The sequence below is a fragment of the Elephas maximus genome, chromosome 21, assembly GCF_024166365.1.
Source record: "Elephas maximus indicus isolate mEleMax1 chromosome 21, mEleMax1 primary haplotype, whole genome shotgun sequence".
NCBI classification, from domain to species: Eukaryota; Metazoa; Chordata; class Mammalia; order Proboscidea; family Elephantidae; genus Elephas; species Elephas maximus.
In genome coordinates, this window is record NC_064839.1 from 53,735,479 (window position 1) to 53,795,580 (window position 60,102).

General features: G+C 58.0%; 1 protein-coding gene across 2 annotated transcripts; it reads left to right on the forward strand.

Annotated features, from left to right (window-relative positions):
* The first annotated feature begins 5,690 nt into the window (after positions 1 to 5,690).
* ZNF469 (zinc finger protein 469) lies at positions 5,691 to 59,313 on the forward strand. Of its 2 annotated transcripts, none has more exons than XM_049864284.1 (3): positions 5,691 to 5,939; positions 43,195 to 43,255; positions 47,082 to 59,313. In XM_049864284.1, the coding sequence occupies exon 3, from the start codon at positions 47,208 to 47,210 to the stop codon at positions 58,722 to 58,724; it is 11,517 nt and encodes a 3,838-aa protein (XP_049720241.1). In that variant the 5' UTR covers positions 5,691 to 5,939; positions 43,195 to 43,255; positions 47,082 to 47,207; the 3' UTR covers positions 58,725 to 59,313. The 2 variants fall into 2 exon arrangements, with proteins under 2 accessions (XP_049720241.1, XP_049720242.1); XM_049864285.1 differs by lacking the exon at positions 5,691 to 5,939 and adding an exon at positions 41,592 to 41,874.
* Positions 59,314 to 60,102: the final 789 nt, after the last annotated feature.

Consider the following 60,102-nt stretch of genomic DNA (forward strand, 5'->3'; position numbering starts at 1 on the left):
CAGAGGCAATACGGACAGGAATCCTGATTCCTTTCATGCAGCTGGGCGGGGCTGGGGAGGCAGGAGGGAAGAGAGGAGGCCCGGAGGCCAGAGCTGAGGTGGCTGTCCCTGTCCCCTCCTGCCCAGTGCCTGCCAGGCAGTGCCTCCACAGCCAGATCGGCTGCCTCCACCCGGCCTTGCTCGGCAGCTGCCTGTGAAAGGGCTCATTCATGCCAGGCTGGCCCCTGCACTGGGCCCCGCTCCCTGGTCCTGTTTTCCTTTCATTAAAGGACTCCCGTTCAGAGCCCTGCAGGGGCTGAGTCAGGGATGCTTGGCCCCAAGGGTCTGCAGGGTGGACAGCTGCCCTGGCCAGGCACGTCCATCAGCATGTCTGAGAGGCCGGCTGACCCCTGGCAGAAGGGGAAACTGAGGCTCACCCAAGCCTTGTGGCTAGCTGACATACAGAGGGCCTTCCAGAGCTACCAGAAGGAGCTCAGATGGGCAAGGCCCTGCGCCATGAGGGAAGACAGCATGTGCTCAGATGGGAGGGGCGGGGGGGTGCTCCAGGCACCTCCTTCATAGATGTGTAAGCAGGCCATGCCCAGCTGAGGGTCCCAGTGAGGGCTGGGAGCCATGCAATCCCTCCCTCGGTAGTGCAGGTTTCTGGCCCTTCTTGAGAAGCAACACCAGAGAGCAAGGGGTAGAGCTGGGGCTCAAATCCAGGACCTGCTCCCCATCTCTGTACCTGTGCCCACAGAGAATGCCCCTAGTGAGGGTAGGCAGCCAAGGCCCCAGCCAGCAGAAAGCCTTGACTTCTGGAGCAAAGACGAAGAGGAGCTGGGGAGTGTGCAGGGCAGGAGGGCTGCCTGGAGGAGGAAATACTGCATGAGGGTGGAGCCGTGACTGTCTCTGGAAGGGTCTGCCTGGGGACACGGTGCCCAGATCTTATGCAGGCTGTGAGCTGGCGGCCCAGGCAGGGCAGGAAGCACAAATTTGTGTGTGCATGCATGTAAGTGTGCGTGCCTGTGTCTATGTGTGTGCCTGTGTCTATGTGTGTGCATGTGTGTGCATGTGTATGTGTGTGCACACGTGTTGTGCATTGCACATGTGTTGTGCATGCGTGTCTGTGTGCATATGTGTGCCTATGTGCGTGTATGTCTGTGTGTGCATGTGTCTGTGTGCATGTGTGTGTTCCTGTGTGCATGCACAAGGGACACAAGGACACCCCTTTCCTTACCCTTCTGTTGCTCACGAATGGCGCCATTTGTGGAGAGGGGCAGAGACAAGCCTGTGGGGGTGTCTGAGTCATGTGCCACCATTCCTCTGGAATGTCTCCCTGGACAGTCACTCTGCTGGTGCTCCCCTCAGGCTCCAGGAACTTCCTCCAGGCCCCCCAAGGTCATTCATTCATTCAAGCACCCCTCCTCCCCCCTTCCTCTTTCCTCCCTTCTTTTTACTCCCTTTTTCCTCCCTCCCTCCTTTTTCCCCTCCCTCCCATCACCCCCTCCCTCACTCCCCCTCTCTCTCCCCTTCCTTTCTTTCCTCCCTCCCCTCCATCCTTCCCTCCCTCTCCCATCCCTCCCTCCTCTTTTCTGGCTCCCTCCCTCCTTCCCCCACCCCATGTCACGCAGACACATTAAGGAGCACCCACTCCCCACCCCAAGTCAAAAATAGGTTCTACATGTAATTACTTAAGTTATAGCTAAGCAGTAAAGCAAAAGCTATGCTGTGCTGAGACTTTAATAAAGGCTTATTCATTATCCTGTTGTAGCTTCCCTTTTCCATCCTAGTGCCCATATTTTTCCCTTGATATCAGGACAGAAAGCCTCATCAGTCCTGGCCCCTGAACTCAGGTGCCTGAGGTGCATTGGGGTGAGCCCACCCAGGGATCTCTGAGGCTGAGATGCTGCCATGGGGACAAACGCTGGTGGGTCGAAGGCCTCTCATGTCCCTGAAACCACTTGCTCTTCCTCCTTGGACATCACAATCACGTCTGACTGCCCCGAGACCCCAAGAGATGGTCCATGTCATGGGGCTGGGGATCCCAGAACCCCTTCCCGGGGGATCCCAGAACCCCTTCCCGGATGAGCATGTGGACAGTCAGTTTGTCAACATGCCCAGGGATACAGGGTGGGCAAGTGGCCCAGGGGACTGGTGTCAGGCAGCTTGCACCCCGGCCTTTGCCCCCTCTCTGAGCACCCAGACCTCAGTTCACCAATGACAAGTCCTGAAGACGTGCACCATGCTCCCAGCATGCATTTCCGGAGTCATTTACTAGCAGCCTGGGATCCACCCAGGTGGAGGCTCTCAGGTCCTGTGAATTTCCACCATGGCCACACATGTGTGCATGGAGGGTACATGAGCCTCGAAGCTCAAAGATGTGTAGAAACTAAAGGGCAGTCATGACCAGGGCATTCCTGCACCTCACACCCCCACCGGCCAGCCAGGCCCCAGGGGAGGAGGCGAGGACCACGTAGAGGCATCTTCTCACCCCGTTCTCTCCCTCACCCTCACCCTGGGCTCAGCCAGAATGCTGGTGACCAGAGAGTAGCGTGGCGGTCAGCCCTGGGGACGGGCCCTCTGCCTTCTCCAGCCTTGGTTTTCCCATCTGGAATGTGGGGTTAAGGAGCTGTACGGAGCCCCGGAGTTCACAGATGTGAAATCTGCTTTGGAAAGTCTAGGAAGTGTTGAGCCATTGGGGGCAACAAGCCACAGCCACGGGACTGGGCTGTCTGTGGTCACAGGTCTGTGGTCGGGGGCTTCATCTCTCAGGCGTCAGGGTCTTTGGTACCTAGGGGGCCTGGCTGGGCTTGGTGTGGACCTACACAAAGGCTAGGGGTTGGTGTTGCTTGCAAGAGGCACAGCTGCCTGCACAAACGCTGTGTGTTCACACACGGACACTCAGTCAGTGTCAGGCGTGAGCGACCATGTGACAATATGCCCCTGGAATTTGCCAGAACATTTCCCACTCCTCCCTCCCCTCCTCTGAAGTTCGGTAAGCGGTTTCATTTTTGCATCCTGCAAAGGTCAGCAGGATGACTCAAGGGGGACCAGCAGGAGCCGGGCGGGTGGGCGTGGCGAGAGGCAGAGCTGAGCAGCACAGCTGTGGGGAAGGCAGCTGTGCCCCTCTCTGGGCCTGTTTCCTGTGTGCAGCGCAGCTTTGGGGTGCATTGGACACCTTCCTGTGTCTTCTCAGAGCAGCTGGGTGGGAGACCCTGCCCTAGGCCCATGGCCTTCATAGCGCCCCCTGCAGATGTCCCAAGTCTGCACTCCTCCCAGGAGGCTCAGGCTCCACCCCTAGCTTGGGACAGTTTGGGGACTGTGAGGAGGAGGAGGAGGTGCCACCTAACCCAGGCCAGGGAGGGGTTGGGATGTGGAGCAGCCTGGACCACAGACCACCCTTACGAGGTTCCCACCCTCGGTTCTGCTGACATTTGGGGCCGGATCCTTCTGTGTCATGGGGACCACCCTGTGCACTGGAGAGCGTGCGCAGCACCCCTGTCTCCATCCGTCAGATGCCGGGAATATCAGCCAGAACAACAACTTCCTATCCAGATGTTGCCAGATACCCCCGATCGGGGAAAGCCACCCTGGGAGGGTGAGAGCAGGGCACAGTCTGAGCTTGGGAGGTGGTCCTGGGCAGAGTGACTGTGGGTATGTCACTCACTGCTCCTTCCTGTGTCCTGGGAGAGTCAGGGTCCCGCATCGTCAGTTGTTGGAGTTCGCACAAAGCCTGGCCACAGGGTGTCCTTGTCAGCTGTCATTATGACTACAGTCGGGGGATGGTGGCGCTAAGTGTGGGAGCTGTCACTTCTGCCACACTCATAAAATGTGCTGAAAATGCCCACTGATAGAGGGCGTTCAGGTCCACCAAAGGCTGTGCACACACACACATATACACAGAGGCACGTGCGCATACAGGGGTGAATTTTAAAACTGGCCTTTCTGAGAAAAAAAAAAAAAAAAAAGACCCAGTAGAAAGGACAAGAAAGGAAACACGTTCTGGGAACTTCGTCTGCAGTGGCGGACCCCTTGGCACAAGAAACTCTAGGAAACCTATTTGATTAAAATCCTGATTAACCTGCAAAGTTCTAGTCCTGCGTGTTGACTGACGGAGAAGGAATCCCCAGGACCGCGGGGCCCCCCCGCATGCCTCTGGGACCTGGGGTGGTGGGGTCCTGGGGCACCACAACCCCTTCCTCCATTAAAGTTCTTAAGTCGCCTCTTGGGAATTCTGGAGCCTCCTTCAGACGCTATGATGAACAGCCACAGGAAAATGGAAGGTGATTTGCAGTTTAGCTTGCTGCAAACTGGGCATGAAGATTGGCGCGTTGGCAGCCTGGTGCTGCAGACCCAAGACCGGGAGGCAGGGCCTGGCCATTCACAGGTTCCCAAGGCTGGAGGTTAAGCTATACCTCACTTTGCATAAGAAAAGTGCTACTGAAAGGGGGTGAAATTTGAACTTCAGTAAGTTAAAGCTTGGAAGGCCCTGGGGGAGCTGGTTGGAAGGCGGAGTTCTGAAAGGTTCCTTTCTGTAAAGTGAAGAATCACCCCCACAATACTAATTCTTACAGAAGCACTAAGTTCACCCTTAAACCCATTAAAAAAAAAAAAAAAAACCATTGTTGTCAAGTCAATTCCGGCTCATAGTGACCCTATAGACAGAGTGGAACTGCCCCATAGGGTTTCCAAGGAGTGCCTGGTGAATCTGAACCGCCATTCTTTTGTTAGCAGCCTAATGCTTAACCACTGCGCCACCGGGGCTAAGTTCACCCTTAGGTTTGTCTAAAGCAGGGAGGGAGTGCACCTGTCTGTGAACGCCACCCATGGGGGCTGCACTCCTGACCTTTGTGTCCCACCTGGGCTCTCCTTGGTTAGAAGGCTGGATGCCTGGTCTCTGCAAAGTCATTTCCAGCTGTGTGGCTTTGGGTGGGTCCCTGTCTTCTCTAAGCCTGGGTTTCCTCATCTATGACATGAAGCCATTGGACAGATGGCTGATCCTGCTCTACGGGTGTGAAGGTTCCAGCTCCCCAGTCTATGTACCCAGAAAAGTTCCCTCCCAAATTCGTCAGGCCAGTCTCCTCAGGGCAAGGCTCCCCCACCCCACCATCCCATCCCACCCCTGGATGAGGAGCCCAGGGCACAGGTGCTCAGGTTCAGGGAGTGCCAGCTCCCACCTGCCAGGCATCTCCTCCCAAGGTGCCTTCGGGGTGCCAACCTGCTGGGTCTCAAACTGAAGTTCCGCAAGCAGATGCCCAGCCACGGTTATGATATCCCCCTCTTGCCCTCCCCACCGGAAGCAAAGGGGAAAATAATGTGTTGGTACCTAAACAGAGTTGGAGAGGAGGAAGGAGGCGGGGGACACCCCGAGATAGGGGAACACATGGAGACCGCCTGGGTAGAGCCAAAGGTGCCCTTCGAGAAGTTGTGTGAAATCTGGCGTTTCCATCCGGGTGGGGGCAGGGGCGTGGGGAGGGGACTAGGTCTAAACATCTTCCCCATCAGGGTGCCCCAATCACTAGGGTAAAATCCGCGAAAAAAAAAAAAACACCTATGAAAACCGGTGCTAAAACTAGCTGGTGGGGGGGGCGGGGGCAGCAAGTCTGTAACCCAAGCGGCCCTGTGGCTCCGGGGGCAGACCCCGCGGGCGGCCGGGGCGGGCACCCGCCTCACTGACCTCCCAGCGGCCGCTGCGAGGCTGTGGGAGCGGACTCGGCCGGAGCCGCGCCTTCCCTGCCCGGCGCGGCCGCCCTGAGAACGGGTGAGGGCTTCTCCACCCCGCCCGGAGGGCACAGAGCTGCGCGCGGCGGCGGCGCCTCGGTGCCCGGCGAGCGGGCGGGCCTGCGGTCAGCGATGAGGACTGCCGCGTTCCTCCGCCGGTCGCCGGCGGCCGACGCGCCGATTCCGGAAGCTTCTCTGGAGCCGCCAGCGCGGCGAGTGGAGCCGGGCCCTCGGAGGGGGTGAGTGTGGACGCGCCTCTCCCGGAGCGCGCGCCCTGCGCCGGCTCCGCGGCTCGGGAGCAAGTTGGGGCTCTGAGCGGAGGGCCAGAGGCGCCCTGTGGAGGGGGCCACCTAGCTGCACCACACCGCGCCTGAGTCCCTGGCCCAGCCGCCGGTCCCTGGCGCCCTCAGTGGCACGCCCAGGCCGGGCCCTCGAAGCCCTCGCAGTGCCCGGCAGCGCCCGGCCCGGCTCCCTCGACCTTGCCGGGGCCCGCTCGCCGGCCGGCCGGGACGCGCGGCGGTGCACACGCCGGGCGGCGGAGGGCCCGACCCTGCCCTGCTGTATTGGCCAAGATGCGGGCCAACAACTCGGGCCAGTTTGCAAAGTACAACCCAAGTCCCCGGAGTCACGTGCCCGCCGGGGGCGCACCGCCGGGGCTGTGGGGAACCGGGCCCAGGGAGCGCGGTTGCTGCGCGGGCTCATTCATTGCTCATCCGAGCAGTTGGTCCCGGGACCGGCGTGATGGAGACGCCAGCCGCCGCCTCCTCCGTGCTGCCCACGGGCGTGCTGCCCACGGGCGTGCTGCCCTGAGGGCTCGCGGGCAGCAACCGCGGAAGCGCCCGGCCGGGGTAGGAGTCTTTCGAGTCGGCCCAAAGGCTTGACACCGCTGGGCGTGGGTGCTGTGGATGCCGCCCCGGAGGTCACGCCGCACTCCTGTGCCGCCCGTGCGCCCCTGACCAGCTCCTGGCGCCGAGGGAGCCGAGCTAGAGGGACGCACGGGGACGAGGCGCCCCGCGCGGCGGAGGCCGGAAGGGATGGCCAGCCCGACTCTGGAACTTCCCGCGGCCACCCAGGCCCTTGTCCCTGCACCCGGACTGGTGGTGCAGGCGGCGGCTGGAGGGACCAGGCCCAGAGGCTGCCAAGTGGGTTGTCAAGTGGGCTCTTGGGGCCCTGTCTGGGCTGAGGCCCTTCACGCCTTTCAGACTGGTCGCCCCATGCAGGGAGTGTGCCACGTGTTATGGCATTTAATCTTCACTTCTGAGAGAGAGAGAATCCTATGTCATAGGTGAAGACACCAAGGTTCAGAGAGATTAGGTAACGGCCAAGGCCACACAGGTAGTAAGTGGCAGAGTCCCTGAGAGTCGCTTTCCTTCTGCCAAGATAGGCGCTCATCCGGCTTGGTCTGTTCATTGGACAAAGGCCATCAAGCCCCCTCTGGGCCCCTCCCTTTGTGGGGCTCTGTTCTGGAGGAGAAGGCAGGCTATAACCCAGATGAGCAGGTAAAATGCTGGGGCAGTTTTTGACACTGAGTGCTGAGCAGGAAAGGATCGGAAGCTGCTGCTGGTTACAATTTTAGGAAGGGCGGGGGCAGCATGGATGAGAACGTGCCTCGGAAGGAAGTGCTTTTGCTTGTGGTGTGCCTAGACTGGCAGGTCTCCAGCCACAGGGCGGAGAGTGCCACAACCCCACCGGCCTCACCTGTAAATGGGAAGACCAAGGAAGGTGTTTGAGGCTAACAGCAGAGCCGGAGGTCTTGAGGGGAAACGTGGCCCCTTCAGAGTCTCAGCAGTGTGACTGGACCCCAGGCTGGCCGCAGCCCAGACAGTGTGGCAGCCAATGTAGCAGCGCAGGATTTCAGAGCAAAGAATATTCAGAGGTTGCGAATGCCAAACCATTATCAGTGTTTCAGTTTCTATCAGATCCCCTCCCTCCAGCTTACTAACTCTACTTGAGTACCTCCAACAACGGGGAACTCACTCTCTATTGCAGCAGTTCCCACGGCTGCCTCTGAAGAATTTTCACTAAGAGATTATGGCTCCTGTAAGCCTAATCCTCTCTAGCCCTGAACCCTTTCTGACATGACTTTTCAGCTGAGGCACCATCCTGGCCACCTCCTCAGGGAGAAATTTAGTTGGTCTCTGCCCCCTTCTCACATTTGCTGGCCAGAATTAAACCCAGGGCACCAGGGCAGCCTAGAGGAGAGACCGCTCTCACCTCCTGTCTTCCAGAATCTTCCACCAGTTCACACTGTAGACTCATGGGGAGCCCTATAAGACTGCTAAGCCACCTCCATGCTGGTCTTGATTGTCTTAATAGTTCCGTTACCTGTTTGCTTCCTCGTTCAAAACCTAGGACTCAGAATGGTGGGGAAGTGTAGTAGGTAAGAGAATGGGTTCCGCAAACAGCTACTTGGGGCTTTGTGGCCTGGGGCAAGTCACCTCACCTTTCTAAGGCTTGGTTTTCCCATTAGGAAAATGGGAATACTCACAGAATTCGTGGATGGGCTGAGGTGGAGGTGCCCACAGCACAGTCCCACTTCAAGTGCTCGGCAGAGGCTGGCTGTGGTGGTCAACACCTGACGGGTTTCGGGGAGAGGCCATGGGGTCTGCAAAAGGACTCTGAAGATGCAGACACCGGGAAGGGGCAAGGTGCCAGCTGGGTGCCCAGGGTGGGACATTGCAGGGAAGGGGATGCACTGGACTGGGACGCTGCCCACCAGGCTTTTTGGGATGCAGCCTCCTCGGGTCTCCCCAGCTGCCTGCCCTCAGTTCTGGTTCTCACTGCGTGATTGGGTGGGGAAGAAGATTGTGAAGCGGGGTAACAGCCTGCTTCCTGCTCACCACAGATGAAGCCCAGGCCATTGCCCTGTGTGCGCCACTCCAAGGCAGTCCTGGTAGGTCCGGTCTAGGGACCCTTGCTCTCCCATCTCAGTCCTCCTCCGGCCCCCACATCCTGCCCAAACCAAACCCATTGCTGTCGAGTTAATTTCGACTCATCAACCCTAGGTATTTATGTATGTCTCCATCTCCCCGCTAGACAGCCACCTCTTGAAGAGCAGGCCCTGTTCCAAGCCCCATCCCCATAGTGCCTGGCCCAAAGGACCCTTGGCACACAGAGCAGAGCAGGCTTAGAGGTTATGCCACCTCCCCCAGTCTCTGCCCCTTAGGACTGGCTACCTAGACTTGGGCTTGTCTCACCCTGAGACAGACCACAGCTCCATGGGTGATCCCATCGCCCATAGCTCTGTTCTCTGTCCCCATGACCAGCCCCAGGATAGGCCAGTCCCCTTCTCTGATGGGCCTGACCCATTTCCTGTGGAGGTGGGGGGCTGACCTGAGCAAGAGGAGGTGCTAGAGGATGGGGACTGGCCCAGCAGCCCCTGGAAGTGGCTGGGGGCCTGTTTCTTTGGCCTCTCCCTTCTGAGCTTACCCTTGTCATTGGCCATGGCAGCCATAGCAGGGGTGGCAGATGCTATCATCTGGAACTGACCGAAGTCTCGTCCTTAGGTCCCACCATTGACTCAGCTAAGGACTCGCCATTTCTCTCGGTGGGGGGAAGCTGAGCTCTGACCATGGCTGGTCCATAAGGTTTTGCTGGTTGCTGCACAAGTATGCTTAGCTCACCAGGCTCCGCCCACCCATGGCTGTGTTCCCCAGGGGAGCCCCTTGTTCTGAACACCCAATGCTGCCCCAAGCCGACCCTGCTTTAGACACGTGCGCGAGCGGGGCCGCTGTCTTTGCTTCCGAGGTCGAGCACAACTAACCCCGGTACAGCCTGAAAGCTGCCCCTCAGAGGCCCAGGGAGTGAGGAGAAGCATCCATTTTCAACTTGGGATTCCCTCCTCCCTCAGGTGCTGTCAACCCTCCAGCCCCACCCCCTGCATTCTTCTGGAGTGACGTCACTCTCATAGCCTCCCCTGGTGCTGGGGGCGACCAGCCAGTGCTGGGGAGGGTAGGGGCCAGCCTCAGAAGGGGCTGGGGGCACTGTGAGCTCCTGCCTCCAGATGTTCTCCGAAGCCCGCCCCGCCCTCGCTGGCTGGCCTGCGGTTGCTCATATGGAGCCCTGACAACCAGAAAGTGAGATCAGCGAAGAAGACGCTGGCAGGAGCTCGGGGCGTGACCCGGCGTCAAACTATAGGCTTCACACTCATTACTCATCCAAACTCACTGGGACTGAAGTGGTCTTGGAGAATTACACTGTTGCTTAAATAGAGCTGGCTTGCGGAGGAAGGAGTCCAAATATAAGCTCCCAGTGGAACCACCTGGGGGGGGACCTGAAGGCAGGTGAGAGGCTGGGCTCACGGAGGGGGCTGGGGCTCACCTGGGACACCCTGGCACAGGGGTCCCAGCCCCCCATCCCTCTAACCCATCACCCAGCACTTGAAGCAGGGGGGCAGCATCGCCCATTCTCAAGTTCCCACACTCCCAGCTGCTTCCAGCTCCGGATGGGGGAGACCCTTGAGTGGAAGGAGCATGGGATAGGGGGGCCTCAGAGCCCTCACAGCTCATCCCATTGCTATGGCCCACATGTGTTTACACGTGCAGATGGCCCGTGAGGCCCCCTTCGAAGTGCATGGAGTAGCTGCCTGCCCCACCTGCCCACCTGTAGGGAGGCATCCCCCACCTGGATCTCTCTCTGCACCACCCCCCCTTGCCACCCAGGGATGGAGGCCAGGGAAAGCACCCAGAGAAGGACAGAGACTGAGAGAGTGTGAATGAATGAATGAGTGAGTGAGTGAATGGACAGGTGAGTGGATGAGAGGAGGAGAAGGAGCCAGTCTATGAATGGAGGGGAGTGGGAATCCAAGCAGGGGAGCTGGGCCTCCCTGCCCCATCCTCAGCCCTCCTGGCGGACAGCTGGAGCCCGAGCAGGACGGGGGACATTCCATGCCCTGCTGCCCGCTAACAGCTCTGTCCTGTCTCTGGCGGCTCCTGCTGCCGCCCCAGCCAGGGGCCAGACAGAGTCCACATTCATGAGCAGCCATGGAGGCTCTCTGGCCGGGCTTGGCACGGCAGCGGCTCCTGCAGAATGTGACCGTTGGGAGCGTCCCCATGTGGCATTTTCTGCATTCCTCCGGGGCTGCAGGCCAAGGGCCCGGGTAAACAGGCTGTCCTCTGGGCACGGAGGTAGGCAGCTGGGTCTGCCTGCTGGGGCGTTCAGAATTGGGCTTCTCTGTGCCCCCATAGGGGCCGGGGGCAGAGGGCAGCCAGGACACCAGACCTGAGAGCACAGGAAGCGGCTGAATCCTAGAGGCCGAGGACCATGTCCTCCGCACCCGTCCACATCAGCCTTACACACAGAGACCTTTTTTTGAGATGTAGCTCACATACCATAATGCTCCCCTGTTAAGTGCTTTTTAGTACATTCACAAGGCTGTGCAACCATCACCTCTATCTCGTTCCAGAACGTTCTCGTCACCCCAAAGTGAGACCCCGTATCCATTACCTCTCACTCCCCATTCCTTCTCCCCCTGCCCCTGGCAACCATAGTCCACTTTCTGTCTCTATGGGTTTGCCTGTTGTTGACATTTCATATCTGTGGAATCATACAACATGTGGTCTTTTGTGACTGGGTTCTTTCACTTAGCATGATGTTTTCATGTTGTAGCATGTATCAGCACTTCAGTCCTATGTGTGGCTGAGTAATATTCCACTGTATGGATGAATTGTGTGTACCCATTCATTAGTTGGTGGACACTTGGGTCATTTTCTCCTTTTGGCTGTTGTGAATAGTGCTACAGTGAACATGTGTGTGTGAACACGTGTTTTCATTTCTCTTGGATAGATACCTGGGGAAATTACTGGTCGTGTGGTAACTACATCGTGAGGCACTGCCCGGCTATTTTCTGTAGTGGCTGCACCATCTCCTGTTCCCACCAGCACTGTATGGGGGGCAGGAACCTTTACCCAGTCCATGGACGAGGAGGCCAAGGCACAGGGAGGCCAAGACACCGGCCCAGGGCCACACAGTCGGGAAGCGGGATGGGGGAAGCCAGAGCTCTGAGCACACAGATGGGGAAACCGAGGCAAAGCGGGTAGAGGCCATGATCCCAAGTCTGCATCTCTGAGGGACAGCACCCCCCCCAGGAGTCTCTGTCCAGTGACCCCTGCCCCTGCCCCTCACTTCTCCTAACAATACTGATAAAAAAAAAAAATAGCTGCCACTTATTGAGCACTTACCGTGTACCTTGCTCGTGCTCTGCTGTCTACGTGAATTACCAGTTGTCATCGCAGCATCCATTAAATGAACCCAGTGAGTGAAGGGCAGACTGCGTCCCCTTAAGAAAAGACCCATAACGCTGTCAAAATTCCATACTGCTACTCCTTCTCCCAGCCTCCTCCAAAAGGACCATGGCCTTTTACCAGGCAGCTGTGCATCAGGGAAAAGGGAATGAATAATCAGACTTTGGGGGATTCCTGGACACTGGCCCTGAATGGACACTAATCCCAGAAGACCCAGTGCCACTGCTGTTCACCAGTCAGAGCCAGGCTACTGAGGCCAGGAGACCGTAGCATCTCAGCTCAGGTTCATCTCATTGGGGGTCCCGTGGGTGCCCAGGCCCATCCTATAGCCATTTCCCCAGTTCTGGAATGCACTGTTGAAAGAGAGATACTCAGCAGCTGGTGGGATTGCTGCAGCCCTATCCCAAAGCCTGTACCACAGGGCAGGATTAGAAGGTGTCTGAGGAACTTGGATCATGGCCAGCAAGTGCCATGCGTCTCTTCCCACTCAAGCGGGGTGGGGTGGCCGCTCTGCCCTGGGCTCCTGGGAACCCCTGGATCCCTCCTGAGATGCCCCTGGACAGGAAGCAGTGCTACCTTCTCGTCTTCCCTCTTGGGCAGGTCTGCTCTTCCTCAGCCACCCCCTATGCATGGAGTGTGCATGTGTGTGAGTGTGTATGTACATGCATCTGTGTGTATGTCTTCATTCTCTACCTGAATCATACTTTGGAGAGACAGAGGATGCTAGGTTCAAACAACGTTCCCTCAGAACTTCAAGGATGTGCTTCACCATCTTTTTGTATTCCCTGCTTCCAGCGAGAAGACTGGCATCAATTTCTCATTCTCTTTTATCAGTTTTTGTTTCTCTTTATTCCTGGTGTTGTGGAAGTTTCTCCATGTGAGGTGTACTTTTGTTTTGTTTTGTATTGTATTGCTCAGAACTCAGTGGGCCAGTGGGCCCTTTCTTGCTGACAGCTCTTACCTTTCTTCAGCCTTGGGGGATTCTCAAGCATTATTCTTTAAATACCGCCTTCCCTCCATCATCTTTCAGCAACCCCTGTCAGATGGGTGATCGAATATTCAATCTGTTTTTATCTATTCTGTTACACTTACCACCTCCATGTTTCTTTGGGCTCCACTGTGGGAGGATTTCTTTGTCAAGTCTTCCAGGTCATAGTTTACATTCTGCAATGTTCATTTTGCTCTTCAGCCCATCTCCTGAGTTTTTTGTTTCAACAATTAACACTTTTCAGTTTCAAAACCTCTGTCTGGTTTGTTTTCATAAATACCTATTTTGTTTCATGGCTATGATGTCATCCCTTATCTTCCTGAGAGGAATAATTATGGTAATGTTTTAAGAGTCATTCTGATTGGCTTAATAGCTCTGTTTCCTTAGGTGTAAATTCTTCTATCTGTTGAACTTGCTGTTCGTTAAATATTCCATGCACTCTTGACTGAGTTTTCATCTCTTTGGTTGCAGTTTTCTCTTAGGGTGTCTGCCATATTGGTTTGTGGTGGTAATGGTGGGGTGGGGAGAGGTAAGCGATACTGCCACAGCCTGGGCTCTGGCCTGTTCTTACGGCAGTGGAATATGACATGAGGAAATGTGGGAGACATCAATGCCATTCTTCCAGATCCTGCCACCTCTCCTCAGCTCCCACCCCGGCTGCTCTTCCTGACTGGAAGCCTCCCACCCTTTCACTGTTACTTGGACCTGGACCAGGGAGGGGCTCTGTGGAAGGGCCAGCCAGCTGACCCTCGTGCTCCTTTGCCCCAGCCAATCACTCTCTTGTTGACCCTTAGTCCCTGCTACCCCATGCCCACCATCTCTGGGTACTTTGGCGGTGTTCCTACCCTTGGTGGCAGTCCTCCCCTGGGAGCATTTTGGGCTGTGGTTTCCTTCTTCCATCTACTCTAGCCTCTGTTTTCAGATTCCAGGGAAAAAGATCTCTTCTTAGTTTTGAGTATGGTTGTGGATGTATGTATATATTTTTCTCTTATTTTGGACTTGAATGTTAAAAGAGGAGGTGTAATGTGGTTTCAACTGACCATCTTGAAACAGGAGCAATTTCAAGATTTTAGTTCTAAAATTCTTCTCTAAGAGCAGGGAAGCCAAGTTCCATTCCTTCAATTCTAGGGGCCTTACACTGGTCATGGTGCCTTAGGCCTCATTTAATCCTTGGGACAATCTGTGAGACAGGTATTTTTGTCCCCATTTTACAAATGAGAAGACCATAGCTCAAGGGATCATGTAGGCTTCTCACAGTCAGGTTCCAATCCTGTTCCTTCCCTTGTGCCATACTTCCACCTGGCATCACACACCTTTGCCAAAGGTGCCTCCTGCTGGAGTCTGGAAAACACCACCTTGGTATTTGTGCCATGCCCCATGGGGCTGTGACTTCAGCACCTACAGCCACGAGTTCCTTAGCAGCCACCACGTAAACTCTGCTGCACAGGCGTCAACACTGAGAACCAACTTGAGCCAGGCCGCTGGCTCGGCGTGCAAGGCCCTGGCCATGGGTGTGGATTGCCACCCAGAGGGGTCTGGTCAGCAGCCAGCAGGGCCAGGCCAGGGAACACCAGGCTTTGCCCTTTCCCGGAGAGCTGGATGCAGAGCCCCTGGCTTTGCACCCATGCGTGTCCCTTTCTTATTTAAAAAAAAGTAAAATGTATTCAAACTAGCTCTACAGTGTCATGAAAAACAATTTTCAAATAATTTGTGCTCACTATAAAAGTACTAAGAGCCCTGGTGGTGCAGTGATTAAGAGCTTGGCCACTAACCAAAAGGTCAGCTGTTCAAATCCACCAGCCGCTTCTTGAAAATCCTATGGGGCAATTCTGCTCTGTCCTATAGGGTCACTACGAGTCAGAATCAACTCAGCAGCAAAGGGTTTGGTTTCTGTTTTTATACAAGTACTAAGGAGCCCTGGTGGCACAGTGGTTAAGTGCTCAGCTGCTAACTGAAAATTCAGGGCTTTGAATCCACCCAGTGGCTCTGGGAGAAAAGACCTGGTGATCTGCTTCCATAAGGGCTACAGCCTGGGAAACCCTATGGGGCAGTTCTACTCTGTCATGTAGGGTCGCTATGAGTTGAAAATCAACTCAGCAGCACACGACAGCAACGACAATGCAAGAACTACATGAATACATGCTTGCAAAGATTTGCTAACTCTGTTCATTTTGATTTATGCGGGTAATACATTATGTTAAATTTTTTTTTAATTTTTAAGTCAAATAAAGGAACATATTCCTTATGAAAAATTAAACTTTACCTGTCTTACCCCCAGTAGAGCTCATTCGCTCATCCCTATTATTCCAGCCTTTTTTAGTGGATTTGGATACTTACATATGTTCATAAAACCACATGATATACATATAGGTAAACAGCCGCCATCAAATTGGCTCCGACTCGTGGTGACCTTATGTGCAATGGAACAAAACATTGCCTGGTACTGTGTCATCCTCTCACAATAGCCAGCATATTCCAGTCTATCATTGTGACTACTGTGCCTATCCGTCTCACCAAGGGTCTCCCTCGCCCTCGCTGGCCCTCTACTTCACCAAACATGATGTCCTTCTCCAGCAATTGATCCCTTTTAATGAGGTGTCCACAGCAAGCAAGTTGGACAGTGTTCTGCTGTGATCCATAAGGATTTCACTGGCTAATTTTCAGGACTAGGTTGCCAGGCCTTTCTTCATACTCCACCTTATTCTGGAAGCTCTGCTGAAGGCTCTCCACCATAGGTGACCCTGCTGGTATTTGAAATACCAGTGGCATAGCTTCCGGCATCACAGCAACACTTAAACCTCCACCGTACAACAAACTGATAGATGGGTGGTGGTGAGAAAATTTAGGGTTAATCAAATTAATTTGTTAAGGCCACTGAAATATCCTCCCAATAGAGACTGGGGCGTTTCAGGGATACTTAACAAGACTGGCTTTTGCCGAGTTTTGCTTTATGCTCTCAGGTGTACCAGAAATGAGTCAGTAGCCCAGTGTCCAGAGCGCTTCCCTGGAGGTGGCACTGTCCCTCCCCTCAGATGCCCCTGGCTCCCTGTTGATCCCAGTTTCACGCCTGAAGCCCCCAGGGTGCGGGGTCTGAAGGGGCGACCCAGGCCAGTACAGGGCCCAGCGTGGATGTGGCTGCTCCAGGCTGCGGGGGTGGCCAGGCCCTCTGCAATCTCAGTAAACATCTGGCTGCAGGGCCTGGCAGAAAGCTGACCTTGCGGGTCCGAGGCTGGCAGCCGTGCCCAGCTATAAATACATGCTAGGCGGCCAGCCCACGTGCATTCCTGCTGGTTGCCCTACCCTCCCAGCGGAAGGACGGCAGCCGGCGGCCCTCTGGCCGGCCGCGGGCGCTCACTCACGGGGAGTGGGAGCGTGCCCGCCCGAGAGGTCAGCTCGGGGTGCCCGCAATCCAGTGGTTATCTGAGCACTCTGCCTGCCCTGCGCCCCAGCCACATTTAGCTCCGGGCCGGGTCCTGCACCGGCTGGCAGCTTGCTTTTCTTGGACTGCCAGGCTGTGTTTATGCCGGGCTGCTGCTTGGGGAGGGCTCCGGGAGGAGCTGCCTCCGTGTGACAGTGGTGCCTGGGTCTGAGCTGGGGGATCGCCGGGTGGGCAGAGCCAGGAGCCTGTTGAGTGAGGGCAAACATGGACTTCACCCCAGTGGCAGCTCTGAGCTGAGGCTACTGGGGTCAGAGGCCCAGTCATGTTGGGGATGTGGCAGGAATGGGGTGAGGTCAGCCACTGGGCTGTGGGACTGTCCAGGGTTCCACCTCCTTAAGCCTCGATTTCCCCAGCTGTACTATGAACATCATATGTCCTGCCTCCTCGGACAGAGAGGGGAGCTGTGCGGCCATCGAGCTGGATTACTTTGCAGAGTACCCGGGCCAGGCCTGTGTCCCATATCTCTAGCATGTGCTTTCAGGACACTAGGTAACTAGTTCCCATTGAGTCGACCCCACACGTGTCCATAGGGCTCTCAGTGGCTGATTTTTCTGAAGCCGATTGCTGGGCCTTTCTTCCAAGGCACTGCTGGGTGGACTCGAACATCCAACCACTTGGTTAGCAGCCAAGCATGTTGACCATTTGTACCACCCCCCGAGGAATCCACCTTCAGCAAAGATGATCAGAAGCCCTGAAGCATAGAGCAGTGAGGAGCCCTCAGAAATAGGGGGTTCCTTGTCAACACCAGCACCACCCAAGGGAAATAGGGCATGAGCCACGTGTGTAATCTCAAATTTTTAAAAAAGAGGAAAGGAAACAGGTGCACTTAATTTTAATGATACATTCTATTTAGCCCAGCGTATCCAAAATCATTTCATTTTGACCTGTTATCAACGTGCTTAAAAATTATCAATGAGATGTTTTGCATCCTTATTTTTGGACCAAATCTTCTAAGTCTGGTGTATGTCTACACAAGCAGGACATCTCAGCTTTCAAGCACTCAAGAGCCACGTGTGGTCTGGGTGACAGGCGGGGCAGAGTGAACAGATGGACCTGTGGGAGCAGTGTGCAAGGTGGCGGCAGAGGCGCTTTTGCATGGTGGCAGACGCATGTTGGTGCTCACTTCCCACAAGCAGCTCCCGTGTGTCCTGCTTGGTGAGCTCTTTAGATGCAGATTTGTCTTGCTGTTTTGTGTCCCTGGAAACCAGAGGATGCCCCAGTGGTCTTCAGTTAGTAAAGGAATGAAAAACGGGTGCCCAAGAGAAAAGTTGCCTTGGGAGCTTGAAGCCCAGGAGCACTGTGCTGAGGGGCTCCCGGAGCCTGGCATGCAACCAAGTCCCCACAGACACATCTGATTCTCATCTCTATGGCTCCTATGGTATCTCTCTCCTCATGGTCCCTGCAAAAGCCTGCGCCCACCCTGGGACACCTGAACCTCATTTGGATCTGCTCCCCCTCCCACCCCACCCTTCCTCCCTGCTGCCCTGGACAACTTTACTATGCCTTGTCCTCTATGACAGCTTTGCCTGAATTTGCCTCTCCACCCTGGGACCTGGGCTTTGCTGCCACATCTTGGCCCATCCGGCCTCTAATTGGCTCAAGTGACACCCCCAGAAATTAATCAGCTCCTGGACCCTTCCACCTGGAGGTGGACTCTGTAGGCAGAGCCTCAGGAAGTGGTACCAGAAGGAAGTTCCTTTTATGGCAGTAGACAGCCATTTAGGAAGTTCTGTAGGTAGGTGGGTGAATGTTATATTATTGAGAGTGCCTACCACATCCTGGATTGTCTGGGGTCATCCTCGCAGTAACCTCTGGGTAGATACTATGATCCCTGTCTGAGGCTCAAAGGACTGCAGTAACGTGTCCAAGGGTACACTACTAGTAAGTGGAAGGACCAGGGTTGGAGACCAGATGGGTACATTCTAAAGTCTATTTCCTTAGCATCACGTGTAATCGTCCTACAGCCCAGGGACTGTTGGCATAGACACATCAATCCTGTACTCCAGCTGGGACCAAACCAAAGCACTTGATTTGTTCAGACATATTTCTTTGTCTGCTCCCTCCACCTCAAAGGCCCTGCCCTCCTCCACCAGCAGACTGGCCAAGCCATCACCTCCTCTGTGCAGGCCTCCATGGTCTCCCTCATACTCGGGTCATGTGGCGTCGGTATCTAAGCACTTATGCTTGTGTGAGTTGGTGGAGTCCATAGGGTGTCGTCTCCCCCACCTACAGCTGTAAGTGCCCAGTGGGCAGAGTATAGGCCTTGGGATGGCCAGGCCTGCACCCAGTGGGCATTTCAGAGCAGCCACCCGAGGTGAAATGTGGGACAGACCCATCGCCGCGTGATGGTGCATCACAACCAAGCTCTGGTGTTCCCACAGGGACAAGGGCGTTGTCAATTGCAGTGGTCAAGATGCCTCTTACAGGGGTCTGCAGGGTGGACAGAGAGTAGCCAGGTGGCCACACTGATGTCCTTGCGGGGGACACCACTTACAGAACAGCCAGGCCCCTGGGTGGCCTGGCCTGGTGGGTGGAGGGGCTTCTATTTGGGCAAGCAGACGTGTCTTGCTGGACCTGGGTGTGGTCTCAGAAACCACAGGAGAGAAATCTGAGCAGCCAGTGTGGCCTAGTAACCTCGGCTCTGGGCCAGAAACTGGGTGCAACCAGCTGCCAGGCTGGGTGAGCTGCAGACTGCCTCTTGGAGCCTCTCAGAAACTTCTCCCAGGGTGATGGTGCTGCAGGAGAGAACAAGAGCATAAATAAAGGCTGCAGGAGAGAGCAGGCGCATAGGAGGAGTAAAAAGGTTACATTCTGTGAGCAGTGCTGAAGCCCAATGTGCTGGGCAGGGGGAAGGCCACCACAGAAAGCTCCAGGCCTCCCATGGGGCCGCTGGTTGGCGGACACAGCGGTGTAGGGGTACCTGGGGCTGTCAGGTGAGGATGCCTGATGTGTGGCTTGGGGAAGCGGCTGGACAGGAGGCACACAAAGGGACAGGACTGGGTGGCAGCCAGAGCCCTCTGGGGGTCCAGCCTTGAGCCTGCTGCCATCTGTCCAATCCCACTACCTTCTCCTCTTTCCACGGGTGGGTGTGACTCCATCCCTCCCCTGCCTCATTGTCTGCCCTGTCCTGCCCACCCCTGGACCGAGAGGCAGCATGATGCCCACTAGGACCGCAGAGCAGGGAGGAAGGAGCTTGTTCTCCCCTGTGATGGGCAGGGAGATCCCTGGAGACAGGTGCGCAGGGCAAGGGTACTGGGGGCAGTTGAAGAGGAAGTCGCTGCTCATCCATTGTGCCACTTAGATACTTCTGGTCTGATATTCCCGCTCTGTAGAGTGCAGAGTCAGAGCTAGCAGGTCTGGAAAATGAGGCTAACTTAGGTCAAGGTTCTGTGGCTGTGCTGCCCACCATGGCCGCCTCTACTGTATCATACAAATATGAATCTGAAGGAGTCTCTGGGTGGTTCAGATGGTGGAGCACTCACGGTTCAAATCCACCAGAGGTACCTTGGAAGACAGTCATTGAGATCTGCTTCCAAAAGGCCACAGTACTGAAAATCCTATGGAGTAGTTCACACATGGGGTCGCCATGAGTCAGAATTGACTCAACAGCAAACAATAGCATGTATGTATGTATGTATATGTGAGGTAGATAGACAGATAGATGTTGTCAGCTGCTTCTGTCAAGTTGGCTCCAACTCATGGTGACCTCATGTACAACAGAATGAAACTTTGCCCAGTCTTATGCCATATTCACAGTCTTTGGTATGCTCGAGTCCATTGTTGCTATTGTGTATTTCGAGTGCCTTCCAAGCTAGGGGGCTCATCTTCCAGCAATGTATCAGATAGTATCCTGTAGTGGTTCATAGGTTTTTCATGGGCTACTTTCCAGAAGTAGATCACCAGACCTTTTTTCCTAGTCTGTCTTAGTCTGGAAGCTCCACTAAACCTACCCACCATGGTTGACCCTGGTGGTATTTGAAATACTGGTGGCACAGCTTCCAGCATCATAAGAACACACAATTTGCAAGTACCTAGCAACCATAGTACAACAAATTGACAGGTGGAAATGGATGGATGGATGGATAGATGGACGGACGGACGGACGGACGGATGGATGATGGAGTCTCCTGTGTAAAATTTCTTTGGATGGATAATGGAGTCTCCTATGTAAAATTTCTTCTGGGCATTTGAACAAAGGTTTCAGAGGCTAAAAGAGTATGAGCTTAACAGGCTAGTTCACTCAACTCCTGTCCCAGATGTGGAGGCAACATGAGTCTGGATGGACAGTCGGGATCGAAAGCAGAACCTGGCACTTGATTTCTGGCCTCCTATCTGGGGCCCAGGCCAAGGGTCCGGGCAGGGTCTGCTGGTGGCCATGCCCCATCCGGAGGTAGACCCAAAGGAGCTGGCACCATCCCTGTCAGCCTGGCTGGGCGGGACCTCAGTCGGCCAGTGGAGAAAGCTGGGTCAGAGCAAAGAGCCCGAACCTCAGAAAGGGTTTTCTGTCTGTAAATAAACAAATGTGGAGGAAGTACTTCCTCTCCTTCCTGGATGGGCCTTTGATCCTATCTCCAGCGTGTGGCCTGGAAGCTCCCCTGTGGTGTCTGCTCTGGAGAGCGACTGGCGGGAGGGGGTGCTGAGGACGCTGGTTCTCACCCCCTAGATCCTCACCCCACCCATGTGTTAGGAGGAGGACAGAGTGATGAGCCCTGAGGAGTTTGGTGGACAGATTTGGGGAATTTTCAGCATCCAAAGCGTTTGGGATGGGATTTGTGCCCCGCTGCCAGAGTAGATCCAGACCCGAGTAGTTATTGTAGCAGGTCCAGCCCAGAGCAGATGATGAGACATTTACAGCCACAGCAGATGTGGATCACGTGCTTTCTGTGCCAGGAGTGTGCCTTGCATCCTCCCCACAACACCCCCAATGGGGTGGCTTCTATTGACTCCTCGATTAACAGACAGGAAGTCTAAGGTTCAGAGATGCTAAACTTTTTAGTTGTAACACAGCCCCAGACCAAGAGGCTTCCAACAACAACCCCATCTTATTGTTCACAGGTCTGCCAGCTGCAAGCAGAGCCCTGCTGGTCTCACCTGGGCTGCTCAGGGTCAACGAGCAGCAGGCTGGTCCCAGACAGTCCAGGGCTTTGGTCAGGTGGCTCAGTTCACGGGTCTCTTAACCTTCACCAGCCAGACCTGCCTTCTTACTGGTGGTGGAAACTCGTGGACACGAGCTTCACACTCCCATGACGTCACCTCCACCTCCTTCTACTGGCCAGGGCGGATCAGAGGCCAGCTCAGGTTCAGGGCAAGCAGAGACGCCCTCTTCACTGGAGGAGCTACAGAAACGCATGGCCGAGTTCCTCTACCCCCTGACCTACTCTGCCCAACCCATACAGTAGGGCTGAGCAGGGATTTGGACCAGCCCCAGGGTCACAACCCCGAGCAGCTGTGGGGCCGGCAGGCCGGTTGAGCGAGGGGGGCAGATCAGGTGTGGGGGTGGGGTGGGGGTGGGGCCGGGCTGAGCAAAGAGGGCCCAGGCATCTGAGAAACCACAAGTCTGTGTGTGCGACCGCCTGATTGCTAAGTGCTGGCAGCTAACTTAATTTAAAGACAAATGACTTTAACAGTAGAACGCCCTTGGTGGGGGCCAGGTAGGCCTGGGCCACCGGGTTTGACGCTAAGCTCCCCACCTCTGGGCAGGCAGCACAACACCCACTCCTGTGTAGCTCCTCTGCTCACTGCCTCCTCCCCGTGTTTTCCACCATCATGTCAGGAAGCAGGGTCCACCGCCTAGGCTAGGAGCAGCACTGTGAACAGGGCCAGTTTGGGTGTTTCAAGAGTATTCCAGCCTAGAATTCCTCCAGTACCTGTCCCCTCCCCAGGGTCAGGCCAGGGGCCACCCTGTCTGGCAGCTCAAAACCTCTGCTGCAGAATAAGCTGGCAGGGATGACGGCTCCACTTGCCAGATAGGGAAACTGAGGCCTGGCCAGTTGGCAGAGAAGCCAGGCCCACACTCAGACCTTCTGAGACCATTCTGCGGCCCTGGAGCACTTCCACCTGGCTTGGCATAAGGACCGCTGGCTGGGCCAGGGAGAGAACTTGGTCCCAGGCCGCTGTGGGTCCTGGAAGCAGCTTGGTCACCCCACTTTCTGGTACCTGCTATCCACTGAGCCTGACGGCCTCCCTGAGGCCAGGCACAGAGAGGGAGGTGTCTCCCGTCACCCCCTCCTCTCAGCTGAGAAAGAAACAGCAGCAACAGGGGATGCCACTGGCTCAGCCCTGCAGCCATGCAGGTCAGCTGGTGGCAGAGCACAAGCAGTCAGAGATTGTGACCATGGGCCGTGTCCCAGCCTCCCCTCCTTGGTGAAACTGTGTAATCTGTCCTGCTCTTGGGGGCACGGGGGAGAGACCTCAGTGCCCCCAGCCTGGTGGGAACAGCCACCAGGATAGAGCAGTGAGCCACAGGGAAGGCAGCAAGCTGGGTGGGAAGGGCCAGAACCCAGCCTGATAAAGCAGGCAGCCCTACCCTCTGGGCGGGGATGGGTAGAGCAGCATCCACCCAAGGGGAGAGGACAGCCCTCATCCCGCGCAGGCTTAGCCCAAGGCCCCAGGACCCCGCCACGGTCATATGTAGACAGGGAGGCCCAGGCCCACAGAGCTGACCAGGAGTGAGGGGAGGTGAGGAGGCAGGGAGGGACGTGCCCTTCTCCCAGCCTTGGGACAATGCAGTCAGTAACCACTGCAGACATGTCAGGTCCCCTCAGGGCCCGGTGGATAGGCACACACAGCGAGGTGGTTGCTTGGTCCAGGACTTGGAGCCCCTCAGCCCCATTGTGAGGGGCTGGAGCTCAGGACTCAGCATAGGGCCTGTGTGCTAGTCCCAGTGAGGGGTGAATAAGTGAATGAGTAAGTGGGTGAATGAATGACCACCATTTGGCAGGCACAGTGCTGAGACCTGCATTCTAGTCCTGGCATGAATGAATGAATGAATGGGTGAATGAGTGAGTGACTGAGTGAATGACTACCACATCCCAGGCAGGGTGCCAGCACCTGAGCACATGGCAGGCCTGTCCAGCCAGGCTCTGTCCTCCAGCCACAGTTGAATGCTGAAGGAAGATTAAGCCAGGTCAGTGAGCAGATCAAGGACTTGATCCCAACTCCACAGTGAGGGTGCCCGGGGCATGGACAGGGGGCCATGACAGACATGCAGGGTGTCGGGGAGGGAGGGTGGCCAGAAGGGTCTGGGACACAGTGGGAGAGGCCTGATGGAGACAGAGGCATCCCCCCGCAGAGCCTCGCTCCTGCTCTGGGAAGATGGCTCTGGCAGCTCAGCGCACGTGATCTGCAGGTGAGCTGGTCGTGCCTGTGCCCTTGGGCTTGTGTCTCCCTTCCTCTGAGCCTTCCGCCAGAGCTAGGTATTGGAAAGGAGCTGGAACCCATGGCTCCCTCATTCCTCCTGCCGCTGTGGCCTCTTTGTCTGACTGTCCCATCTCCCAGTGGACCCCCCAGCCAGTTCATTGTACAGGTGGGAAACATGCTGGGCAGGGCAGCCAGACCAGACCAGCTCAGCACCCCTGCCCCTGCTAACTCTCAGCTACTGAGCCCGAGGGAACCAGGAATGCCCATAAAAATACTGAATGCCAGCACTCAGCCACACATACCAGAGCTCAGATATGCAGAGATACGGGTAGGTCAAGGCACTCGGACTTTTACCAGGCCTAGGAGCTTGCGGGGAGGGGGAGGGAGGGACCAAGGAATCTCAGAAGAATCTCTGAGGCCAGGACTCCCAGACAGAAGGCCCAGGCCTGTGGTGGGGTGTGTCAGGGAGTTTGGCAGAGGAGCCAAACTTGCTAGCCCCCTCTCTCCCTGACCCTCCCAGGCACCATCTAACCAAAGCTTCCTGCTGGGGGGCCAGGCCGGGTACCCACCAGCCCAACCAAGGACACTGGGCCTTGCCCGGGGACAGTGAGCTCCTCCAGGCACGGGGGAAACCCTGAGAAGAGGTGTGGCGGGGTGAGCGTGGGGGGTGGGAGACACCAGCCATGCCAGAGCCATGCTGGGACAGTGGGTGGGAGCTGGAGGGGGGTGGAGGAGCCCCGTGGGAACAGCCTCTTGCTTCTGCCTGCCCCCTCCAAAAAAAATCCAACTAAGTATCCCCAGAGTGACAAGGGGCTGGTGGGTCGGGTAGGCTCTGGGCCTTACGTGTGAACCTCCACCTCTGTGTGGATCGTACTGACTGAGGAACCTTTTCGTGTGCAATTATTATCAACTCGCCATTTTGTCTTCTTTTTTACTCTCAGAAACTTCCCACTTTAAAACAGGTGGTGGTGATGTTTGGGCAACATGATAAGCGTGATAAATGTCACTGAATTGTACATGTAAAAAATGCTGAAATGGTAGATGTTTTGTACTCTATATATATGTGTGTGTGTATATATACATAATCTCCACACACACACACATTTTTTTTTTTAACCAAAAAGAGAAGTGTCCCAGTTGGACACTACCCTGTGTGGTGAGCCTGAAGGTAGGAGTTTGCCATACTGGGTACCTACCTGGCTCAGTTCCCACCCTCCTCTTGTGCCCTGGATGCCCCTCAGCCCTCATCAGTTGGCGGACTCAAACAGTTACTCTGGGGGTGCGGTGGGAAGAGCTGACAACCCCCTGCCCACACCACTCGGCTCTGAGCTCGGGGCCAGCGCTGCAGAGCCTCCCTCCAGGAGCCCTTCCTCCGCCAGTGGGCAACGCAGACAGCGCCTGTATGGGCCTCCTACGGCCCAGAGCCTACCCGACCCACCAGCCCCTTGTCGTTCTGGGGATCCTTGGAAAAACTGTTGAAATTTGTGTGTGTGCGTGGTTGTTTCATCAGTTACCTGTTGTTGTCAGACCCCAATTGCCTGGTTCTGCTCCATCTTCACGTTTGTAGGCACGCTGGAGTCCGTTGTTGCAGCCACTGTGTGTTTTGAGTGCCTACCAACCTAGGGGTGTCATCTTCCAGTGCTGTATCAGATAATATTCTGTTGTCATCCATAGGGATTCATTGGCTAACTTTCAGAAGTAGATTGCGAGGCCTTTCTTCCTAATCTGTCATAGCCTGGAAGCTCTGCTGAAACCTGTTCACCACAGGCCACCCTGCTGGAATTGGAAATACTGGTGGCATAGCTTCTGGCATCACAGCAACATGGAAACTACCCCAGTGTGACAAACTGACAGATAGGTGGTCATAGTGGTTGTTTTACAGGATAATTGTTTTTACCTTTTTATTATGGAAATTTCTAAACACACGCAAAGGTCTCTAGAAAGGCATAACCAGCCTCCCCCGACCCCATCACCCAGCTACAGGCAGTCTGGCACTCAGCCAGTCTTGCCTCATCCGTCTCCACCCCACGCTCATTTTTCCTGAGTTTTTTTTAAAGCAAATCACAGATGCTGGGTCCTTTTGCCGGTAAACACCCAGCAGTGTGGGCATCATCAGTGCCCGTGTCACCCTGGGAAGGGCTGGGCCTGCCACCGGGAGCAGCTTGGAAATCTAGGGCATGAAGGGCAATGAGCCGAGTGCATGGGAGAACGCGTCAAGGCTTGTGTGCAGTTGTGCATGTGCGTGGTTTGTCCTCTCAGAGCTGGCAGGGCAGGGAGAAGGTGGCTGCAGAAAGGAGTGCATGGACCACTGGGGAGAGGGGACCACTGGGGAGAGAGGAGAAGGGGAACAAGCAGGTCAGAGCGTTGAGTCAGGCCTTTGGGACAGCCAGGGGCAGAAGTGAGGTGCACCCAGGACAAAGTAGGGGTCTCACAGGATCCTCTGAGCCCCCACATGGAGGTTGAACTGGTCACAGGGGAGTGCAGCGCAATGCAAAAAAGGTGAGGCTGGAAGAAGGCTCTATTGGCCTGTACTGGGGCAGTGCCAGGGTCAACAGCTTCAGGTATAGCTGGATCCAGGTGCTCTGGTGATGGCGTCAGGATTGTCTAACAGGGAAGGAAGGGCCAGCCCCACTAGAACTCACATGGAAGGAGCAGGGGAGTGGGGTTAGGGTGGTTCCCCAGGTGAAATCAGGACTGGGGAATAGGCGGTGGGCAGGCAAGAAGCAAATGTGCACACAGAGGGAGCATGCAGCCAGGGATGGTCCAGGGTAAAAACAGAGTAGAGCAAGACGATCCAAGCCCAGACCTGGTACAGCCTCATGAGGATAGGAGCTGTGGACTGGCAGACCCCAGGCCAAATCCACCCAGCATATGTGTTTGGTTTCGCCATGGGCTGATTTTAAAGCCATACGGGTTCACACACATGCCCAAGCTTCTGTTGACAGCCCAAGAGGAACAGGCACATGGGGCCTGAGAGAGGCTCCTAGCATCAGTTGGCTGGGACAGCAGCTACTGCCCCCTTTAAGTGGGCATGCTTCCCCTAACTGCCGCACTCCTTACCCCTCCCTGTTGTTCACACCCAGCCCACCACCTCACTGTGAACCCACCAAGCCCCTTTGACCATTTGCTTCTGCACCTGGGGGCTGAAGGGGACTATGGCAGGGGAGGTTGGGAGGGGTGGATACATGTCCCCAGCGAGGCTGGCCAATCCTAAGTGGGAGCGGAGACACCCTGGGCCCTGCAGGCTCTTGAGTCTCCCAGGCCCTCAAGGCCAGCCCTTCTGAAGCACTGTGCTGGTGCCACAGTGTTGTCCCGGTCACCCTCCCACTCAGCCCAGCCTGCCCTGGCCCAGGCCAGAAGCGCACCCCCCCCCCCAGCCCTGCAGTTCTGGGCTCCAGAAGCAGGAAGCCCCTGCAATTTAGCAACTCAAGATGTTTTCTGCATCCCCGACCCCCACCCCCAAAGCACACACACACCCCAGAGCATCTTGGCAGCCGGTGAGCGCTAACGTGGCTGAATTGCTTTGGTGGGCTTTGAAGAAAACGAATTAAAACCAGCTGAGATGTTAGAAGCTGGAAAGTGGCGGGGAGCCCAGGGACAACTTTCCACAGGGCTGGAGTGAGCAGCCTGGCTGCTCACGCAGCTCTGAGCCTCCCGTCCAGCAGGCCCGCCCAGGAACCCGCCCTCTGTGGAGACCAGAGCTGAGTAAGGGAGACAGGGGAGGGGGGCCGAGTCAGCGTGTGAGAGAATGTGTATGTGTGTGTGTGTGTGTGAGTGTGTGTGTGTGTGTCTATGTGTAGGTTTGTGCCTGTGTGTGTGATATGAGTGTTTGTGTATGTGTGTGAGTGTGTACGCATGTGTGCGTGAATGTGTGTCTATGTGTGTGCATGTGTGTATCTGTGTACCTGTATGTCTGTGTGTGAGTGTGTGCGTGTGCATGTGTGTGAATACGTGTGCATGTGTGTCTCTGTGTCTTTGTGAGTGTGCATGTGTGTTTTTGTGTATGTATCTGTGTATGTCTCTCCATGTGAGTCTGTGTCTATCTGTCTCTGTGTCTCCATGTGTTTGTGTCTGTCTGTCTGTCTCTGTGTGTGTGTCTCGTGTGCAGGGGTTACTCACAGTTGTGGTTGAGTCAGCTCTGACTGGCGCCCCCATGTGTGTCAGAGTAGAACTGTGCTCCACAGGGTTTTCAATGGCCGATTTTTTGGAGGTGGACTTCCAGGTCTTTCTTTTAAGGCGCCTCTGCGTGGACTCTAACCTCCAACCTTTCAGTTAGCAGTTGAGTGCGTCAACCATTTGCACCAACCAGGGACTCCATTAATACCCATAGCTTGCTGATAATACATTATCATGTTGACTTTTCTATTATTCACCACCCACCCACTGCTGTTGAGTCGATTCCAACTCACAGTGACCCTATAGGATGGAGTAGAACTGCCCCATAGAGTTTCCAAGGAGCGCCTGGTGGATTTGAACTGCCAATCTCTTGGTTAGCAGCCGTAGCACTTAGCCACTACACCACCAGGGTTTCTGGTTTTGTACTATTATTGATACTGATTTCTATGGAGGATTTACATCCATTATCTTAGTTAATCTTCCTATCATCCCCATGCAGGGAGTGCCATCCTTGTCCCCATTTTATGGATGGGAAGACTGAGGCACATGGCTGGTGTGTGGTATAGCCTGGATTCCAAACTTGCACCAAAAATTTGACCTACATTTCAGAAGGTCCCCAGGGCCACGGAGGCCCATCCTGCACCCCAAATGTAAAATCACCCGGGGAGCGGTGACATCCCAGACACTAAAACTTTGAGGTCTTGTGGGTAGGCGTGGGGGCTCCCTCCTGCCAGAGCCCCTGCTGCTGTCTGCTCTGCCTCAGGACCTCTGCCTGGCACGCTGAGATCACAGCAGGAGCAGGGCAGCACCATAGTTGCTCGGATCCCCCTCCACTGGAACAGGGGACTGATTGCCTCTGGCCCCTGCTCCCAATGGGGAGCCAGACTCCTCTGCTCTCACCCCACCCTTCCCTTACTGGCCACAGCTAAGGTGGGGTCAGGGCCATTAGGTGAACTTCCAGGGCTGCACACCAGGAGGTGTACAGAGCCCCTGGGCCTCAGTCTTCCTGTCTGAGAACTGGAACTCCACAGAGGCTGAGGAGGGCCATGGGGAGGGAGCACCTTGGGGACTTTCAAAGAGGTGCTGGTGGGGACAGGGAACGCCTCTTCCCACGGAGCAGGCTGCACTCCTCCTCCAGACAGCAGGCCATGCGTGGGATGAAGGAGGCACTGGACCTCTCAGGCCTTAGGGCCCTGGTCCGTGATAGAGTTGGTCCCAAGAACCACAGTGAGAGAGGGTGGGGTGCAGCATGGGGCCACAGGGCGGATTGCTGTCTGGGCTGGAGCTGAGTGTAGAGGGATACTGCCAGTGGGCAGGTGTGCACCGCACTGTTCTTCCCTCCGCAGCGCTCTCCCCAGTCAAGGGCTCCTGAACTGTCTGGGTCTGGAGTGGCCTCACAGTCTGACCTGGCAGGGCCTCATCAGGCCCTGGGCTCACGGCCCCCCGAGCCAGGCCACTTGGTTTGGGGAGGGACTCTGAGTGGGCCAACTCAGGGCCTTATCACGCCTAGCTCCCTTGTCTGCACCATCTGCATGAGGTGGGGTTCAGGCTGCTGGCAGTTTCTCAGGAGCTCCCCTCCAGGCCCACAAGTTTCTTTCCTCCAGATGGGGAGAAGCCCTGGCCTCCAGGCTCCTCACTGGGCAGGGTGCCTCCACTCATCGGGCAACAACCTTAGGTGAGCCTCACCCTCTGAGCCTCCTTTTCTTCACCCATTAACACCGGGGAGCAAAATCCAAGTCACTTAATGCTCACCATGTGCTAGGCAGGTGACGTCTGGAACCTCTGTTAACCTCATGACAACCCTGCGAAGTTCCAGGAAAACTCTGTCTGACCCATGCATACACCCTTCTGGTCAGATAACAGAAGAGACAACCCCATTGTGCCTTGTTCCCTTTTTGCTTTGATGGCTAGGAAGCTCGGAACTCAATTTGGACCTCCCCTGAGGTTTTGGCTTTCAGTTTCTGTCTTAACCACCTAGTGGTGTGTGCATCATTTCCTCTAAGCTCCCTTTAGTCCTTCTTGGAGCAAATGGAGTGCATGTTTTGAAGAAACAAAGTTGGAAGGAGGGAAATGACAGACTGAAGAATGAGAGGGAGGAGACAACGTCACTGTGGGGCCAGTGTGAGGGGCTGGCCCTAATAAGAAGTACAGGGGCAACTGTACATCCACCCAGCAGGTGTTTGTTGAGCGCCAGCTGGTAGGCACAGCACCGGATCATTGTCTTCTTCACTTGCCCTTGCAAAGTCTTCTCTTTCCTCCAGCATCTCTCTCGCTCTCAGGCCCACTTCTGGCCCCCAGCAATTGGCTCACGGGGCTCCTTGGCCTGGCCCTGGCCCTCTCACTCTGGGCCCCATCGCCACAGACTCTTCCTGGCTCAAGCCCACTTTCTTTGCATCAAGCCCAAGAGGTAAAAGGGCGTGAGGGCTCCCTGGGTCTGCTCCCACCCAATGCACCATCAAAGGAAAACATTGTCGCAATGCCTTTTTCAGTCCCTGGCAAAATGTCGCACTTTCTTCCTTCCTTCCCTATTTTTTCTCCAACGAATGAAAGAAAAACACCCGAGGGAGGGGGGCTTGCTCCGGCGTCTTAGCCCTGCACCGCCCTTGGAAGCCGACAGAGCTGGGGCTTTTCTGGGATGAATATCGGCCGTTATGCAGCCTGCGCCCCATGGGTGGGACAGGGCGCCCGCTCCCTGCCGGCCCTCATGCTGGCCCCTCAGCACCAGGCTGCTGGGGGGACAGGGCTGTGCTAGGCCCAGTAGGGAAGCTTCACTCTGTCCCTAACCCCACCAGGCTGCCTTTCCAAGACCATGGCACCACCACCCATGCAGCACAGTCAGCTCCCAGAAGCCCCTGTGAGTGTGACCCACAGTTGGGGGACCTGGAACCTACCCATGGGGGTTTCCTCTGGGTTGGAAGGCCCCCCAGGTACCCCAGCCGCAGGCCAACATGCTAGAGAGATGAATTCCCCAACCTCGCTTTACTCAGTTTCGCTAGGACAAAGCAAGGATGGTAATGGAGCCATGAGGGTAGGTGGTGCAGCTCCGTGCTGACCCATGCAAGCTGGAGGTGATGAGAGGGGGAGGCTCATGAGACCCAGAGTCTGAGTCCACTGATGGGGAGCTTACAGTGGGCAGAGCCACAGCCAGGGACTGCCGTGCGACCTGCATAAGTGGGAACCTGCCGTGGGATGCGGAGGAAGAGATCCTCAAAATACAGGGCACGGCTGCCTGGGGGAGGGTGCAGGGGTTTTCAAAGGACAGGTGATGGTCTCGCTCATACACCCTCTGTGTGTGTGTGTGTGAGTGAATACGTACCGTTGTTCCTCATTCACAGGTTTCATATGCGTGAATTCATCTCCTCGCTAACAGTTATTTTTGACCCCAAAATCAATACTCATGGCACTTCCTTGGGCATTTGCAGACTCATATAGAGCCATGGGAAACCCTGGTGGCATAGTGGTTAAGTGCTACGGCTGCTAACCAAAAGGTCAGCAGTTCGAATCTGTCAGGCACTCCTTGGAAACTCTACGGGGCAGTTCTACTCTGTCCTATAGTGTCGCTATGAGTCCGGAATCGACTCGACGGCAGTGGGTTGGGTTTGGTTTGGTAGAAAAAAACTAAAGCCATGAAAAATTCAAGCTGCCTGATGCACGCGTCCCCAGCTGAGGCTGAAGAGGGTGACGCACTGCCTTCTTGTTTCAGCACTCATACTATAAATGGCCTAGTCAATGCCACCTTTTTCTCATTTTTGTGTTTTTTCTTGGTGATTTTACTATTGACAGTGCCCCCCAAGTGTCGTGCTGAAATGCTGTCTGGCGTTCCTAAGTGCAAGAAGGCTGTGATGTGCCTTATGGAGAAGACACTCGTATTAGATAAACTTCATTCCAGCACCAGTTACATGAGTTGTGAGTGAATCAACAATGTGTATTGAATAAGGTGTCTTTAAACAGAAGCACCCATAACCCAAGGTTAGATATTGATGGTTAATGGAATGCTGTGACCAGAGGCTGGCAGGAACCTACCCTTGTGTTGCTCCTCGGGCGTGATTATTGTGAATAACAGGTATGAGCTGTATTTCTACACACACACACGTGCTATATGAATATACTGTAAAGTAAGTGCTTGTCTATGTATGAAATATGTCATAAGGAAAATTTAGACTGAAGCTAAATAAAGCAGGAAAATGATAGAAATTGGGGGCCAAGGCCATTTTGGACATGATCCCCATCCTCATGGGGGGGGTTCAGTGACAGTGGGCCCTATGTGAAGTGGAGGGCGACCCCATGGCTGTCTGGCAAGGGGATTATTATGGGCAGAGGCCCTGGGAAGGCATGCTTCAGGGGCTCCAGGATGGAGTTGGGTGCACAGAATGCCGTGGGGGTGCACAGGTGAGTGTGGGTGAGGACTCTGGGTAGAAGGCTCCAGGGGAGGGGTGGGTGCCTGTGCCCCGAGGCTGGCTCTGGCTACAGGTAGCTGGTGGTCCAGGGTATGGGGAACGTCATGAGGAGAGGCTGGCAGTGGTCCAGGTGGGAGTTGGGGGCTCTGGCCAGGGTGGCTATGGGGCAAATGGGAGGGTGGCTATGGAGCAGGCGGGAGGGTGGCAAGAAATGCTGACACACAGCTGCAGCGGGAGAGGAGAGAGGCAGGGGCTATGAGAATTTTAGCTGAGCTAATTGGAAAAGAGGGGACCCCTCACGAGAAGCTGATTACTCGGGAGGGGTCAAGACTTTGCCCTTAAGCACTAATCCCAAGACGCCCTTTGAAACTCGGTTAGTGTTGTGTGCCCACCTTCCTGCCTCCCCAGAGGCCTCAGTGTCCTGGGAGCTCTGGGGCCCAGTGAAGGGCCCGGTGGGGTTCTAGAGGCAGCAGAAGTGGGGGACAAGCTCTCCATGCCACCTGGAAGGATACCTGTGGACCCTCGCATATGGGGATGGGAGGACCAGAGGGGCCGGAAGCAAGGAGACCCGACGGAAGCTGCTGGAGAGATCAGAAGGGAGAGGCTGGGCCCAGAGGATGCTGTGGTCCCACCCGAAGCACTTGGGGGAGAGTCAGGGCAAAGTGGTGGGCGCTTGGGGGGGCCTGAGAGATAGGGTCCTTGGGGTGACGAGGCAGCGCAGGTGAGCTGTCTGGGCAATGGCATCAGGGAGGCCTCTGGCTCGTCCCCCTGGAGGTGGAGAAGGTACAGATCTCTATAGCCCCCTGGGATGTAGCCGCAGCTCAGACTCCCTCAAGATCAGACCCTTCCCCCAGTCCAACCTGAGGTCCCCACCTGGCCAGCACCCAGTACAGCCTCAAGTGCTTGGCTGGGCTCCAGGGGCATTGGCTGAGAAGGCAGGTACATCCCAATTTCCTGCCCTCTGCACCAAGGTACATTAAAGGGGGGATCCCACAAAAACAGACAGAGATGAAGAGTGGGGGGCTCTGTGGGAGGACTCTGCAAGAAGGTGACAAGACAGCCAGATGGGGGGGGCCTGAGAGGGTCATCCAGCCAGACAGGCAGCACATGCAAAGGCCCTGGGGCACTCATCAGCTTGGGGTTTCCTCGAAGACTGGGGACTAGGATGGCAAGGTCAGCAGGGAGCAGGGCTCAGTGGTGCAGGCCTCATGGGCAGGCAGGCGGGCAAGCAGGGGCCCAATTCCAAGGCTGTGGAGGCCACTGGGCAGTTTACACAGGGGTGACATGGCCCATTATGTTTGGAGAGACCCCTCTGGCCATCACAGAAGAACAGGGTACAGGGGACCACAGAGGAAGCAGGAGAGGGCATCGCCGTCATCTAGGTGGGAGATGCTGGTGGCCAGACAGGTGAAGGGCAGGTGGGCTAGGGCCTCGTGTGCCCTCACGCAACACACACACACGTGCCCACCAGAGGGATAGCTCATGCCTGCGGCTATGTGACAGGCCAAGTGTCATGGCTTCCCTGAGCTCTATCTGTTCATCTGTAAAGTGGATGCAAAGACCCCACCGGAGGTTTCCCTTCCTGCCATACAGCCAGCCAGGGCCATGGGCCATCCAGGGTCTTGGGTCAGTCCAGCAGTCAGCCTGCCCTGCCCTCCTGCAGGGAGGGGCTCACCCTGATGCTTATGAGACCCTCACATGGAAATTGAGAAAAGATGGAAGGAGTGGGAGGCTGAGCTTGGGTCACCCAGGGAGGGGCAGAGCAGAGCTGTGTCCCCACAAGGATGCAGGTCTGCCTCACCTTCCCCCCTCCCTACACCCCCCAGAACTCAGCTGTGGCTTTGGCAGTGTCTGCTGGCCCTGGGTGAAGGCCAGGCAGGAGCCTGTTTCCACGCACGCACGCGAGGAACAGAGTGAGCGGTCTCTCCTTCAGCTTAATAACTAACATCGTTAGGGAACGAATACATCAAGTCAGTAGACAGTAAATTATAGGGCCAGACAGGAGCGCCTTCAGGAAATGCTGTTGCTACAGGCTGTGAAATCTGGCCGCCCTTCTGTTTCCGGCATGGACCTGTTTTCTGATTTGTTAAAAAGAGAGAGAAGCTGGGCTGTGTCAGGCTGTGTCAGACTGGTCGGGTTGAGGGAGGAGAGCTGGCCCCTAAGGTGAATGCCAGTTCTGTCTGCAGGCCCCCTCTGCCTGATACCTGACAGACCAGTTGCCATCAATTCCAAGTCGTGGTGACCCCATGTGTGTCAGAGTAGAACTATGCTCCATAGAGTTTTCAACAGCTAATTTTTTAGAAGTATCTCACCAGGCCTTTCTTCCAGGATACCTCTGGGTAGACTCGAACCTCCAGCCTTTTGGTTAGCAGCCAATCAAGTTTACCATTTGCACCTCCCAGGGACTCCGATACCTGACATGGCTCCGTGGTGTCATGCAGCCAGTGAGGGCCCAACCTGGGAGCTGCTGCCGTGAAAGGTTTTCCACCCAGGATTGCAGCTCTGCTCCTAAGAGTCTTCCCAAGGCTGGGCAGGTGTGGAGCCCTAAGCAACCCCTTCTCTCCCAGAGCTTGGCCCCTGTGGGGATTCCAGCCACTCGGGCTCCCTCTGCAGGATGTTCCCAGTGTTGCAGCCAGTATTCTCGCCAGCCACCTGGGACCGCCTTCCTGGGGACCCAAGACACAAACCCAGCTGGGCCCAGGAGGGGACAACAGGAAAAGTAAATGGAGCTTGTAACTGTCCAGAGCTGGGTTCAAGGCCTAGCCCCCACATACGAGCGGGGCGACCTTGAGCCCATCACCAAAATCCTCTACGACTCAGTTTCCCCATCTGTAAGGCAGGCCAACAGTGTCAGGGGTGTGGGCCTGTGCCTGGCATGCAGCTGGCGCTCAATACACACTTGCCTGGCACACAGTCTGCACTCAGTAAGTGTGTGTCTCTTCTGCGGCCCTCCCCGCACACCCACAGGGACACAGGCGCCCTTTGTTCCATGGCTCAGTTTCCCAACTCACCAGGGCCGTGAGCATTGACGGCCCCTCCCCACCCAGCACCCCACACCAGAACGCTCTGCTAATCCTCTTCTCTTTAGGAGGCGGAATTATCATCACTTTTAATTGAAAAAGGAGGCTGATATTTTTCTGAGCCCGATGGCGGCCGGAGAGTAATTAACGCGGCCACCCAGCCTCAGAGGGGAGCTCATTAATCTTGTCACTCAGAAGACAGCTCATTAAACCCACCATCATAGCCAACATGGGGAAGAGGCAGCCACCAGCAAGAGCAGGCATGTGACCCTCAAGTGAGTCTGCTGCAAGGCCTTGCCTGGCCAGATGTGGGCTCGGGTCCCAAAACTCTATAGGGCAACTCCTTCTGCTGCCTCAGCCTCCCATCTGTAAAATGGGCTAAGTGATATCTCCCCAGGCTAGCCGGAAGAATGAGAAAAGGGGCCTAAGGAGACCTGCCCCAAGACCCTCAACAGCTGGACTCAAACCTGGCCCCCAGCCACGGAGGAAGGCCAAGGGGCACGAGGGGAGGTCACATGGGGAGGGCACAGAGGAGGGTACGAAGGGGCACAGGAGGGGCATACGGGGAGGGCACACAGGTGCGCCAGGAAGGCACGGGGGGAGAGTACACTGGGAGAGCACGTGGGGAGGACACGGGGGCTCAGGGAGGGTATGTGGGGAGGGAACGTGGGGAGAGCACACGGGGGCTCAGGGAGGGCAAGTGGGGAGGGCACATGGGGAGGGCACGCGGGGACCTGAGATGGGCACGTGGGGAGGGCACAAGGAGGCCTGGGGAGGGCACATGGGGAGGGCACAAGGGCTTGGCGAGGCAAGTGGGGAGGGCACACGGGGGCTCGGGGAGGGCACGTGGGGAGGCACACTAGGAGAGCACAGGGGGAGGACACACAGGGGCTTGAGGAGGGCACGTGGGGAGGGTAGCCTCTGAAGTCTTCAAGGGCCTCTGACCTCTTGCCCAGTTGCCCTTCCAGTGGGGATCAGCGCTCCTTGCTTTATGTCACGTTGCAGTCAGGGTGTGTTCACAAAGAGGCCCCTAAAGGCATCTCTTTGGCGACATCGTGCAGATTCCCAACGATGACCGCCTAGTGACCACCTGTGGGTCTGGGTGGGGCCAAGGTCCTGCTTCTCCGCCAAACCCCCAGGTGTTGCCACTGCTACCACTGGGGCTCAAAGGAACACTCACCTGAGGACAGATGGTCCCAGGCAAAGGCCACTTGCAGACCCACTTATGTGGGACGGGCATTATCATAGGAGGTACGCTTAAGCTTTGTATTAAAAAGTTCATGTAACAGTAAAATAACCAATGATTTCTGTCATGAACAAGAGGACAAGTGGTGACTGATTGTTTGTGGGGTCGGTAAGACCTCTCCCTACAAAGTCACCCGACATGCTTCCTGCCTGTGACTCCCAACGTGACTGTGGGGGTCTGGGCCCCAGAGGCCTCGCTCTCCCTTCAGTGTTTCCAGAATGCACTGAGCTTCACACCCCCCAACGATTCCCCTCCCCCCCCCGCCAGTGCCAGTCTCCTCATGCTCCCCTGTGTCCATTCCCACGTCGACCCCACATCCACCAAGCTCCAAACCCACCCTGCACAGCTACAGCTGGCAGAGGCCCCACAAGTCTGGGCACACAGTGCTACTGTTGGGGGGCTGGAGGGCAGGTGAGGTCATGGGTGAGAAGTGGCCACCATTGGTGGGACATCTATATGGCTTTTGTGTCCCCACTACCAAGGCCCCCAGATGACTTAAGATGGGCCTGGGAGCCTTGGTGGAGGGTCCTGTAACAGCTGTGACAGTGACCAAAACCTGTGACTGAAGACAACACACATTTATTCTCTCACCATTCTAAGGTCAGGGTCTGCCACAGGTCTCACAGGGCCAAAGTCAAGGTGTCGGCAGGGGTGCTTCTTTCCAGGGCCCTGGGGAGAATGGTTCCTTGTGTCCTAGCTTCCAGAGGTGCCTGCGTTCCTTGACTCATGGCCTTCCTCTGTCTTCACTCAGCCCTGAGCTTGGCTTGGAGCTGCCTTGAGCCCCCTGAGTCCCAGTCTGATCCCTGTAGGCCAGACTCCCAGGCAGGGAGGACCGCAAGTAGTTGTCCTAGCCACCCATTCTACCTCGTCCTACATCCTTTTGCAGAGCTGACAGACATTCAAAGGCATCGGCACATGGACACAGGGGTGTGCTGAGGATGGGTGCTTTACAATGTTAGTATTTAGGGTGTACAACGTGCTCCCCAAAGTGAATGCCAGCCTGCCCACCAGATGCCTCAGGTGCTGCAGTAGAGGGATGGAGAGACCCATTCTGCCCCGCACCCTCACGTCCACCTCCTCCAGGGAGGCTGCTTCTGCCCTTCAGGATGAGAGCGCAGCCTCTGCCACAGCCTTGGCCAGGGGAGTGTGTGTGTGCATGTGTGCTGTGTTGAGTGCACGTGTGCGTGTGTGTGCATGCATGCATATGTATGTTGGTGTGCATATGTGTGCATATGGGACGTGCTTTGAGCGCATGCATGTGTGTGCATGTATATGTTGGGGTGTGTGTGTGTGGTATATTGAGTGCATGTATATGTGAATGTGTGTGTATATACACGCATGTACACGCTTGCTGTGGTCAGCATCAAGGACAACCCAGACGTGGTCACTGCCCCCCAGACCCTCAGTCAGGGCTCAGCCTCTGCACAAACTGTAACTGAAAGGTGTCCTCCCAGCAGAGTGGATGTAGGCGTCCAATGCTGACCTCCTCGAGCTCCTCCGTGTCCACCCCACCCTAGTCCCATTCTGCACCCTCAGCCCTGCTTGGGATTCCAGTGCTCCATCACCTGAATGAAGCTCACACCCTGCAGCTGCACCCAGGACATGTGGGTCCATCTTGGGGAGGTGGCGGAGTCATTCAGGAGTAGTCCTGTGGTTGCAGCTCTGGGCATGAGGCACTGACCGAGGCTCCAGAGCACCTCTCAGTGGCTGACACAAGAAGTCCAGGGGAGTGAGGACCACTGCAGGCCTGGATGTTGACTTCTGCAGACAGAGGTGCAAGGGCGTGGCTTTGGCCTTTGCCTGCTGGTCTAGCTCCCGAGGCAGTTTCAGTGGGCATTGGGCCCCATCTGTTAGCACGAAGTCCGCCACCCCCCAGCATCTCCCTGTCATTCTCAAAGACATCATCTTCTCCGCACGTGCTTCCTTATCTCCTGTGGAAGGATCTCAAATATGCACCCCCGATAAAGCAGGACCAACCCCATTTCCCAGCCCCTCCAACGCCAGCTTCACTCTCCCCCAAAGTAATTAAGATAAATGCGGCTGATAATTCTTAAACACACCCTCTGGGCCATAGCTCAGATATAATTTTACCTGCAAAGGTTTATCTGAGCGCTCGGGTAACAGATAGTTTTTAAGTGAGTGGTGGCTTTTGAAGCAAAAGGAAAGGGGAAGATTTGTAAAATAAATGTCAAATGCACAGCGATTGTAGTAGCCCTTTATGGCTTGGCGATGGCCGGGAAGCCCCATGTGTTTTTCTCCCCATCTGCCCCGCCCTCCAAGGAACTGGAGCAGGTTGGTCTGCCCAGCCCAAACTGGGAGGGGGCAGCTGGGTGCGGCAGTGGGGGTTGGCACGGAACTGTGGGTGCTGCTGCTGCCTTCCTTTCTTCCAGGAGTACGTCTCGGGTGACAAGAATTGAAGGCCCTGCCCAGCAGGACTGGCACAGAGGGTGTCTGGCCTTGCCCACCACACCTGTCGGGGAGCGTGCCCAATGGCTGGACAGGGCCCTGCCAAACTGCAGAAGGCCAGACCCAATATGCAGGGCTAAGGGGGCTGGGGTAGCAGAGGGCAGTGCCCAGGGAAGCCAGTGTAGGTGGGGCGGGCAGCTGGAGGGCAGAGGCAGAGAGTCAGTCCACAGGCGGAGTGCAAAGATCTGGAAGGCGGAATGGGGGGCTCATGCCTGTGCTCCCAGAGGCCTGAGGGGAGCAGCTTTCGAGGCGGACCAGGTTCTAGGCTCACAGTGGCAACTCAGACAAACCCCTGCTCTTCTCTAACTCATTTTTCATTGTCTGCACCGGGCCAGTCTGCTCTTCCCACCTGGCTCTGCCCAACAGCACGTACTTCTCTCCTCCTGTTTGTCTTTGGTGTCCTGGACAGGGAGAGGGGTGGTGGAACCATGAGGGGAGGCCGGGGGTAGGCCCCTGGGTTTGTGAGTGGACCTGGGCCCCATGGATGTCCACACTGCCCCCGTGGCTTCTGCTACCCACTGATAAAACCTAAGCCAGCCTGCTGCTTCCCTGGCTGGCCCCGCGCTCACCACTAGTCTCTAGAAAGACCTACAGCAGCAAAGGCTGAGGAAGTCGCTCCTGGGCCACAGTGGGAACCATGAGCTTTGACTTCACTGTAGGTATCACAGAGAGCAGAGCTGGGACAGGCCTTTGGCGGTATCAGACCTAGCCCTTGTTGCACAGATTGGGAAACTGATGTCAGGAGACCGAAGGCCCCACATCAAATTTGGGGCCTTGGACTCTGACTTGACAGCTCTCCCATGTGGGAGCTGCCCCAGACCAGGGGTGCCAGGTCAGAGGCCAAGATGAGGAAGGACAAGCTGTCCCCCAGGAGTCTGCAGATTACTGCTTGTTGCCATGTGAAGCAAAGCCTCGTGAACACAAGGGACCTCACCCCAGCCCAGCTGGTCCCACATCTCTCTGTCCTCCCATCTCTGTGGCTGGCCTGAGGTTGCCTGGGGTGGCCCTGCCTGCCCTGCCTGGCCTGTGAGCCGGGCTGGGTGCCTCGTGCCTCCCACCACTGTCCATTGGCCCTAGGACAGCAGCTCTGACATTCAGCCATCAGCAGCTCTGATGGCTCCCCCCAGGAGTCGCCCAGGTCTCAGGTTCCATCTCCTGCCCAGGGTACCTGTGGTGGTATGGGTTTCATTGGGCTGGAGGCCCCTTTGAAGTCAGGTGCAGTCTGACGATGAGAGGGAGGAGGTGGGGTCGGAAGAAGAAGCAACAGCACAGCTGGGTGTGGGGTGCAAAGAAGGGCTGGCTGGACAGCGCATGTGACCCACTCAGCAGAGACCAAGAAGGGGTAGGGAATGAGGGCCGGGGGCAGAGGCCAGGAGCTGGAGGGCCAGGAAGGCAGGAGCAAGGCCCTCAGTGGGATTCTTCTCATCAGGGAGTCCCCAGCACCTCACTCCGCACTGGAGCCAGCCTGCCTGGTCTTGACTTACACAGCACATACCACTGGAGGAGTACCCAGCAGGGCTGGGGCAGCTCGGGGGGCTGCATGGAGGAGGAGCCGTGTTAGAGCAGCCATCTGCCAAGTGCTCACTGCATGCTTGGTCCCTGCTGAGTGGGTCACATGCGCTGTCCCAGCCAGCCCTTTTCGGCCAGGACTTTGTCACCTCAGCTCCGTCACCCAGATGAGCTCAGAAAGGAGAATGCGCTGGGCCCACAGCAAGAAGCACCGGTGCCAGGGTCCAGACCCAGCCCCACCACCCACTTCGCACGTCTCACTGAAGAGTGGGTGGGGTCTGACGATGGGAGGGAAGAAGCGGGGTTGGAAGAAGTGGCGGCAGCGCACCAGGGTGTGGGGTGCAGAGAAGGGAAAGCCAGGCTCCGGGAGGAGGGCGGGGCTGCAGCAGACATAGCTCGGTGGAAGAAAATGAAGGTCGAGGGCAGAGGCCAGGAGCTGGAGGGCCAGGAGGTCAGGGGCAAAGCCCTCAGTAGGATTCCTCACATGAGGGAGCCCCCAGGATCCCACTCCGTACCGGAGCCAGCCTGCCTGGTCTTGAGTTACACAGCACACCTGGTGAGGCTGGCTCGCTCTGGGCCAGTTACTGTTTCTGAAGTGAAGGTGCTGCCTGCACCCCCTGGGGCTCCCAGGAGGATGGGGCCTTGGGGCGACAGAGGCTGGGGAACTGGCTCCCCTGACTTCAAAGGGGCCTTCAGCCCAATGAGACCCATACAACCACAGATACCCTGGGCAGGAGCTAGAACCCGAGACCTGGGCCACTCCTGGGGGGAGCCATCACCAGCCCTGCAGGCAAAATGTCAGAGCCGCTGTCCTGGGGCCAATGGACAGTGGTGGGAGGCACAAGGCACCTAGCCCTGTTCACAGGCTGGGAAGGGCAGTCAGGGCCACCTCAGGCAACCTCATGCCAGCCACAGAGATGGGAGGACAGAGGGATGTGGGACCAGCTGGGCTGGGGCGAGGCCCAAGCCCCCTGTATCCGGCATGGAGAGAGCATGGTTACAAGCAAGCCTGCATTCAAATCCCAGCCTGGTCACATGCTGGCTGTGTGACCTTAAACACGTCACTTCACCTCTCTGAGCCTCAGTTTCCTTGTCGGTAGTTAGTCATTTGGTCATTTGCTGGTTTACTGTCTGTCTTTTCCAGGAAGCTTCATGAGGCAGAGGCAAGGACTCTGTTACTCACCACTGTGTGCCCAGTGCCTGGACAGGGCAGATGCAAAGATTTGTGAATGAGTGAATGATGAAGGGTGCCATGTTGAGCTCTGTACCTGTGTCCCTGGGTGGCCTCCCGGACTTTCTCTCCTGGCCTCAGTCTATCCAACTCCAGGATGAAGGCCCATCTCTGCTCTGAGCTAGCATTCACTTTAAAACCTCTGGATTCCTGCATTCTTGGTAGGAATTGCAAATTGGTACAACCCAAAAGGGGGACTGTGTTAGTCATCTATTGCTCTGTAACAAATAGCAGCTTAAATAACAAACACTTACTGTCTAACAATTTCTGAGGGTCAGGAATTTGGGAGCGACTCAGCTGGGTGGTCTGGCTCAGGGTCCCTTTTTTAGGTTGCAGTTGAATGTCTGCAGGAACTGCAGCCTCATCTGAAGCCTTGACAGGGCTGGAGGAGCTGCTTCCAAGATGGCTCCTCACCTGGCTGTTGGCTGGAGGCCTCAGCTCCCGGCCATGTGATCCTCTCCATGGGGCTGCTTGAGCATCCTCACAGCATGGCATCTGGTTTTCCCCAGAGCAAGCAATCCAAGATAGCTGGAAGGAAGCTGCAGTGCCTTTAATGACCTGGTCTCAAAAGTCAAACACCCTCACTTCCACTATATTTTGTTCATTAGTAGCATGTCACAAAGTCCAGACCACATTCGAAAGGGGAAGATTCGGCTCCAGCTTCTGAGGGGAAGGTATAGAAGAATTGATGGACGTATTTTAAAACCACCACGGGGTGAATTTTAGTCTCTCTCCAAATTACAAATGCCTTTCCCCTTGGACACAGCAACTCTCTTTCTCAGAGTTCATCCCGTAGGTCTCACCTGTGTGTATATCCAGAGCTGTGCTACTTTAGAGGCTGAATATAGGAAACACCCAGTGTCCACTGGGAGAATAATCTGCAGCCATATGTGGGTGGGTAGATGGACAGACAAACAGGAATCTCTTTATGGACTGCTATAGAATTTTCTCCAAGACAGGTGCAGAACAGTGAATGTAGAAGACATTTCTTGTGTAGGAAAGGAGGGAATATTTATTCATATTTGCTGGTGTTTGCATCAAAAACCTGGGGAAGAAACTGTGAGTGCTTCCCTGGCTGGATCGGGGGAGAGTCAACTGGGTGAGGTGGAGGAGGGAGACTTCTCAGCTTGCCTTTCAGTATGGCTTTGAGCTTCTGAACCACGTAAAGGTACAATCTATGCATAAAAATAAAGTAATAAGAAATGTAAAATAGTAATAAGTCTGTGGAGAGGGCGGCCAGCTGACTCCACACCTACCAGAGCTGCCTCAGTCTGTCTATACGGCCTGGTGGCCCCACAGGGCCCACCTGTCTCCCCCAGCCCTGGCAGCTTCTGGTGCCCTGCAGCCCAGCAAGGGGCCCGCCCGCCCCGCCCCCTTGGCAGCTGCTCTGCTCTGTCCCTCCCGGGGTTCTCAGCCTGAGGATGCGCTGCAAAGCGCCAAGGACCACATCGATTCTGACATGCTTTCCATTTCCTTTGCAGCCAAGGAGCTCTCATGCCTCAGGAAGTTGTGCGGCAACCCAGCTGAGGGCTGACTCCCCAGGTATGTGAAAGAGGCTGCCTGGCACCGAGGCTGGCGGGTGGCCCATTGCTGTCCCTGAGCTTCCCCTCCAGCCACTACCCTGGCTTCTGACTCCCCACTCAGGATGGTAGTTGGGGCTGCCAGCTGCCGCCCCAAGGGACCATCTCCCAGAGCCCAGCTGTCAGGGCTAGCATCCAAGCCAGAGGGCGGGAGAGAGGGCAGTGTGTTACCAGATGTTGTCACAGCAGCTGCCAGCAAGGCCTCATTCAGTCCTGCTCCTTGATAAAGGCCCGTGTACAGCTCTTCTCAGATCTACTAATGAGTGCTTTATCACTCTTTTCAGACTCCCACCTACCCACCCCATTAGCCCCCTCCCCATAAAGTACCATGTACTGTGCCAGGTGTTTATGTCTCATTCCTCTGTACCCATGAGTGGGGTCCCAGGATGGTGCTAACAGTTCACACACTCAGCTGTTCACCGAAAGCCTGGAGGTTTCTGTCCACCCAGAGGTGCCTTGGAAAAAAGCCCTGGCAATCTACTTCCAAAAAATCTGCCATCAAAAACCCCATGGAGCACAGTTCTACTCTGACACACATGGGGCTGCCATGAGCCGGGGTCAACTTGACAGCAACAGGTACTGGTATCAATGATCAAATTCAGGCTAAAAAATCGTGACATGACTCGATAAGGACAATATTAACAGAATTGTGCTGATTGCCTGCTGTGGTCTCTGCTAAACGCTTCGTAAGGAGGATGTGCCCTGACCTCATCACCCGAGCTAGGTTCTGGTGTCACTCCAGGTTACAGATGGGGAGGCCGAGGCCAGCAGGGCCGGGTGACATGTGAGGGCACACAGCCTGCACGGAGTAAGGGGTTTGCCACCAGGCCCACCAGCCTCCTCAGCCTGTGCCCTGCCCACCCGCTCAAAGCTCCCCCAGAGTGCTGTGTGCCCTGGGCCTTACCTGCTCCAGCCTTACTTGGCACCCTGGGCAAGCTCTGGGAGTCTTCCTTCCCCAGGGTCTTTGGTAGTCTGCTGAGGTCAGAGCCCTCGGGCCTGCAGGGAAGTCAAGCTGTCTACCTTGGGTGGTTGAGTCCACTGGCGTTGCGACTTCTGAACTCCTGAGGGCCCTGCCGTCTGGGCGTGGACCTCTCAGACCGAAGGTCAGCATGCCAAGTCCCAGGCAGCCCAGGAGGTTTTCCAAAGGACAAGAGCCCTCTTCTCTCCCTGGGTGGGGCATCTCCAGACCCAGATTTGCCCCGACTCACCGGCGCCCGAAGTTGGGCAACTAAGTCGGGGGGGGGTCCTTGGAGCCAACCAACAGGGAGCACCCCAGGAGATGCCCCCACCCGGGTCAATTACATGAGAGGCTGGGGCCGCCCTTATGGCTACCCTGCTCAGAGTCCACACCGGCTGCCCTCCCGAGCTGAAGCTGCTCCCAGGCCCTCCCTTTCTGGCACAGACTCTGTTTCCAGGTTTCCCCAAGCGTCTTTGCCGCTACCACCGCATCTCTGCCCACATTTCCCTCACCAAGTGCCCTCTCCTCCCCCACATCCCAAGCCTGCCATCCCACAGGGGCAGTCAGATGCCATCTCCTCCAGAAAGCTTCTCTGCTGCCGTCCAGGCCCAAGAGCAGCTACTCTCTTGTGGAACCCTTCTCCTCCTGCCTTGGGTTCCACTGCAGAGGCTTCCTGCAGGCTCTGTACCCTCATCCGCACCCCCAGGACCTGGCATGCGGCAAGTGCTCCGTAAGCTCTGCTCCCTGCCTCCACAGCCTCTGTGGGCCCTCCAGTGCACTGCAGCAGGCTCGGGGCCCTGAGGCTGTCATCCTGTTTACTCCTCTGGGCACCTGGCACTGGGCAGGTGTCCAGAAAGGCTGTGTTGAGAGGGTGCTCCCAGGCCTGGAGGGCCTCACTTGGTCCAGTCCCATCCCCATGACCCAGAGGTGGACAGTGTTGGGACGAGAGCTGCTGTCCCAAGTCCCGAAAGGTAGGCTGGCCAAGGTACCCACTCACACCTGGCACAGGCAGCAGGACGTGTCCCTGAGTCCACCCGTGTCTGCTCGAGGTATCGAGCATCGCTTCACCCACATTTAATGTGAGGCCAGCCAGATGGCCTGGCCTGCCAGCACCAGGGATTATCAAGTAATAATGCAACCTACCCACTCGCCGCCGCAGCCCCCATGGCCGCCTCTGGGGAGCAGGGTGCCAGAGCACAGCAAGTTGTAGACGCCTCCGGAGCTGGGCGCCCCCTGCTAGCTGACGCCGGAATTGCGCCCCTGGAAGGCCCAACACCTATAAGTCCCCAACTAGCCTCCCTAGTGGAGGTCCCAAGCAGTTCTCCCAAGGCAGGAGCCTGGCACTGGCAGAAATATAGACGCAGGCCTCATCCTCGGGGTGCTGACAGTGCCTGGAATCCCCTTTGTTCAAGCCCACTGGAAGAAACCCTGGAGTAAGCAGCCCTGCCCTCCTGCCCCAGACCAGGTCCTGACATCTGAAGCTCAGTGTCTAGACTACAACCCCCAGCAGTCACTTCCTGTGTGGTTGCTGGCAGCTCTGTGGGTCTGTAGTTGCACCTCCCTTCTATGCAACAGCAGCCCCACACCTTCTGCAGACATGAGCCTGCTGGTGAGCCTATCTGGCCAGGTTTAAGCCCTGCAAAGACTCCTACAGAAATGCTCCTCCAAATTGGCCAAGTTCTTCTCTCTGGCTCCTGACAGCAACAGTTACAGGCCTAAGTGCAGCCTCTCTGGAGGACATGAGGTGCAGCCATTCACACTCTAGTATGAATTTGTTTGCTGTGATTGTTTCCTCCGCCAGGTGACTCAGATTAGCTTCTCTGAATGGAGGGGAGTTTTCCCAAGAAAGTTGGCAGTGGGGCAGAAAGACTGTCAGGAGAAGCTGTCTGAGAGGACAGGCCCAGGTGGGAGGCTTCAGGCAGTCCCAGATGGAGGGGGCAGAGGAACTCAGGTCAGGCCCTCCATTTTTCACTCCCCTCCCAGCCCTCCCTTGTTAGCACTCTGAGCCCTCCACAGCTCAGAGCTGTGTAAACAATGGACAGTCCAAGGAAGGCAGGTAGTCAACCTGCCCAACTCAGCACTCAGCTGAATAACTGGGTGCTGGCCAGGTGAGGTCTCAGGCTGAGAGCTGGTATCAGCCCAGCTGTGCCATAGCCACAGATAATCCTGGGCAATGACAGAGACAAGCTGCCCGAGGCTCCAGCAGGACACTGAGGAGGCCATGGGGCTGGGTCTTGCTGGGTGTTAGGGAGGGATCTCCGAGAGAGCTGGACCCTGAGGCTGGGGAGGCTGGGGCAGGGGGGCTGCAAGGGAGGGCCCAACCCTAGAGCCTCCCAGCTTCGAGACTCCCTGGAGCCCCTCAGATTCAACCCCTCCCATTTTACAGAGAAGACTGAGGCCCAGAGATGGGAAGGGACTTCTCTCGGGCCCCTCAGGATTCAGAAACAGTGGGGGCAGCCCAGGGGGCTGGGCTGATCAGCTGGCAAAATTTGGACAAGCAGGCATGTCTGGACCCACTCTGTTTCCAGGCCACTGCAATCCCAGGGTTGTCTGTCTCTGTGTGTCTCTCTCTCTGTCTCCCACTGTCTCTCTCACCCTCTCTCTCTCCCACCTTTGGGGAATCTCTTGCTGAGTCTGGCAGTAACCCCCTCCCTCTTGTCTCTCCAAGATGCCATCTAAGCTGAGAACCCCTCCCCTAAAGGCATGGGTTTCTGTACCAGCTACAGTTGCTCCGCCACCTCCATGGGAAGCCACCAGGCCCATTTGGGCTCCCTGCTGGGGAGCACCCAACCACCACTGCACCCAACTCACTACTGTCCTTCTCTTCCAGGCCTCACTCGGGACCATGAGAGCCAGCTTCCCCGGGGCCGCGTGTGGGTCGAGGATGGCCACCCAGCCCACCCCTCGCTGCCCCCCACGGTCCTGCGCATTCTCCTAGCGTCCAGACTGAGCGGCCATGCCAGGGGAGCAGCCCCTCGGAGCACTGCCCCTGGCCATGCCCGGAGATCTGCAGCCCCGCCCGGCCTGCCACAACTCGGGGTGCCCCTCCCGGCCCCCCAGCGAGGATGGCACCGAGGCCTGTAGGACTGCCAAGGGCACAAGGGAGGTGCGCAGCAGGGCCCAGGCCACAGAGCTCCCTAAGGCTCAGCCACAGCATGCTGGTGAGATGGAGCCCAAGGCCCTGAGCAGCAGCCTGTGGCAGCCCAGAAAGGGGGGCAGCCCCCAAGGGCCCCCCGGGAAAAGCCACGTACAGACACGAGCCCGGCGACCCGGCAGGGGGAATGTCGGCCCTCAGCAGCTCTACAGACTGAGCATCGCTGGCGCAAAGGACAAACGAGCCCCGGACAAGACCCCAGAGGGCCCATCGCATGAGGCCACCCAAGGCCCAGTCACTGGAGCCCCCCTCACATCCAGCCTCCCGAGGGCCAAGGCCCCACCTGCGCCTGACCAGCTCAGCTTCCAAAGGTGCTTCCCAGAGACCCCCTCCAGCTTTACCTCCACCGACTATACCTCACCTAGCCCCACCCCTGGGCCCCCAACCTTGAGTGCCCCCCAGTCCCGTGGGCCCAGCCCCAGCAGGCCCAGCCCCTACTTGGAATTCCCGGCCAGTGGGGCCAACTCCTGGCCTCCTGCCGCTGAGAACAGCTTCCCAGGTGCTAATTTCGGGGTCCCTCCCACAGAGCCTGAGCCCTTTCCCAAAGGTAGTGGACCGAGCCCCAACCCCGGGGTGGTCTCCTTTCAGTACCCCTTCCCGGCACTGCATGGAGCCGGCCCAAAGCCCTGCCCCCTGGACACAGCCCGGCAGGAGTATGCCGACAATGGGGCCATAGTCTTTGCCTTTCACGCTACTCAGGGCGCATGGCCAGAGGAGCCAGTGGGCACTAACCCGGCCTACCCACTGCCCGCCCAGCCGCCGCCCTCAGTGCTGCCCTGCTACCAGGGCCCGGCAGGCAGCCTCAAGACACCCCACGACCTCAGTGGAGCTCTCTCCTCCCCTGGTGTTGCTGCTCCAGCCCCCAGCCCCTTACTGGCCAGTCTGCACAAGAGCCTGACCCCAGCCCTGCCTGAAAGGCCACCATCAGCCCATGATGAGGCAGCAAGTCCAAGGGGGCCCCCAAACCCTCTGCCCCCAATGCACTTTCTGGGCAAAGCCTATGGCAGCCCCGCAGCCAGCGTCGCGGGCACTAGCCCAGGGCCTCTGGATAAGGAGCTTGCCACCCCAGGACGCACGACCACCCCACGGCCCCAGCTGTGGGAGGGGGCCAGTAAGGCCCTCCCCCTGATGGACGCTGCCACAGCCCCCCACCCTACAGCACCCCCGCCCCCCGCAGCCACAGCCAGGGGAGCGTTCTTCAAAGGCCAGGGGCTCTGCCTTCCGCATAGCCCCCCACTGCCGTGGCCCCCGGTGCTCCCAGTCACTGGTCCCGGCCCCCCAGCAATGGAGTTGCTGAACCGGCTGCCATACCCCTCCGGGGCCCCTGAGTGGCCAGGCAGCAGCCAAGGAGCCCTGGGTGGCTCTGGCCACACTCCTGGGCCAGCGGAGAAGCTGGCAGTGCCGAGGAATGGCCCAGGCACGCCCAGCGGCAGCCCGCCTGGGCTTTTCCCGTACAGTGGCCTGCAGGACACAGCCTCCCAGCCCCTGTTCTTTGGGGTGACCCCACCCCAGGCTTCACCCCGCCGGACCCCTGGCCTGCCCCCACCCAGAGGAGTGGGCGCCTCCCCAAGCGAGTCCCCGCTCCCCTCGCCTGCCACCACCGTGGCCAGCAGCAGCTCCTGCTCATCCTTGTCACCGCTGTCCAGCAGCCCAGCCAATCCCAGCTCAGAGGAGGGCCAGCTGCCTGGGCCGCTGGGACCCTCAGCCTTTTTCCACCACCCCACCCACCCCCAGGAGGGTGGTAGTGCCTTCCCGCCCCCCAAGCCCCTCCCCACCATCCCCATTCACTACCACCCTGAGCCACCCAAGGCCTTTCCATTCCCCTCGGAGGCGCTGGGGGCTGACAGGGCCTTTGAGTGCCTGGAGAAGGCACCATTAGCTGGCACAGACCCAGGGTCGAGCAGAGCAGCACTGGGCAATTTTTCCCGGGAGCCACCTCCGTACTCGGCCCACCACTTCCCCCTGAGCAGCGCCAGCCTGGACCAGCTGGACGTGCTGCTGACCTGCCGGCAGTGTGACCAGAACTACAGCAACCTGGCCTCCTTCCTGCAGCACCGGCAGTTCTGTGGCTTGCTGCTGCCCAGGGCCCCCGAGGGCCCCCCACGGCCACCCACTTCCCCAGTGCTGGCCACCCCCAAGGCACCAGCCGACACACAACACCCGAGCTTGCTGGGCCATGCCAAGATGGCCAGCTTCCTGCTGGACGGGGATGTCCTCCATGGCCTAGCTGCCACCCCCTTGCCACTCCCAGCCTCGGACCTGGACCTGGAGGACGTTGCCAAGCTGGACAGCCTCATCACCGAGGCACTCAGTGGCCTGGAGGATCCATCGGGCACCCCCGAGATCGACAGCAGCTTCATCGACGTTTTTGCTGATGAAGACCCTCTGGGCCCTAGAGTCCCCAGCACTGGGCAGCCCCCCAAGACTAGGGTGGGGGCTACTTCGGAGGCCAGGGCCCAGACCCTGCTCCCAGCCCTGGCACCCACACCAGAGCCCAGAGCCCCCTGCCCTGGGGCTCAAGGCTGCCCACCATGCAGCAGGCCTGAAACTCGCTCCCGGGGCCCAGCCCCCCTGGAGACAGATGAGGCAAGCCTGGCCGGGCAGCCCAAGAGGGGCAAGCGGTTCAAGTTGCTCCGGGAAGGGCTGGACAAGGCCCCAGGGCCCGATGGGGGCTCCAGAACCGTCTGCCTGAGGCCCAGGAAGAAAAGTGGCAGAGCAGAAGCACCCCCACCCCGAGTGCGAGACCTCCGGGCCCAGACCCCCAGGGGCCACACAGACACCAGTGGCCAGGCCCCGAGCCCCAGCTCTCTGCCTGTGCAGACCCGGAGCTCCCGGCCCCTGCGGCCAGCCCGCAGGAAAGAAGCCCGGAGGAGGGCGGCCCGGGGCGGCCGATGGAACAAGGAGCTCATCCACAGAATTGTGCAGCAGAAGAATGAGCTTCACCGGCAGCGGGAGGGCCGAGGTCATGATGGCCATGTCTCCCTGGTGGCCACGCGGCCCTCACCCAGCCTCACCGACGACAGCTTCCGAGAATATGAGTACGCCTCTGAGTCTGAGGAGGACGAGGGCCTGGGGGCTCCACCTGACCCTCCTCAGCGGGCGTCCCGTGCCAAAGGCCGGCCCCGCCTCAACTGCCAGGGGCGACACCGAGGGGAGAAGAGGAAAGACATGAGGGCCAGAGTGACCCCAGGCCCCCGAGAGGAGCAAGACCAACAGACGCCCAAGGAGGTTGTGAGGCAGGAAGCTGTGGCAGACAGGGATTCCCCAGCCCCAGAGTCTCCAGGTGGGGCTGCCCCAGGCCCATTGCAAAGCCTTGGGCTTGGAGAGCCTCAGGGGGAGAGAGTCCCCAAGGGTGCCAGTCACACTTCTGTCAGCACAGAGACCCCTAAGGAAAATTTCCCACCCCTGGGCTTCTTCCATGAGACCAAGCATGCTGAGATTGCTCAAGAAGCCCTGACTGGCACTGCCAAACTTCTCAGAGAGGTTACCAGCCTGTCTCCGGGAAATGGTATGGTAGGAGGCAGCAGCCCCCCAGCCACAGAGCAGCCCCAACCCGGCCAAGAAGACACCAGCCAGCCCCAGCCAGCAGGAAGCCTCACCAGCACAGGGCCAAGGGGACACAGTCCACCAGCAGGTGTAGATGGCTGGCCCCTTGTATCTCCCGACAGAGGGTGCCCCCCCAAGTTCCAACCAGGAGAACTGCTCATGCCCACTGCAGGTATCACAGATGCTGCTCACCCCACACCCACCACCCTGCTTTTGAAGAGCAAGGGTCTTGGCTGGGACCCACCTCATTGTAAGGGAGACCCTGTGGGGGTCCTTATTGCCAAGAAAGGGCCCCAGGCCTGCAGAAGCCCCCCCAGTGACTTACTCCTTGAGCCCAAAGAGCTGGCTAAACCCTGCTTCAAAGACTTGTGCTCCAAACCCTTAGCTCCGAACGGGCCAGTTGACAGCTTGCGCCTTTGCCCGGACAGTATGGACACTAGTCGCCTCGTGCCAAAGCCTCCCAGGAACGAATCCTACCCCGCTGAAATGGAGCCCAGCAACGTGCAGTCCCCACTGACCTTGGAGCCCACCTCGCTGTTCAGCAGGCTGCCAGTGGACAGGTTCGAGCCTCCGCTGTATGACAGCCTGCTGGTAAATAAGGACAACCACGTGCTGCTTACCTGTGCTGACCCGCCCTCGAGGAGGTCCCTGCTGGACCCTCCGTACTCAGCATGTGCGCCCCAGAAGAACTGGCCACTGCCGGAGGAAGTGTCCCCTGGGCTGCCCAGCCATATGGGCCACTTCACTGACCCCCCAGGGGGAAGGTCTTGTAGCCAAAAGTGTCTTGGTGAGAGGCCTGCAGCGCCCCCCCAGCCCCCTCCACCAGGGAAGGGAAGTGAGTGTGGCGCCACCTTTGGGAGCAGCCTGTCAGAGGAGGAACTAGAGATCAAACGGCTGGTCACTGAGCTGGAGAGCCAGCTGCAGACAAGCACGATCGAGGGCCAGGCCCCCATGCTGCCTGACACAGAGCCCACAGGCAGCAAAAGCCTGGGGAGGTGCATACACCAGCCCCCCACAATGCCCGCCAGCCCAGCCACCACACCCCAGCAGGACATGTTCTTGGCAGATGGCTTTGCTGGTCTTGGGAGATCAAGTCCACGTGAGGACAGCCGGGAAACGGCAGTGGCATCCGAGGAAGGGGCCCTGGGGAACCCCCAGGGGTGCTGGCCTTGCCCAGCCCCCCGCCCCCTGGTGGCATTGGCCCTACATCCTGGTGTCCAAGAAGATGTGGGGTCCGCAGCTCCTGTCAGCCCCCCTGGGGCCACCCACACTGTTCAGATGGCCAAAGTCCAGAGGACAGAGCCTGCCCAGGCAGAGAGGCATGGTGGGGTCTGGCTGGGCATGGGATTGCCCAACCCCCTGGATGCCAAGAGTTCCACAGAACACAGCCCAGATGGCGAGCCTTGGTTTCCTAGAAGTAACGAGACCACCAGAATCCACCCAAGTGGGGGGATCCCGCTGCTGTGTCCCCCAAAACAAGGAGGGGGCCTGTCCCCAGAGCCCCTCAAGGCAGGGGGGCCATGCCAAGATACTCCCGAGTTGGGGACAGGCAGCAGCCCCACCACCCGTCCAACGCCTGGTGTGGAGGGTCAAGGTGATGGGTGTCTCCATCTGGGGGCCATACCCCCCTCTGGGGCCAGACACTATGGTGCCCCCCAGGAGCAATCAGTGGGTAAAGAGTGGTCTGAGCCAGGGAAGGTGCAGTTGGGCCCTGTGCTGCATCCTGCCCACGTGCCCAATGCTGGTCCGGGGAGCGGGCCCCAGACCCCAGCTGACAGCCCCTTGTGTCAGCTCCAGCTCCTGGTGGCCAGAGCCGCTGAGAGTGAAGATGGAGCCAAGTGCCCGCAGCACAGCAATCCCTCAGGTCCAGGAGGGGACGGTGTAGATGATGGGAGCGTAGCCCGAAGCCAAGCCCAGGGCTCCAAGGGAGATGTGCAAGGGACTGCTGCCCCTGCCGTGGCGGGATGTCCACTGGGGCCAGTGGCAGATGGACACCTGGCCTCACTCACCCAGGCCAAGTCTCAGGCCCCAGAGCCCAAGGGCCAAGGCCAAGCCTGCCAGCTGCAGCCACAGGAGCAGGGGTCCCCAGGGGATCCAGGTGACCTCGCCATGGACAAGACTGAGCCTGGAGCCACACCCACCAGGCATGCTGGGGGAACGGGCAGGCTTGGAGGACAGCTTGAGGAAGGCAGGGCAGCCTGGAGCCTTCAGTTCGAGGCAGGGGACCCCCCGAGTCCCATCCCCCCTGACAGAGAGGCCTTGGTGCTGGCCCTGACAGGTGCCCATGGCAAAAAGGGATGTGAGGACCGAACTGCAGAGAAGGTGACAAACCCAGGCCATAGGAAGCAGTTGTTTGCTGGGGGGAGTCCAGTGCACTCCGTCAGAGACCTGGCCCACTGCACCCCCTCACCTGCTTCTGCAGCTCCCCTGGGGCCCTGTGACCCTGAGCACGTGTCCCAGGACAACCGTCCCTCTGTACCTGCAGGTTCCACGGGGACCCAAGGCAAGCCAGGGGAGCTGCTCTCAGCATCTCCATCCTGCGGGGACCCCCCTTGCCTACAGCATCTGCTGGCCCCTTTCCCCACCTGGGCACCTCTGCAAAGGGCCAGCTGCACCCCCAGCCCCACCAGTGCTGGGGCTGAGCAGTGCCCAGCCTTGCCCCCACCTGGGAGGACAAGCCCCTGTGGCCCTGCGGGAGGCCTGGCAGACAGCAGCCTCCTGGAGGATGCCCTTGCAGGGGACCAGACTGGCTCAGACTTCACCCCTGCCTCTAGGAGGCACTGTCCTGACAGCAGCATTTCCAGAATGCTAGAGGATTCTGGAAAAGAGAGGCCGAGGGCATCCTCTACCCATGCACCCCCATCTCCTTCAGCAGGACCCGTCTCCCCGAGAGGGACCGGCAAGGCCCCTGGCCATCCCACTATTGTGGAGGCGGCCGGAGGGCTTCGGACACCAAATGCCAGGGCTGTGTCACCAGGATCCTGCTGTCCCTTCTCAGATCCCCCAAGGAGCACTGCCCCCCCAGGCCCTGGGGAAGGCCAGCACGTCACAGCCAAACCAACAGACACGTGTTCCGTGGATTCCCACTCCTGCCTGGAGGACAGGGCAGGGGCCAGCAGCGAAGGCTGGGAGGACCCTGTGACACCTGGTGCTGGATGCTCCGGTTCCCCTCAGAGCCACAGACATGCCCCCCGCCAAGCACACGGGGGAGAGTCTGTGTGTCTCCAAGACCCCAAGCAGAAGCCCCGGGGCTTTCAAAAGAAGCCCTGGCCCTTGGAACACAGTCAGAAGATGGAGGGCCCGGGCCTGGGGGTACCCCCCCTTGTCACCTGCGAGATCTGCCGGGCCTCCTTCCGCTCAGGACCCGGCCTGAGTAGGCACAAGGCCAGGAAGCACCGCAGCGGCCCCTCCTCACAACACCAGGCCGGCCTCCCCACCCACAGGGCCTCAGAGCCCACAGCCAGCACACCCCGGGCCCCCAGGAAGAAAGGCCGCAAGGCACTGGGGAAAGAGAAACCGAGGAGCAGGCTCACAGGGCCCAGCCTCACTGAGGGGCTGCCTTCCCCTAGCCAGGTCTTCACTGAGGACAGGCTGGGAACGCAGATGCCTTCGGAGGCCAGGCAGGGGCTCAGCGTTCTCGGGGCACCAGACTCCCCACCCCACCCAGAGCCACGGAGCCCAGCCCCACTTGGCCAAGGAGTAGGCATGATGCCTTGGGCCCCCAGACCCAGGAAGTCTGACAAGCTGCAGGGGAACGTGCCCCACCCAAAACATGCAGAGCTGAGAGGAGTCCAGAAAGGCAAAGAGCCGGGGGGCCTCCCCAGTGACTTGGAAGAGAAATCAAATCAGAAAGAGAGGAAAGCAAGCAAGAGAAAGTTCCGGAAGAAGAGCAGGGCTTCTGACTTGGGGGAGAGTCGTCCTCAAGTCGCCCCTGATGTGATTCGAGATAGACCCAGCTCGAATCCATCAAGTGCGATTGCCAATTACCCAGCCCGGCCAAGTGGCTGCCTCTCACCAGAGGGTGAGAAGGGGACAGATGGGGGGCAGCCACTGTGCCTTGCAATGCCGGGGCTGGGGGTGATAGGGGATTCAGAGGGCATGGGTCCCAGGGCACTGTGCACCAAGGAGACGCAGGCCCAGAACCCACACGGAGACCCGATGACCCCTCGCCTGGCAGGACAGGATGGGTCAAGTGGGTTCTGGGGACTGAGAGAGCCCAGAACACTTGGCACTGGCACAAAGCCATCACAGGCAGCCGGGAGCAGGGCTTCAGATGACAGCAGAGGGGCCGAGAACAGGGCAGGGGAAGGCGAGATGGGGCTGCCCAAGCCCCCGTTGGAGCCCCCAGGTGCTCCCAAGGCTTCCAGTTCTGAAATGAGTAGCCCCGTTGGCTGCAGCCCCCAGGGCTTCTTGGACCACCCAGAAGCTGAGGACTGCATTCAGGAGCTCCAGGGCAATGTGTCCAGAGCCTCCAGCCCAGGTTTTGGGGGTTCTCTGGGCCTGTTTGACGACGAGGCCTTGTTTTCTCAGCTCTTCCCACTGGGTGACCGCTTGACCCGGAAGAAGAATCCCCGTGTCTATGGGCAACGCGGTAAGAAGCCAAAGCCCCCACCGCCACCCCTAGAGCCGAGCATTGAGGTGCGGGGGCCCACCACGCCATGCTCCATCCGCCTGCCCACAGACCTGAGTGACTCAGGTTCCCCATGCCTGTCCCATGAGGAGCCATGGGCGGAGGAGGCCCCCGTCATCGATGGCTTCCTCAGCAGCAAGGTGCCTGGGATCGAGCCCTGGGCCCCCAGCCCCAGCCTGTGGCCCCTGGAGCAGCCTGAGAAGGGACCCTCCCCAGTCACTGCCCCCACTGAGGAGGGGCCCACTGGCCCCCACCTGGACAACCTGTCAGAGGGTCTCCCTGAGCTGCACAAGGTCCCGGCTGCCTGGCGAGGCCTGGAGCAGCAGGCACCCCCTGATGAGGCCTCTTCCTCTTTGAGGGAAATGAGCCCTGAGCCCCCCAGCCTAGAGAGAGAAGGCTCCAACGTCGGGCCCCCCGGGAACACAGGCCTGCCACAGTTCCCAGCCCTGGATTTCAACGCACTCCGCACCAAGTTTGAAATGCAAGACCTGTGCCTCTTGGGGCCCTGTGAAGGCCCTGGGGGGCTCCCCGGCATGAGCTTTCTGGACCTCCAGGCCGAGGCGAGCTCTCAGGGGTCACAAGACACAAGGCCAGAGGCGGCGGGCAGGAGCCCTGACCGAGACCACCAGGTGAAAGCCAAGAGGGGCACCTACAAGTGCAAGGTGTGCTTCCGGCGCTTCGGCGGCCTGGGTGAGTTGGACCTCCACAAGCTAGCGCACAGCCCCTCACCGCCACCCACCTGCTACATGTGCGTGGAACGCAGGTTCAGCTCTCGCCAGCTGCTGCGCGAGCACCTTCGCGAGAAGCACGTGCAGTGCAAGGCAGGACTGTGGGCCTGTGGCATGTGCCTGCGCCAGGTGCCCGATGTCTGGATGTACAACGAGCACCTGCGTGAGCACGCCGTGCGCTTTGCCCGCCGGGGCCAGGTGAGGACGTCTCTGGGGGACCTGCCCGGCTGCCTGGAGGAGGGCAGTGTCATCCCACACTTCCTCAACATCTTGGGGCAGGCCTCCCAGCCCCACAGAGGCCAATGCGCCACCCCCAAAGCCAGTGGGAGCCCTGGAGAGGCCCCAAGGAGGACGAAGGCAAAACCCAAGGCTCCCAGGGCCAACCCCTCAGGCCAAGATGGCACCTTGATGCCAGGCAGCGGCTTGGTCAACACCAATGTCTTGGCCAATGACAACCCACCCAACCTTGCTTCATCCAGTGCTGCCAACGGGCCTCCCAGCCTGTCCCCCAATCCCCGGTCCCTCAGTGAACCCCTCCTCAGAGCCATGCCTGTGCATGCAGACTGCAAGGACCCCTCCCGCCACTGCCATCACTGTGGGAAGCAGTTCCCCAAGCCCTTCAAGCTACAGCGCCACCTGGCGGTGCACAGCCCACAGCGTGTCTTCCTGTGCCCCCAGTGCCCGCGTGTCTACGCAGAGCACCGCCAGTTGCTTGCCCACCGCGGACAGGAGCACGGGGCACAGGAGGAGCCAGAGCAGCTGCCTACACCACTCTACACATGCGAGCTCTGCGCCACCGTCATGCGCATCATCAAGCGCTCCTTTGTCTGCAGCGCCTGCAACTACACCTTCGCCAAGAAGGAGCAGTTCGACCGCCACATGGACAAGCACCGAAGGCCTGGCCAGCAACCCTTTGCGTTCCGTGGTGTGAGGAGGCCAGGGGCCCCAGGACAGAAGGTCCCAGCTCTCGAGGGCTTGCAGCCCAGCAAAAGGCGCCGAGTGGCTGTGCCTGGCAGTACCCTAGGGCCTGGCATGGACGGGCCCCAATCCCGGGGCAGCAGCCCTGCCCCAGGCACCGTGCCCCCCCAAGCCATGTACCTGCTCTGCCCAGAGCCAGCTCCCAGCACCACCCAGGGACAGTCCCAGACCCAGGAAATGACCCTGAACCCAGAGGGCAACCCAATGAGGGCAGGCGACCCACTGCCTGACTGCCAGGAACTTCTACCCCCACCCCTGTCTCCTTTCTTGGCCCCCCTGGCTGGCGGCAAAGGTGGGCAAGAGGATGAAGGCCCTTCTGGCAGCCCTAAGCCCCTCCGACCGTACACTGTGCCACCGGAGCTGCCCCTGTCCCCACCCAGGGCTGGAAGCCAAGACACAGAGGAAAAGATGGCTTCTTGTCTGTTCTCGGGGAAGCACAGGACCCCAGATTCCCCCAGCGAGTGTGCCCCTGACCATTCCCTTGAAGACCCTTCCCTGGCCCAGAGAGACAAACAGATGCCCAGAAGTCATATAGTGCCTGAGGAGGGCTTGGGGGGTGCCTCCCACAAGGGGGGTGCCGCCAAGGCCGGGAGTACACGGGCTTCATCGGAGGGCAGGCTGGCGGTGTCTACCCCAAGTAAACCACCTGCAGTTCCAGTGCCACCGAGGAAGGCTGTGCTGAGCCGGGCCCCCACAGAGCAAGCCCAAGATGCTGAGGACAGGCCAAGGTCCACCATCCCCAAAGCCAAGCCAGACCCCAGCTCTCAGGGCAGTGGGGACCCCCGACACAGCACCACAGCAGGGGGTGGCAGCCAGCCCCAGCCGGCCAGCGGGCAGCTCCAAAGTGAGACAGCCACCACCCCCGCCAAGCCCCCTTGCCCAGGCCAGAGCCCCCCACCAGCCAAGCCCCCTCCCCAAGCCCCAGCCAAGGGTCATAGCCAGGGGCTCAGGGGAGCCAGGGAGCAGGGGCCCCAAGGCAGCCCAGCCCCCAGAGAGAGCGTGGGAGGTGATGGGAGAAAGAAGAAGGGCCGCTTCCCTGGGCCCACAAGGAGTGGAAGTGTGGGGGGCCTAGGGAGAGCTCTCTTGGTGCCTGACAAGCCCCCCCGGAGCCCCCGGAAGCAGGCGGTCCCAAGCCGCATGCCCCCCACCAAGCCCCGACTGAGCAGCCAGACAGACAAGCCAACGCTGCAGCCCTCAGAGTGCCGGAGAGGGGCTCCCAGCCTCGGCCTTGGGGGCTTCCGGAGCAGGAGAGAGGGGCTGGGCATGGCTGCCCCTGAGAAAAGGCCCCCACACGGGCCTCCCAGGAGAGGCAGAACTGTCCCTGCCTGTCCCCGAGCTCTCCGCACTGCCGAGTCCCAGAGCCACCTCCTCAGCCAGCTCTTCGGGCAGAGACTGACCAGCTTCAAGATCCCACTCAAGAGAAACCCTGCCGAGTAGTGTGCACAGGCCTGGGCGCAGGGTGGGGGATGAGACCCCGCCAAGTGGTGTGCACAGGCCTGGGCCTGAGTTGGGGAACGTGACCCCACTGAATGGTGCTCACATGACCCAGGCAGGGGTGAGAGAGACCTCACCAAGGAGGGTGCACAGGCCTGGGCAGGGGCACAAGTGCGAGCTGTGAACCCAGGCCTACTTCCAATGCCACAGCACCCAGGTCCTGGATCAGCTCACCTCATGGCGCTCCTCTCTTTGATCCCCTGACTTGGGATGTGAACTCAGACTGGTGCCAGGGTGGCATCCTGCTGGGTGTGGGGCTGAGAGCCACTTTTTTGTGCTGGAGGGCTGGAGTTGAAGGCAGCCAGCTGCAGCCCCTGCGAGGCCATGTCTGTGTCCTTGGCACTGAGCACCTGAGAGAGCAGCCCACCAGCCCCAAGGTGTGCCAAGCGTGGAGGCTGTAGAACCCCTGAGGGTGATGTTTTGCACACGGCTTCCCCCAAGTGTCTATCTAGGGGAATGTGGCCAAGGGGGCGGTGGTGGTAGGTTCCCCTTTAGTCTTGTTGCTGCTGCTGCTGCTGCTGCTGCTGGAATTCCAAAGTAACCTTAGAAACCAAATGGGGGGTGGGGGGGGAGGGTCTTGGAAGGCTGTGCTGAGCTGCCAGGCCTCCTCCAGTGAGCTCGGTGCACAGGCTTCCTCTGGCCGTACCATGCTGACCACTGCCCATGCTGCCGTGGAAATGCCATCCCCCAGTGCACCATGATCCCTGGGACCAGGTTCCCACATGGAATGAGGGAGACACTGCCCGTCCACCACTGCTCACCAGCTCTCCCTTCTCATCCCACCTCCTGGGCCCTCAGCCCCCACGATAGTCCCCTTCAGAGCCTTCCTCTGTCGGAGCCCTCAGCTCTAAGTATCAGCAATTTTACTCGAAGTTTCTGGTGCTATTTTCATGTTGTAATGTGAATACAGGCCTCCTTGATACTTTTTTTTCTGGGGGGTTAGGAAGGGGAAAAGGGGCCAGGAACACTCCAGAAAGACTGTTACCTGTATCGAAAACGTGCGGCATCTCCCACTGGCCTCCCCAGGCTCCAAGGTCTGAGTGGGCAAAACAGCAAGGGCTGCTGCAGCCAAACAGGAGCACTCAGGGGCCAGCGAGGAGGTGTGGACAGTGCAGGGCCGTTATGCACTGACCAGCCCAGGGACGGTGGGAGCAAGGCCTTCATGCAGAATTGTGTGCTTAAAGGTACAGGGGGACGCATTCTGCTCATAGGTATTGCTAAGGTACATGGTCCTGTTCTCTTTTTTAATTTTTACCTTTGGTGCAATGTGTATGTCAAAGTTTTTATTCTGATATCTTGAAAGAGACCAAACTGGGCAAAA

Excerpts from the sequence above, each read along its gene's own strand:
- ZNF469 (XM_049864284.1), top strand. The coding sequence starts at position 47,208 with ATGCCAGGGGAGCAGCCCCTCGGAGCACTGCCCCTGGCCATGCCCGGA.